This window comes from Myotis nattereri (genome assembly GCF_964212035.1).
Source record: "Myotis nattereri genome assembly, chromosome: Y".
Taxonomy (NCBI): domain Eukaryota; kingdom Metazoa; phylum Chordata; class Mammalia; order Chiroptera; family Vespertilionidae; genus Myotis; species Myotis nattereri.
In genome coordinates this window covers 6178748-6250836 of record NC_138094.1, presented here as the reverse complement: position 1 = coordinate 6250836, position 72089 = coordinate 6178748, and the positions used below count along the sequence as shown (strand labels likewise).

Genomic DNA, 72089 nt, shown 5'->3' with positions numbered 1-72089 from the left:
GAAAGGAAAAGACAGAGAGAAATATCAAAGTGAGAGGAATACTTTGATTGGTTGCCGCCTGCATGAGCCCTGACCTGGGCCCAGGCCAGGGAGGAGCCTGCAACCTATGTACATGCCCTTAGCCAGAATTGAACCAAGACTCAGCAGTGGGCAGGCAAAGGCATTATCCACTCAGCAAAACCAGCAAGGATAGGATATGACATTTCTTACCCCTCCAGCAGTGGACCTTCCTTTTCTCTCCAGGAGTGCGGTAAAAAACCCTACATCACCTATTTTGATTCTTATTACCCAATTTACTAAGAATATTACCAGTGGCATAGAGGGAGCTTAACCAATGAGCAGTCAGAAAAGGTGTTTCCTCTGGAGTTCACACCAATTGCCGGCTTGGTCCCTGCCCAGGCCTAATGCCTGTGGTCCAGTCATTAGCTCTGGGCAGGGGACCACCAACTCCCTCAATCGCCTGCTCAGACCCTGCTCCCCATGATCACTGGCTCTGCCCCTGCTCCCCACCATCGCCAGCTGCCTCCCTGCTCCCCGAAATTGCTGGCTCTGCACCTGCACAGGGCGAATGTCTCTGGCCGGGGCATTAGGCCTGGGCAGGGGACCCCCAACTCCCCAGGATTGTCAGCTCCACCCCTGCCAAGGCCTAATGCCATGGGCAGGAGACCCCATGCTCCCCTCAATCACAGGCTCCTCCCCTGCTCAAAACTAACGCCTCTAGCAAAGGCATTAGACCTGGGAAGGGACCAATAATACCCCTGCAATTACCGGCTCCAGACCTGCCCAGGCCTAATGCCTGTGGCAAAGGCATTAGGCCTGGGCAGAGGACCCCCAGCTCCCACCATCGCCAACCCCTCTCCTGCTCCCCACCATCGCTGGCTTACCCCCTGCTCCCCACCATCCCAGCTCCGCCCTTTCCCAGGCCTAACACTTCTGAACAAGGCATCAGGCCTTGGCACGGACCCATCAGCTCTGATTGCAGGCTCCAATAGCCTATAGCCATTGGGCACCTACTTATGCAAATTAACCTCCATCTTTGTTGGTGGTTAATTTGCATATCATGCTGATTAGCCAATGGGAGGTTAAGGGAAGATACTGTCAGTTTACCTGTTTGTCTATTATTAGATAGGATTTAGCACAAGTAAAGGTCAGGAATCATTATTTTACTTTTAATTTTTTACTTTTATATTTTATTTTTTTTTATTGTTTCACCTCATTACTGCTGTGTATGTGTGCTCCATGTGAGTGATGTAGATGCTTATCTAGGTGGGTTCTGACTTACGGCAAAAATAATTATGATGTGCTGCAGGAATAGATCTTAAATGTAACATGAGGACCTATTGTACTTATATTCTCCTGATTAAGATGTCGTTATTTGGTCTTCATATTTCCTCATTAAGTACATTATTGTTGGAAGCACAAAGTATATCTTTATATATCTATTTGATTCTTAGACTATAAATTCAATAAGAAATAAAAACTGGGGTGGGGGGGAAGCTGGGGAGGTCAAGAGGAGAAAACAAAAAAAAAAGGACACATCTCTAATACGCTTTGAAATACTTTAAGGAATTTAAAAAAAATAATAAAAAATAAAAGCCTTATCCTTATAAAAAGATCTGCCTTATAATTAAATGGCCTAATATATTTTAGAGTAGGGCACCTTTCCAAAGTATTCTCAGAAGAACATGGCTTGAAATCCAGAGTGTATCCTTTAACACCCTATTGGAAACAAGAGCCTTAGTTGAGTTCCATCATGATCCAAACAGAGACAGAAACAGCAAGAAACATGGCAGGTTTCTGTTACTATATTCCTACTGAGCATCCCCAATGCACATTTCCTGATGGTGCTATTGATCAGAATGTGCACTCACAGGACATTAGGGCCTTCATGCACAACTCCGTCATGAAACCACAGGAAAGAGAAGCCTATTGGACAAGAATGTTAGCAGGGACTTTACAATGCAAAGGGATTCTGAAGAAGATTGAAAAAGGTGGCAGAACCCTAGCCAGTTTGGAACAGTGGACAGATCACTGGCCTTCAGACTGAAGGGCACAGATTTGATTCAGGTCAAGGGCACTTGCCTGGGTGTGGGCTCAATCTCCAGTCTGGGGCTTGCAGGAGGAACTGATCAAAGAATCGCTCTCATCACTGATGTTTCTAACTATCACAAGCTCTCCTTTCCTCTCTGATATAAGTACAAATATATTTAAAAGAATGGTGGCAGAATCATGGATGATGCAGGGACATGCTCCCAGGAACAAGCTGATATTCCAACTAAAATACAGAACAACTTCCTGAATAATCAATGGAAAACTCACAGGAGAGAACCCTGACACCAGAGGACCGAAGGTGGAGGCCACTTAGACACTGGTAGGAGGAGAGGAGGCTTGAAGGGGCGGGCCTGACACCCACAGACAGCAACTGAAGTCTCGGAGAGATATCTCAGCTGTGGAGGACTGCCACTGAGAACTCTGGGTCTAATCCCCAAGCTGCACCTCCTAGCAGAGAGCACCAGAACTGAGGAGGGTACCCATATAACCTGTGGATGTGAATAGCAGCAGGGCACTGTCTGCCAGGGAGAGACAGCTAGAAATTCAGGTATCCTCTTAAAGGGCCAGCACACAAATTTCCCTGTGGCACCACACCCCTTGTGCCCTGGCAAAGGGAGGGTGAAGTGGACTGGAGCTGTGAAGGAAAAAGCCAGAACTGGGGAGTCAAGGGTTCCAGCACAGAAGACAGACACTTCAGGTTTCCTGGGAGGAGTCATTTCCTCATGCAGCAGAGAAAATCTTTCCCACGCAGACATTTGCCTTTCCTGGAGGAGTGAGAATTAACACACACTACTGGGAAACACCTTGCCCGGAGGACACTTAAGAGATTATAAATAACAATAAACCTCCACACAGAAGCAACTGCCCCACCCTGTTGAAACAAACTCTTGCTATAACCTGAGGACCATTGCCTTGGAAGCAAGTTAAGTTGGAATCCTATCAGTCTATAGACAGAGGAGGTCTCTGGAGGCTTTGAGTCTTTGCCTGATCTAATTAGTCAGAAACATCCTTTAACAATGTTCTGCACTAGAGACTGAGAGGCACAGAGGATCTACCTAACTTGTCACCACAAACCCACACAGAAAGCCAGAAAGAGGAAATAAAGAAACAACCCCCAAATGAGAGAAATAGAGAATTCTCCAGATATAAAGGGAGATGAAGCACAGAGAAGACATTTATCTGATTCTGACTTCAGGGTTATGAAGATAAAAGAGCTCAACAGCATGAAAAAATATATAGTGACTATGAAAAGAAGAACAGTCCTAGATATAAAATGACATAATACAAACAGGAGGACCACTTACATAACAGTATTAGAATAGCGAGTGTGCCAATAGAGGCAGGAGGGGAGAAAAGCGTAGAGACGGTCGTTGAAAAAACAATGGCAGAACACTTTCCTAACGTGGTAAAGAAAAATCCCACTCAAGGTCAAGAGCCAAAGGGAACCCAAAAGATGAAGTACCCAAACACGTGCCCAGACACATCATAATTAAAATGCCAAAAATTAAAGACAAGGAGAGAATCTTCAAGGCAGCAATTAAAAAGAAAACTGTTAGCTATGAAGTCGTCCCCATAAGGATGAGTCCTGATATCTCATCTGACATTCTATAGGCCAGAGGGATTGGCATGAAGTACTCAAGTTAATGGAAAGAGAGGATCTGAGACCAAGATTACTATATTTGGCAATTCTTTCCTTCAAAATAGACAGTCAAATACAGAGCTTCATAGACAGAAAAAGGCTAAAAGAGTAAATTGTCACCAAGCCAGCATTACAAGAAATGCAAAGGGATTGCTGTAATGAGAAGGAGAAACAGAGACAGAAACTTAGCCATAAAGAAAGATAATGGAAAGAAATAAATACCTATCAATAATAACTCTAAATATAAATAGGTAAATGCTCCAATCAAAAGGCATAGGGTATCAAAATGGATACAAAAATATGATGCAAGTATATGCTGTATACAGGAGTGCCATCTGAAAACAAAAGACACACAAAGGATTGGAGTGAAGGAATGGGAAAATTTCCATGCAAATGGAAAGAAAAAAAGGCTGGAGTACCAATATTCATATCAGACAAAATAGACTTTTTAATAAAGGCCATCACAAGAGACAGAAAGGTCACTGCATGATACCAAAGGGATCAACCAGCAGAAAATATTACCCTAGAAAACAAATATTCATCCAACATAGGAATATATGTATATCTCCTATCTAATAAAAGAGAAACATGGTAATTAGCATACGACCAGTACTCTTCCCTTTGGCTATCAGCGAGATATGCAAATTAGCTGCCTGCCAAGATGGTGGCCGGCAGCCAGGCAGCTGAAACTAACATGAGGCTTGCTTGCTTCAGTGACAGAGGACACCAACGTTCCCAGCCTGCCTTACTGGCCTCTGAGCTTGCAGTTTAAGAAACATTGTAACAAATATAGAAGCTAAACAAAGCCCCAGAAATGTGCTTTCAGTGAGCCCGGGACCTCAGAGCTGGAGTTCTATATTATTTCGATTATAGAACCCAAACAAACCAGATACCTTCTTTCAGCAGCAGAGGCCTCAGAGCTGGAGCCAGAGCTAAAGCTGGCCCAGAATAAAAAAAAAAAGAAAAAAAAGCATTTGGGAGCTTCAGTCGGCCAGAAAACAGCCCTCAGCCCCTCACCCAGGCTGGCCACGCACCCCAGTGGGGACCCCCACCCTGATCCAGGACACCCTTCAGGGCAAACCAGCCAGCCCCACCCATGCATCAGGCCTCTATCCTATACAGTAAAAGGGTAATATGCCTCCCAGCACTGGGATCAGCAGAGCTGAGAGGGCTCCCGGCACGCATGGGGATCAGCGTGACAGGGGGCAGAACCCAAAACCCCTGATCCACCTGAGACTCCGTGTGTAACAGGGGATGGGACTTCAACCCCCCTATCCGCTGTGCTCTGTTCATGACAGGGGAAGGCTCCCCAACCCCCTGGTCAGCCCTGCTCGGTGCCTGTTGGGGGGAGCTCCCCAACCCCCTGATCGCTCTGCGGCTCAGTGTGTGACAGGGTGCGGCGCCTCAAACCCCTGATCAGCCCTGCTCTGTGTTTGACAGGGTGCTGGGCCCCGACCGTCTCCTCCCCCTCGGGCCCTGCTCTGTGTGTGACGGGGTAGAGCCATAACCTCCCCATCAGCCCTGCCCTGAGTGTGACTGGGGGCGGTGTCCCAATCCCCCAATCGGCCCTACCCTGAGCATGAGTGAGGGTGGCATCGCAACCTCCCAATCTGCCCTGCTTTGTGCATGACAGGAGAAGGCCCCTAACTCCCCAATCAGCCCTGCTCTGAGTCCGACAAGGGGCTGAACCTAGGGATTGGGCCTGCCCTCTGCCACCCAGGAGTAGGCCTAAGCCAGCAGGTCGTTTTCTCCTGAGGGGTCCCAGACTGCGAGGGGACACAGACCCGGCTGATGGAACCCCCTTTCCCCACCAAGTGCACAAATTTTTGTGCACCGGTCCTCTAGTATATACATGCCAATTCAAAGCTATATGCCAAAATGCTGGACAATGTGAATGAAATAGATGAAGTCAGTAAAAAATGCGAACTACCAAAATTGATTCAGAAAGAATTACTTATACATCTGAAACAAACAAACAAAAATCAAACAAAGAGACTTCCAGGGGACTTTAATGGAGAGCCTGAAAACAGGACAGTCATAGTAGCAGAATTTTATCACTCCTATCACTTCACTAGATAGATTTTCCATGTGACAAGACAATGATTCAGAGACTCTAAAGGACACACTGCATCAGATGGATTTAGTTGACATTTTAGAACGTTCACCCCAACAGAGCAGAATATACTTTCTTCTCAAGTGCACAGGGGTCATTCCCAAAGATAGACCACATGGTAGGACACATAACATGTCCCTACAAGTTCAAGAAGATTTAAATCATATAAAGCATCTTCTTGGATCACAGTGGAATGAAATGAGAAATCAACTAGTGTAAAAACACCCAAAAACATTTAAACACTTAGAGGCTAAATAGCAAGCTATTAAACAATGAATTTGTTACAATGAGATCAAGAAAATATCAAAGACTTTTTGGAAAAAAAGGAAAATGAACAAATAACAACACAATATCTCTGGGAAACAGCAAAAGCAGTCCTGAGAGGGAAGTTCATAGCACTATAGACCTATCTCAGAAAATAACAAAAATCAGCAATAAACTATTTATCCCTACAACTGAAGAATTAGAAAGAAACCAACAAGAAGAGCCCAGAGTAAGTAGCGGAAGGAAAAAATAAAGATTACAGTAGAAAAAATAACAGAAAAAAAAAATTCAATGAAACGAAAAGCTGGTTCCATGAAAGGATAAACAAAATTGATAAACCATTAGCAAGACTCATGAAGAAACAAACACACACGATTCCAATAAGTAAAATCAGAAACAAGAGTGGAGGAGTAAGCACTGGCACCACAGAAATTCAAAGGATTGTAAGAAAATACTATGAACAACTATATGCCAAAATGCTGGACAATGTGGATGAAATAGATGAAGTCAGTAAAAAATGCCAACTACCAAAATTGATTCAGAAAGAATTAAGTAAAAAATGCCAACTACCAAAATTGATTCAGAAAGAATTGAATAGGCTCATAACAACTGATGAAATAGAAGCAGTAATCAAAACACTTCCAACCAACAAAAGCTCAGGTCTGGACAGCTTCACAGGGGAGTTCTACCAAACAGTCAGAAAACTACAATCTATACTCCTCAAACTGTTTCAGAAAATCAAAGAGGAAAGAATACTTCCAAACTCTTTGTATGAGTTCAGCATTATTCTAATTCCAAAAGAAGGTAAAGACACTACAAAGAAAGAGAATTACAGGCCAATATGTCTGATGATGACAGATAGTAAAATCCTCAACCAAGTATTAGCAAATCACATCCAGCATTATATTAAAGGACCAAATGACATGATCAAGTGGGATATATTCCAGGGATGCAAGGCTGGTATGATATTCACAAATCAATAAATGTGATACAACTCATAAACAAACTGAAGGTTAAAAATCACATGATCATATTGATAGACACAGAAAAAGAATTGGAAAAAACCCAACCCCCAATTTTGATAAAAAGTCTCAGCAATGTGGTAATAGAGGGAGCATACTCAACATGATAAAGGCCATATATGAGAAACACACAGCCAACATCATACTCAATAGGCAAAAACTAAAACCATTTCCCATGAAAGAACAGGAACATGACAGTGATGCCAATTTTCACAATTCCCGTTCAACATAGTACAGGAAGTGCTACCATAGTGCTCAGACATGAAGAAATAAAAGTCATCCCAACCGGAAAAGCACATAATAAATGAATTTGGTCATGAATCAGGATACAAAATTAACACCCATAAATATATGTATTTTTATTTACCAAGAATGAACTCCCAAAAGGATAAACTAAGAAAAGAATCCCACTTACCATTGCAATAAAGGAAGTAAAGAAAAAACTCAATTAAGGAAGTAAAAGAACTGCACTTGGAAAATGACAGAACATTGAAAAGGAGATAAAGATATCAACCAGTGGACTAATATACCGTGTTGATGGGTTGGTAGAATTAACATTATTAAGATGTCCATACTACCCAAAGCAATTTATAGATTCAATGTAATCTCCATTAATATACCAACAGAATATTTCACAGACAAAGAACAAACTCTCCAAAAATTCATATGGAGTAAAAATAGCCTCAGCAATCCAGGGAACTACAAAAAAATATGGAAGGCTCACAATACCAGATATTAAGCTATATTATAAAGCCACCATTCTCAAAAGTGCCTGCTACTGGCACTAGAAAAAACATATATACCACTGAAACAGAACAGAGTACCCAGAAGTGGACCCAAGTCATTACGCTGTATTATTAATTTACAAAGGAGGCGAGAGCATTCAATGGAGTCAAGTCAGTCTCTTTGATTTCTACAAGATGGCGGCGATATAGGCAGACGCGTCCCAGGTCTTGTGCCAGAGCAGATGGAGTAAGCAGCTGAAACTAATAACACCCACCGCGAATTGGCGAAATTACTCAGCTGGTGAGACGGTTTGCAGTAGGGAAGGGCAGAGCTCCCCTGGAAAGGTAAAAGAACCAGAGATCTGGGCAGGAAAGTTTGCCAGACCTCTGAGCCCAGAGGGTCAGAGGGAGACCGCATGGCACTGGGACAGGCACAGCCCCTAACTGGGGAAAAGAGATCCGCGGGATTCCTGGCACAGGGGGATTTGAGATCTGGGTTCTGTGATTACGGAGGACTGAGCCTAGAGGGGGCTGCCTCAACAGCTGAACAGACCATGCAGTGCTGGTAAGAGAGGATCTTACAGAAATTCAGACTTCCCCGTTTCTGTGGCCAGCATTTATTTGTGTATTTTCACTGAACCCTGTTCATAGGACATTTCAGAAACAGACACTCACCTGTGCTAAAGAGAGGGAGAAGGTGCAGATGCCTGGAATCTGGTGAGAGGCTGGGGAGAAAGGGGGCGCCGGGAGAGGTGCCAGCGAATTTAGTGCTGAGACACCCCTGGGACCAGGACTCGGGCAGCCATTCTTTCCGGAGTGTGGGACTCCTCCACCTAGCCCCCAGGCAAGGAGCACAGCCACACCCAGATTAGACCCTGAACGAGATGAAGGATTAAAATAATCTGATCAGTCCCTGGGCATTAACAGGGTCTGGCCTATAGAGGGACTTTCAGTCCCAGCAATAACATAGACCAGAGCCATGATTAAAGAACCAGTTCTGGGGAGTTGACCTCCCCAAACCAGTTTTAAGTGCAATAGAGAAAATAAACCGTTGCTACTGGATAGAGACGCTGTATAGCCTCAGAGGCCAACCCAAAAACACTGCCACCCAGAGGCTGGGCCACAACCTTAATCTCAGCTAAACACAAATTAAGGCAGTCTGAGACACAAATACGGCCTGCTTTAAATTCAGGACTATGGTTTACAACACTGAGGAACAGTGTATCGAAGGGAAATTCAACACTCTCCTGAATAACTGGCAAGACCAAGGCGAGCCAGACCAAAGAGTAGAAGAACCGAATTACCTTCACTACTGCAATTTTTTTTTCTTTTTTCACCTTTTAACTAAGAAAGCAATTTTTTTCTTCTTTTTCCATCAGCTGATTTTATCCTTTTAATTACCACATTTTTATGTTTAACCAGTATTATTGCTGCTACCACTTTACCATTTTTTTAAAGTGACATTTTATTGTCTCTATATTTTATTTTGGGATTAGTGTTCTCCATTCTATTTTCATCGTTCCTATAGCATCAATTTTCCCTACCTCAATTTTACCTCTTTGTGCTAAAAGCCTCTTCCCCACTTTTCCCTTTTTGTTGTCCTGTTTCTCTTACCCTATTCCTGCTTTAGATTTTCCTGATTCCTTCTTTTTCCCCCTGTCAAAATTTCACCCTAATTATATATCCTATTTCGACTCCACTGCTCTAAATCCTTATACACTTATCCCTTATCTTTCTTCACTATCCAAAATTTTTTCCCTTCTTTTATCTTTCTATGTTTTGTTTCTGTTTGCTTGATTGTTGAGTATTTCGGTTTTTTTGTTTGTTTGTTTGTTTGTTTTTGTTTTTGTTTTGTTTTGTTTTTTTTTGTGTGTGTGTGTGTGTGTGTGTGTGTGTGGTTTAGGACTAGTTGTGAGGTTGTTTTGCTTTTTCCTTTTTTTTTCTTTTGCTGGCTTTTCCCCTCTCTCCACCCCCGCTCCCCGCCAGTTATTTTTTTGCTTCTGTTTTCCCTTGCCTTTCTTGATATTATTGATTATTTGTAGTTTGCATTCATCTCCAGTGATCTGTTGCTGGAATCTGTTGGGATTAGTGGCGGTTCTATCAGAGTTTTCTCCTCATATAAATAGTCTCTTCCCCTCTTCTACTTCATTCTCTCTTTTCACTCTTTTTTTTTTCGTTTTTCCACGTCATTTTTCCCAATTTCTATTTTGAACTCCTTTTTTTCCTTACTTTCTTTTCTTTTCTCTCTTTTATATTTTTCTCTTCTTTCTTCCTTATGCCCTAATCCTCTTAATTTGGGAAGTCACCTTTATTTGGGGTTATTAATATTGTGAATATATTTGCCTTCAGTGCCTGGTACATTGTGGCTTGATTTGTTGCATTATGTGCCCTTAAATCAGCGCAGCAGATCCAAGCCGCAGCAGCCTCCTGATCACCATACCCTCTGAGGATCAGCAGCTGTATGTGAAGCCTCCCCCCACCAGCAAGAAGAGCCACCAAAGCTGTGAACAGCACACATAAGAGGAGCTGCCAACTGAGGAAAAGCTGCTATCACAACCGCCCGAGGAGCAACCACAGCCCAAGGAGCCACTGCGACCCAGGGAGCAGCTCATGAATGACTCAACGTCTAGATATGTCAGTCAGATCAAACATGGGTAGACAAAGAAATCCCGAAAGGAAAGAGAAGGAGGATTCGACAGAAAACCAGCTAAGTGATACAGAAGCATGAAACATGAGAGGAAAAGAATTCAGAATAAGGGTCCTAGAGTCCATAAACCGGATGGAGGAAAAAATCAAAAACATATAGAAGAACCAAGAAAAAACAGATAAAAAAATCAACTACTTAAGCAAGAATCAAGAAGAAAGAGATGAAAAAATCAACAACTTAAGTAAGACCCAAGAAGAAATGAAGAGTGATATAGCTGCAATAAAAAAACACCATTGAAAGTATCAACAGTAGACTAGGAGAAGCAGAGGACCAAATTAGTGAATTAGAAGACAAGGAAGCAAACACACTCAAACTGTACTGCAATTGGAGAAAAAAATTAAAAGACAGGAGGAGAGCGTAAGTGAGCTTTGGGACAACATGAAACGAAACAACATATGGATAATAGGGGTGCCAGAACAACAGAAAGAGGAACAAGGATTAGAAAACCTATTGGAAGAAATAATATCAGAAAACTTCCCTGTGTTGGGGAAGAAAAAAGTCACACAAGCCCAGAGAGTCCCAAACAAGGTGAACCCGAAAAGACCGACACAAGACACATCATAATTATCATGGCAACTGTTCAGGACAAAGAGAGAATCTTACAGGCTGCAAGAGAGAGACGGAAAGTTACATACAAGGGATCTCCCATTAGATTATCCAATGATTTCTCAACAGAAACACATCAGGCCAGAAAAGAATGGACAGAAATTTACAAAGTGATGCAAACCAAAGGACTGAATCCAAAAATACTCTATCAAAGGCTATCATGCAAAATTGAAGGGGAAATAGGAAGCTTCACAGACAAAAAAAGGATACGAGAGTTTATCACCACCAAGCCGGCAATGCAAGAAATTCTAAAGGAACTGGTGTAAAAAAAGGAACAAAAAGCTCAGAAAGAAAACAGCCACACACAAAAAAAAGAAATGGCTACAAACATGTACCTTTCAATAATAACTTTAAACTTAAACGGACTAAATGCTCCAACCAAAAGACATCGAGTGGCTGAATGGATAAAAAAAACATGACCCATACATTTGTTGTCTACAAGAGACCCTCCTCAAAAGAAGGGACTCACACAGACTGAAAGTGAAGGGATGGAAAAATATCTTTCAGGCAAATGGAAAAGAAAAGAAAGCTGGGGTAGCAATACTTATATCGGACAAAATAGACCTCAAAGTGAAGGCCATAACAAGAGATAAGGAAGGCCACTTCATAATACTAAACGGATCAATACATCAAGAAGATATAACCCTGGTAAACATATATGCACCCAATGCAGGAGCACCCAAATACATAAAAATAACTCCTGGAAGATATCAAAGGAGAGATCAACAACAATGCAATCATAGAGGGGGACTTTAATACACCACTGACATCACTGGATAAATCCTCTAGGCAAAAAATCAGCAAAGAAACAGCCATCCTAAATGACTCACTAAATCAGATGGACTTAATTGACATCTTCAGAACGCTTCACCCCACAGCCAAGGAATATACATTCTACTCAAGTGCTCTTAAGACACATTCAAAAATAGACCACATATTGGGTCACAAACAAAGTCTCGCCAAATTCAAGAAGATTGAAATCATACCAAGCATCTTCTCAGACCACGATGGCATAATATTAGAAATAAACTACAATAAAAACAACCCAAAATACTCAAACACTTGGAAGCTGAAGAGCATGTTATTAAATATTGATTGGGTTACCAATGAGATCAAAGAAGAAATTAAAAACATCCTGGAAACTAAAGACAATGAAAACACAACAATCCAAAACCTATGGGACACATAGAAAGCAATCCTGAGAGGGAAATTTATAGCTCTACAGGCCTATCTCAAAAAACAAGAAAAAATGGTAGTAAATCATCTAACTCTACATCTCAAAGAATTAGAAAGAGAGCAACAACAACAACAAAAAACCCAGAGAGAGCAGAAGCAAGGAGATAATAAAGATTAGTACAGAAATAAATGACAGAGAGACCAAAAAAATAATACAGAAAATCAATGAAACCAAGAGCTGGTTCTTCGAAAGGATAAACAAGATTGACAAACCTCTAGCCAGGCTCACCAAGAAGCAGAGAGAGAGGACCCAAATAAAGAAAATCAGAAATGATAGGGGTAAAATAACCACAGACTCCACAGAAATACAAATGATTGTTAAAAAATACTTTGGACAGCTCTACTCCAAAAAAACTAGACAACCTGGAGGAAATGGACAAATTCCTAGAAAAATACAACATTCCAAAACTCAATCAGGAAGAATCTAAAAATCTCAACAGGCCAATAACTATGGAAGAAATTGAAGCAGTCATCAAAAAGCTTCCAGCAAACAAAAGCCCAGGACCAGATGGCCTCACAGGGGAATTTTACCAAAGATTCAAGGAAGTACTAAAACCTATCCTCCTCAGACTACTACAAAAAATTCAGGAGGAAGGAACACTTCCAAGCTCATTCTATGAAGCCAGCATCACCCTAATACCAAAACCAGGTAAAGACCACACAATGAAAGAGAATTAAAGGCCAATACCCTCATGAACATAGACGCGAAAATCCTCCACACAATCTTAGCAATCAGATCCAGCAGTAAATCAGAAAGATCATACACCATGACCAAGTAGGATTTATCCCAGGGATGCAAGGATGGTACAATATCCGCAAGTCAATAAACGTGATACATCACATAAACAAATTGAAAGAAGAAAAACACATGGTCCAATCAATTGATGCAGTAAAAGCATTTGACAAAATTCAACACCCATTTTTGATAAAAACTCTCAGCAAGGTGGGAGTAGAAGGATCATACCTCAACATAATAAAAGCCATATATGACAGGCCCACAGCCAACATCATACTCAATGGACAAAAACTAACACCGTTTCCCCTAAGAATAGGAACAAGACAGGGATGCCTGCTCTCACCACTCCTGTTCAACAAAGTACTGGAAGTAGTAGCCATTGCAATTAGACAAGAAGAAGAAATAAAAGGCAACCAAATTGGAAAAGAGGAAGTAAAACTGTCCTTATTTGCAGGCGACATGATATTATACATAAAAAACCCTAGAGATTCCATCAAAAAACTAAAAGACTTAATACATGAATTTGGCAATGTAGCAGGATACAAAATTAACCCCAAGACATCTGACGCATTTCTATACATCAATAGTCAACTTTCAGAAAGAGAGATTATAAAAACAATCCCATTTACCATCGCACCAAAAAAATTAAGCTACCAAGGAATAAACTTAAGTAAAGAGGTAAAAGGCCACTACTCCAAAACTACAGGACATTGAAAAAAGAGATAGAGGAAGACATAAACTGATGGAAGAACATACCTTGTTCATGGACTGGTAGAAGCAACATCATTAAAATGTCCACACATCCCAAAGCAATCTATAAATTCAATGCACTTCCCATTAAAATACCAACGGCATACTTTACAGATCTAGAACGAACTCTCCAAAAATTCTTCCGTAATAAAAAAAGGACCCCGAATAACTGCAGCAATCCTGAGAAAGAACAAAGTAGGTGGGATCTCAATACCAGATATTAAGCTGTATTTCAAAGCCGCTGTTCTCAAAACTGCCTGGTATGGGCACAAGAACAGACATATAGATCAATGGAATAGAATAGAGAGCCCAGAATTCAACTCGAACAAATATGCTCAATTAATATATGACAAAGGAGGCAAGAACATACAATGGAGTCAAGACAGTCTCTTCAATAAGTTGTGCTGGGAAACTTGGACTGACATATGCAGGAAAATGAAACTAGACCACCAAATTACACCATACACAAAAATAAACTCAAACTGGATAAAGGACTTAAATGTACGACGGGAAACCATAAAAATTCCAGAAGAATCCAAAGGCAGCAAAATCTCAGACATATGCCGAAGCAATTTCTTCACTCATACAGCACCTAGGGCACTTGAAACTAAAGAGAAAATGAACAAATGGGACTCCATCAAAATAAAAAGCTTCTGCACAGCAAAAGAAACCATCAATGAAACAACAAGAAAACCCAATGTGTGGGAAAACATATTTGCCAATGTCATATCAGATAAGGGCCTAATCTCCAAACTTTATAGGGAACTCATACAACTTAACAAAAGAAAGATAAACAATCCAATCCAAAAATGCACAAAGGTTCTAAATAGACACCTTTCAAAAGAGGACATTCAGAAAGCCAACAGACATATGAAAACATGCTCAAAGTCACTAATCATCTGATAAATGCAAATCAAAACAACAATGAGGTACCATCTCACACCTGTCAGATTGGCTATCACCAACAAATCAACAAATGACAAGTGCTGGAGAGGAGGTGGAGAAAAATGAACAGTCGTGCACTGCTGGTGGGTTGCAGACTGGTGCAACCACTATGGAAGGCAGTATGGAGCTTCCTCAGAAAACTACAAATGGAACTGCCATTTGACCCTGTGATCCCACTTCTAGGAATATATCCCAAGAAACCAGAAACACCAATCAGAAAGGATATATGCACCCATATGTTCATAGAAGCACAATTCACCATAGCTAAGATCTGGATACAGCCTAAGTGCCCATCAGTAGATGAATAGATTAGAAAACTGTGATACATCTACAGATGGAATACTATGCTGCTGTAGAAAAGAAGGAACTCACCATTTGCAACAGAATAGATGGAAGTGGAAAGCATTATGCCAAGTGAAATAAGCCAGTCAATGAAAGAAAAATACCACATGATCTCACTGATTCATGGAAAATAAAGACCATTATAAACTTATGAACAATAATAGATACGAGGCAGAGCTGCCTCAAACTGATTGTCAAACTGCAGCGGGAAGGCCGGGAAGGGTTGGGGGGCAGAAGGGAAAGGGGTAAGAGATCAACTAAAGGACTGGTATGCATGCATACAAACATAACCAACAGACATAAGACACAAGGGGGGGGAAGTGGAGGCCAGGGGATTGTCAAGGACGGAGAAACAAAAAGGACACATATGTAATACTCTTTGTAATACTTTACGCAATAAAATTTAAAAAAAGACAGTCTCTTCAATAAATGATGAAATTCAGACAGAAACATGCAAGAAAATGAAACTAGACCACCACCTTACACCATACACAAAAATAAACTCAAAGTGGATAAAGGACTTGAACTTTAGTTGGGAATCTATATGAAGAAATCTCAGAAGACTGCACAGGCAGCAAATTATCAGACATATGTCTTGGCATCTCTTTACTGACACAGCTCTGAGGGCAATGAACACAAAGGAGAAATTAAACAAATGGTCCACATCAAAATAAAAATCTTCTGCACGGCAAACTAAATCCTGAACAAAACAACAAGAAAGCCCACTGCATAGGAGAACATACTTGCCAATGGTATCTCTGATAAGTGTTGAATTCCAAAGTTGACAGGGAACTCACACAAATTAACAATAGGAAGATAAACAATCCAATCAAAACATGGGCAAAGGACTTAAATGGACATTTTTTGAAAGGGGGCCTACATAAGGCCAAGAGACATAGGGAAAAATGCTCAAAGGCAATAACAGTCCAAGAGATGTGAATCAAAATGAGAGAAGTACCAATCCACCACTGTCAGAATAGCTGTCAGAAAAAAATAAAAAATAAAAAACCACAAGTGCTGGAGAGGATGCAGAGAAAAAGCAGCCAGGCAGCTGCAGCAAACAGGAGGCTATCTTGCTCCAGTGAAGGAGGAAGCCATGGTTCCCTGCCTGCCACTGCTGGAAAGTGAGCTTGCACTCTAAGCAACTATGTTGCAATTATAGACACTAAACAAACCCCATGCTTTCAGCCAGCCAGCAGATCTGGAGTTGCAACAGAGTTTCGATAACAGAACCCAAACAAACACAGATACCTGCTTTCAGCAGCCGAGGCCTCAGCCCTCAGTTCCAGTGACAGCCATAGAAGATAAATAAATCCCAGAATAAAAAAAATTAAAAAAAGGAGAGTTTGGGAGCTTCAGTCACCCACCTGCTGAAAAGAGCCCTCAGCCCCTCACCCAGACTGGCCAGGAACCCGAGTGAGGACCCTGACCATAAAGGCGGTGTGACCAGCTGCAAACAGCTATCATCCCCTCATCCAGGCTGGCCAGGCACCCAAGCGGAACCCCCACCCTGATTCAGGACACCCTTCAGGGCAATCCAGCCAGCCCCCACCTGTGCACCAGGCCTATATCCTATATAGTAAGAGGGTAATATGCCTCCCAGCACCAGGATCAGCAGAGCCACGAGGCCTCCAGAATCCGGGATCAGCAGAGCCACGAGGCCTCCTGGCACCTGGATCAGTGGAGCCTGCCAGCACCAGGATCAGCAGAGCAGCAAATGCTCACTGCCCCTGTGTCAAGCACAGCTGAAAGGCCTCCCAGCACCGGGATCAGTGGAGCAGCAAGACCTCACTACCCCTTTGTCAAGCGGAGCCTCAAGGCCTCCCAGCACTAGGATCAGTGGAACCTCCAGGCCTCCTGGCCCCTGGAGCAGCATGACAGGGGGCAGCGCCCAAACCCACTGATCACCCTGCGGCTCTGTGTAGGACAGGGTGCTGCGCCCCAACCACCCCATGGGCCCTGCTCTGTTTGTGACGGGGTGGAGCCACAACCTCCTCCTTGGCCCTGCCCTGAGTGTGACAGGGGCGGCGCTCCAACTCCCCGATCCACGCTGCTCTGTGTGTGACAGGGACAGTGCCCCAACTCCCCTATCTGCCCTACTCTATGCATGACAGCAGGGAGCACCCCAACACCCTGATCGGCCGTGCTCTGTGTGTGACAGGGTACGGAGCCCCAACCCCCCTGATGGGCCCTGCTCTGTGCGTGACAGAAGGTGTTGCTGCAACCTCCCCATCAACCCTGCCTTGAGTGTGACAGGGGGTGGTGCCCCAACCTTCCAATCAGCCCTACCCTGAGCCTGACTGGGGATGGCATCCCAACCTCCCAATCCACCCTGCTCTGTGCATGACAGGGGCAGCACCCAAAACCCAATCAGCCCTGCTCTAATCACAACCACGGGCTGCACATAGGAATTCGGCCTGCCCTCTGCCAGGCAGGAGCAAGCCAAAGCGAGCATGTCATTACCTCCTGAGGGATCCCAGACTGTGAGAGGGGACAAGTGGGCCTGACGGACACCCCCCCAACCAGTGCACAAATTTTTGTGCACTGGGCCTCATATATATATATATATATATATATATATATATATATATATATATACACACACACAAACACACACACAGACACTCACACACACACATAGGCAGACACACACATATATATATATATATATATATTAGAGGCCCGGTGCACAAAAATTTGTGCACTCAGTGGGGAGAGGGGTTCTCTCATGCCAGCCTGTGCCCTCTCGCAGTCTGGGACATCTCAGGACATAATGACCTGCTGGCTTAGGCCTGCTCCTGGGTGGCAGAGGGCAGGCCTAATCCCTAGGTGCAGCCCTTGGTCGGGTTCAGAGCAGGGCCGATTAGGGAGTTGGGGCGCCGCCCCCTGTCATGCACAGAGCAGGGCGGATCAGAAAGTTGCAATGCCACCCTCAGGCACACTCAAGGCATGGTCGATGGGGAGGTTGCGGCGCCACCCCCTGTCATGCACAGAGCAGGGCCAATCAGGTGATTGTGGCGCTGCCCCTTGTCAAGCACAGAGAAGGGTCCATCAGGTGGGTTGGGGCTCCCCCCTGTCACTCATAGAGTAGGGCCGATAGGGAGGTTGAGGCCCCGCCCCCTGTCCACACAGAGCCTCAGGGCGATCAGGGGGTTTGGGCGCTGCCCCCTGTCACACTGATCCCGGTGCCGGGAGGCCTCGAGGCTCTGCTAATCCCAGTGCTGGGAGGCATATTACCTTTTACTATATAGAATAGAGGCCTGGTGCACTGGTGGGGGCTGGCTGGTTTGCCCTGAAGGGTGTCCTGGATCAGGGTGGCGGTCCCCACTGGGGTGCCAGGACAGTCTGGATGAGGGGATGATGGCTGTTTGCAGCTGGTTACACACCCTTCAGGGTGGGGGTCCCCACTGGGGTGCCTGGCCAGTCTGGGTGAGGGGCTGAGGGCTGTTTTCAGGCTGGGACTGAAGCTCCCAACTGGTCCTTCTTTTTTTTTTTTTTTTTTTTTTTTTTATTCGAGCCACTTTTAGCTCTGAGGCTCCAGCTCTTAGGCCTCCATTCTTGAAAGTAGGTGTCTGGTTTGTTTGGGTTCTATAATCGAAACTCTGCATCAACTCCAGCTCTGAGATCCCAGCCGGCTGAAAGCTGGTTTCTGGGGTTTTGTTTAGCTTCTATACGTTACAATGTTTCTTAAACTGCAAGCTCAGAGGCCGCAAGGCAGGCGGGGAATGTTGCAGTCCTCTGGCATTGAAGCAAGCAAGACTCATGTTCAGTTTAAGCTGCCTGGCTGCCGGCAGCCATCTTGGCTGGAAGTTAATTTGCATATCACCCTGATTAGCTAATGGGAAGGGTAGCAGTCGTACGCCAATTACCATGTTTCCCTTTTATTAGATAGGATATGCACACACACACATACATACATACGTGTATATATATATATATATATATATATATATATATATATACATGTGTTGGTATATATAGATATAGATATAGATATAGATATAGATATATAGGTATATATATACATATCTATATGTATCTCTCAGAGAGGGCTAATGAACTTTGATATTCAGCAAGGCTGAAAATCAGCATTATATTACCCTGCAGTTGGCAAAATGGCTGAAGGAAATCTCCTAACCTGATAACCCTTTTAATATTTAACATACTTGACTGCTGACATGCCTGTTTGCTTTGCTAAAGGGCATATATGAGAAACCTAAAGCCAAGTCAATAAAAGCTGATGGGTGCAGGGTTTGAGAGAGCTTCTCCGCTAGAAAGAAAGGTCTCTGCCTGGCTCCCCCATGTCTTCTAAATTTCTATTTGTTGTCTAGTGTACTCATTTGTGTTCAGCTCCTTTTCCAGATCCTGAATCCTTGCAGCATTCTGGCGCCCAATGTGGGGCATCTGGAGAAGAAATTTCACCAGAGTGAAAAATGAAGACATTTCACCAGAAAGCTGAGAAGTGCACTGAAAAGGTGGGGAAAATTCTCTGTGCACAAAGCCCATGCCAGCTTTGGAAATTGTGAAACATAAAGTGGGCGGAAAATCGTTCATTACTGCCAGGCTATAATGACAGAAAGTTTGATTCTAAAGCAAAATAAATAAATAAATAAATAAATAAATAAATAAATAATTGTAAACATTTACTTATATGCTCAAGGATAAAGAAATTAAAATATCAAAAGGTACTCTCTGAAATCAGGCTCAAGGAAAAATGTAACATTGCCGTCTTGAACTATGTGGGTTCTTGTTCGCACTGCATTATGCCTAATTTGTATTGGGGATCAAAAGTCTGTAATACCTAAGCCCTGGGTCCTCCACTCTAGTGTGGAAAGGCACAGCAGCTAGAGAAAATGGGGTTAACAGTCATTTTACAAAAGGACTCTTTAATGCTTTGTCTGAAAATTACCATATGACACCTTGGGACAGGCAGATTTTAGCTAAAATAACTTTAGAGGACAGCCAATGCCATGAAGAGCAGAATAAGATCCATGAAAACTACTCTGATTCATTAAGCCTTGTCTCTATGTTACGGGCGCATGTCAGTTGATTATTATTAATCTGTTTTGGTTGTTTATTGTTAGTCTATTAAGCATGCCTTCAATTTAATTTAATAAGAAAAGAAACAGTAGATGGACAGGCCATTACTAAATATCTAAAACACCTCCCAACCCATTAATTACTAGTCTTTTGGTGATCCTGTAAAATGTATGCCCACTCTCGAGAGTGTTATTAAAAGTCTCATTTTATTTCCCAGGCCGTCATTTGAAATTTAGATAGATGAGACATTCCTCACAATTTAAGGGATATCTCTGGGATTTCTGTACCCATGAAGAGAAAAACACTAGCTTAAGAGAAGTCGCACCCCACCCGATTTGGGGTGGCCTCTTGGACTGACCCCTATCTCTTCACAGATGCTATAGTACAAACCCAAGACTGTTTTTCTTTATAAGATGGTGAAAATGACACAAGGAAAATATACAGGCTGTGTTTAAGCAATAAGATTAGTGTTTCCATAAGAAGGGGCAGTTCTTAAATAATAATGGACCATATTCCAAGGTGAACATTAATGCCAATGAAAGCCAGTAAGTTTTCTCTGCTGCAAAATTTGCCAAAGTGAAACGCGCTTAGATGGTGATAACTGGCTTTTGGAATCTCAAAATTGTTAAAAGTTAAATAGATAGATATAACTAAAATGAAGGCTTTGTGACAAAGCTTTTCAGTAATAATCTAATCTAATAAAAGAGAAACATGGTAATTGGCGTCCGACCACTACCGTTTTCATTGTCTAATCAGGGTGATATGCAAATTAACTGCCAACTAAGATGGCAGTGAACCGCCATCAAAGATGGCGGTTAATTTGCATATATAGGCACAATTCAGGGAGGCGAAAGGGAAAGCAGGAAGAAGCCCCCTGTCACTGTCAGTGATCGGAAACCCAGGGGGGTGCTAAGTGCCCTGCCCCCCAGCCATGGTCGGAGAATTGGGCACCTTTGCCAACCTGGCCACTGATTGTGGGAAGTAGGGTTGGAGCCAGCGATGGGTGCTGGGCACGGGCAAATTTGGCAGTCCCAGCAGCAAGGAGTCCCTTGCCTGGGCTTAAAGCAGAGCCTACAGTCACGGGGCCGCTGCCGCTGCGGGTCCCCGCTGCCCAGGCCGGACACCTCGGCCAGAGGCGTTAGGCCTGGTTAGGGGCAGAGCCTGCAATCTTGGGGAGCTGGGGATCCCCTGCCCAGATCTAATGCCTCAGCCAGAGGCATTAGGCCTGGGCAGGGGCAGCGCACGAGATTGTGGGGAGCTCAGGGTCCCCTGCCCAGGCCTACTGCCTTGGCCAGAGGCGTTAGGCCTGGGCAGAAATGGATCCTGCAAACCTGGGGAGCTGGGGGTCCCCTCCCCAGGCCTAACACCTTGGCCAGAGGCGTTAGGCCTGGGCAGGGGCAAAGCGGGAGACTGTGGGGAGCTCGGAGTCCCATGAGGCATTAGGCATGGGCAGGGGCAGAGCAGGAGATCGTGGGGAGCTGGGGGTCCCCTGCCCAGGCCTACTGCCTTGGGCCAGAGGCCTCAGGCCTGGGCAAGGGGCTGATCTGGTGATTGGTGATCAGAGGGTGATGAGGGTCAACTACTCTGGCAGAGGCATCAGGCCTGGGCGGGGGGTTGAGCCAGCAATTGAAGGGGGCTGGAGGTCCTCAACCCAGGCCTGATACCTGGGCCAGAGGCATCAGGGCTGGGTGGGGGGTGGAGCCGGTGATTGGGGGGATATGAGGGTCCCGTTGCCTAGGCCTGAAGCCTGGGTCAGAGGCGTCAGGCTTGGGCGGGGGGTGGAGCAAGCGATCAGAGGGAGATTGGGGTCCCCTGCCCAGGCATGATTCCTGGCCAGAGGCCTCAGGCCTGTGCGGGGGCCAGAGCCAGTGATCAGGGGAGATGTGGGTCCCCTGTCGAAGCCTGACCAGAGGTGTCAGGCCTGTGCAAGGGGCCAATCCTGCCATTGGAGGGTGATGGGGGTCAACGTCTGAGGGCTCCCAGTATGTGAGAGGGGGCAGGCTGGGCTGTGAGACAGTATCCCCCCTCGCGCCAGTGCATGAATTTTGTGCACCGGGCCCATAGTTATAAATAAATATATTGATGGTGAGGGTGCAGTCCCTGAGGAGAGGGCGGACTGCACTCTCTGTTGGAGGAAAGGGCCAGTGGATCTCCCTGTAAAAGCAGAGAACCTGGAAAAGCACTCTCAGATGTTATCTCTGAAGGAAAAATGTGGTGGTTTTAAAATTCCAATGGCTACAGGCCTTCTTCCTTTCTCCCCCTACTTCTTTGGCAACCTCATATGTCTAAACATACTTTTCCAAAGTCTTTGGTAACTTAAAAAATTGGAGTTGCTTACATTAAGTAAAAAAACTTATTAAAACTCTAAATGTTTTGAAATAACAATATTTTGCAATATTTATTTGAGTTTGACTCGAATGAAAAAACAAAGGACAGATTTGAATCTATTAATTAAATAAGTCTTTGTTAATTTTATTGGAAATATATCCCTAAAAATGTGAAGGTATTAGTAAACTAAGAAATGCTAAGTGTTTAACTTACCACCTAAAATTTAAGGCTTCCAAGAGTTAAAAGTTCAAATTAAATTGGGAGAAATTATGTGCTCATAATGATACAATGCATAAAGTTTAGAAATTCATTATCAAGAATAATAATTCATGTGATTTCTCTGGAAAAAGTTAGTAGTACGAAATATATTGTAGTCCTTATGTGTACTATGTGTGGTAAAATGTCAACCTAGGATATAATATTTTATTGGACTGATTAAAAAAGAGGATTAATTCTATGGTCAGACCCAAACTTTTTATATAAAATCCAGTTTAAATTTTATTGATCTATTTTAGAATAATTACAACAAATGTATAATGTAATGTTTGGGTTACAAATATTTGTGATAGTCTTTCCATGTTAAATTTCAAGACTTTAACCAAGAGATAGCTTTGAAACTTTTCAAGTGCCCTGGAATAATTCAAGGGTTTACTCTCTTCTTAAAAGAAATATTTTAGGAAAAGAAATATTTTCAAACCAAATTACCCCGATCTAATATACTTGAAATGACTTGAAGCTTCATCAAATAAAAATTAATAACTGTGTTCTCTTTACATGCACGTATTTTAAATGTTATAAAAGTTTCACCCTCTAAGGGAGGGCAGGACAAAGTTGCTGAATACTTCTTAAGCAACATCGGACTATTCAGCAGCAGAATTTTAAGATGGGAGACCTGACAGCCAGATCTTTAGCTAGTCCCAGGGGTAGTGCAACATCTGGACTTCATAGGTCAAATGTATAAGTTTACTTACTTTGCTTTCTCAATAAAGATGCGTACTTTAGTCACTAAATAAATTAGCTTTTTACAATATAATCATGGTCTCATATAAACTCAGTTATACAAGAAGCAGATATTTTATTAGCAATTGGTTCTAACACAGTCCAGAGTAAAATTTCTGTACCTATGCAAATGAGCAATAGCCAAAAGAATGCTGTTCAAAAGTAAATTTTAAGCTCAAATAAAGGAGAAATTTTTAAATCTCTTCTGCTACTATTTACAAGGAAAACAAAAAGTTATTATTGGAGCATTAAATCTCACCATTAATAAGACAACACCATAGGAAAAAAGGAGTTACTTTTACTTAATCTGTATGCATTGCACAATTGGCCAACATACCTCTTATTGGTATTTCTTAAAAGGAACCAAGTTTGTAGCTCTATTTAAAAGAAAAAAAAAATGTTTTTAAAAGAAACTCCCTAAATGTGGCCTAGAAATTACTCTGGGAGAAAAAACAGGAGCATATTCCCTTCAAAAATCTAGAAAACTGTAATTAAAAGTAAATGTATTAGGCCTCATAAAGAAAAGTAAACCATTTGCATTTTGCCTCCGTAAACAACGCTTATGTCAATATACTCAAAGACTGATAGCAAAAACCCTATTAGTGTCATTTACTGTCCCCACCCAATGACAAAGTTAGGAAATAAGCCTTATTTTGACTGATTTAAATTAGCAAATGAAAATAAAAGAATATTCAGGGGAACTTACTTGGAATAGGCAGAAACCTATTCCTGGAGCAGTCACTGTTTTTACTGATAGTTCATCTCATGGTAAAGCTGCTTATAATGCAAAGAATTCAGACCTAGTCATTCAGACCAGTCATACTTCTGTGCAAAGAATCGAATTAGAAACGATCAAGGCTGACTTGCAGGATTTCCAAAAGCCTCTTCATATTATCTCTGATCTGCCTATGCTGCTGGCTTGGTAAACAGAACTGCAACTACTCAATTTAAATGGCTGTGACCGAAGCCTATCTATACTATTTGAACAAGTCCTGGTCCTTTAACAAAAGGAAATGCATAGGCCTATCAATTAGTTATTTTATTAAACAGGCCACAGAATCTCATCAACTTTTACATCAGCCTGCCAAAATATTGTACAGCAGGCAAAACAGATTATCAAGAAATGTCCCCCTTGCATGTTATATCTGCTACAAGGGCCTCTAAATCCCAACTTGAAAAACAAAAGTGGGGGAATAGTGAAGAAATTTCCTGTAAGTAGACTACACCAAGCCTTAATTACTTTAAAATTTTTCCTTGTAATGCTGATGGCAAGTCACCCATTGAATTACACTGGTGTCAGAATAAGCCAAACCAAAATGGTCTGGTTAAATGGAAAGATACCGAGTCTGGTTTATAGAAGGGTCCCTTTATTAACCTTTGGTCGAGGATATACTTGTGTGTTTCCATAAAACTCCTCTAAGCCTGGGTGGTTCCTGCAACATGACTCTGAGGGAGGAACTGACCAGACTACTGCAACCACAGATAGCAGAGGCCCCAAGCAAAACGCTGAAGAGTCAGAGGAGAAACATCCAGAGATAGGGGATGGTGAAGACGCCTTGCCATGCTAGCACTCATCATCGGTGCATTGGTGCAGGTTGCCCATGACAAAGCCAAAAAAATTCAGACCTACATTGTCATTTCTCACCATGTGTCCACCATCCAGAACTCGAACATCATTGCTGTCATGTCACAAGCTAACAGTGACTGGGAAAGGGATCCATAAAAAACTAATGGCCCCAAAAGAAGCCTGCTATGAATGAATTCCTTAAATACCTGACAATAATATTTAGAAGGACATGAAAGAACTCAATCCTTGTCGTCGAATCTCCCTACGTTTCCTTTTTAGAGTAACCACTATTGTCTTTCTTTCTTGTTCTTCTATGTTTGCTTCCAGTGTTAAGATGCAGAATGAAAAGTCTTAAAAGGATCTGAGCCCAGCTAATGGCAGACACGTTTCTAAACTAATTAAGAAAGCAAAAAGGGGGAAATGTTGGATCAGCAAAGACCAACAGTAGTGAACATATCAAAGCGAGAATCCTACAGCAGGCGAATGGACTTTGATATTCAGCATGGCGGAAAATCAGCATTTTGCTACCCTGCTGTTGGCAAAATGGCTGTAAGCAACCTCCTACCATGATAATACTTTTGTTGTTTACCAAACTTTACCATCGATATGCCTGTATGCTTTGCTAAAGGGAAAATGTGTATTAAAGTAAATAAAAACTGATGGGTCCTGGGTTTCAGAGAGCCTCTTTACTAGAGAGAAATGTCTTCACTTGGCTCCCTCACGCCTTCTAAATATGTAATTGTTGTCTAGTGTATTCATTTCAGTTCATACACTTTACCAGTTCCTGAATCTTTGCTGCAAAAGGTTGCTGCAGGGAAGGTAGTGGAAGGTGGGGTTAGAGAGATCAACTAAAGGACTTGAGGCATGCATATGAGCCTGACTAATGGAAACTGACAGCAGTGGGGGTGATGACATGAGGAGGAGGTAGGAGGGACAAATGGGGGATAAGGACACATATGTAATACCTTAATCAATACAGAAAAAATAGCCCTAGCTGGTTAGGCACTGTGGATAGACTATTGGCCTCCAGACTGAAGGGTTCCAGGTTCGATTCTGGCCAAAGACACATGCCTGGGTTGTGGGCTTGGTCCCCAGTGTGAGGCATGCAGGTGGCAGAGAATCAATGATTCTCAGGCATCATTGATGTTGCAATCTCTCTCCCTCTCCCTTTCTCACTGAAATCAATAAAAAATAATTCAAACAATAAAAGAATAAACAGATGAATAAAATAGAGCCAGAGTAAAAAATATATGTTTTAGAATATAATAAAAGGAATCCTATTATTTTCATATATTTAATAATTCCTACAACTTTTGTGATAAAATAGGTTTGTACTGTTTTGGTAATATTATATTTAATATTTTTTCCTTAACATATTAATGTTTATTGCATGTAACACTATATTATAACAGACTAATATGCAAATTGTCCCTTCAAACAGGAGTTTGACCAGGAGATCCACCATGGGGTGGGACAGTCTGGCTAGCATCCCGGCTGCACCCTGCAGGCAACCCCACACTGTACTGTCTACGGCCCCCATTCACCCCCTCAATGATTGAGGACCCGCCAGCCAGTAATCTGCCCACAGCCCCTTCCCCTGGCCTTCATCTTCCCCCATCTGATCCCCCACTCGATCTGGGTGGAGCCAGCCGGCCAAACACCTGTATCCCCTCCCCCTGGCCAACCCGGCGATTGGGGTGTGCAGGCCGGACACCACCCATGCATGAATTGTACACTGGCTCTCCAGTATTATTATATTTAAAATTGTTTTTCTTGGAATATTATTGCTTATTGCATGTAAAATTATTACATTTAAAATAGTTTTTCTGGAAATATTAACATTTATTGAATGTAACATTATGACACTAAAACCATTTTTCTTAAAATATTAAAAAAGTAAACATAAAAAAGAGGGACACTGTATCAACATGGATTAAAAGGAATGCATTCTTCACTCTGGTGTTATCTACTTATTACCTCACTAATCAGAAGATGAAGAATTATTCCTAACAATGAAACAATAAGATAGTGTTGAGTACAGATGCCCATCCACTACTCACTTTCCACATGGCTTCCAGAAATTAAAGTGTAGCATTCCTTTTAAAACAGCTCATTACTCTAATCCATGAGAGACTGTACCATTTACCTTGACTTCCCATCCCAGTAATGCTTTGCCTTGGATCAGAATGGGCAGGTCTTGTAGGTGGAGGATCCCAACTTCTTGAAGATGGAGTTCTTTTCAGTGGAAGGGAATCCACCCTGCAGCCACTTCTGTGAAGATTAATTGTATGTCCGCCATCCTCTGTGTCATAAATAACATCATTCTACTTGAGTAGGGTCAACATTTGTTAAATGGTCAAGTCTGGTTATTGTGTATAAATATTTACTAAACAGGATCATGGTCATAAGCATGCTGGTTAGCACAAAATGATAAAATTCTATCTTCACATGTCTTCAGTACAGTGCTCAGAGTTTTTGAAAGTCAGTTTGGATAACTGAGAAAGAACTGAAGCAGAATTATATATATACATGCCAATAAAACAAAACAAACACACACACACACACACACACACACACACACACACACACACACCGGAATTTGAATGCAGAGAATCCAGATATACTAAGTGAAAGAAGTTATTTAAAAGATACAAGAAAACAGTCTCAACTAGTCTTCAAACTAATTTCATCTCAATAAAAGCTTTTAAAACATGTAATGTCATAGTTAAAAATTAAAATATAAAAAGTCAACACATGATGCATTACAAAAAAGTGTTATTTCACGAATGTTATCATATAATTCCTACAGTTCATTTATAAATTAACTCTTTGATCAGAATACTACACTCTATTTTAATAGTATTTAAAGAAAACATGTTGAATAATACATAATTAACAATCACTGTTTTCGTTTTCAAATAGGAAAGAGGCTTATCTTCCAATTCTGTAATTCGTCATGGGAAAGAAGAACTATGAGCATCCTCATATGTGGCCAAATATGAACTGGCAAACTCTTCTCAGTATCACCCAGATGGTAAAAACAAGAACATTCACCTTCATCTTGCACAAACCCTGCAATAACACTAGGAAATTTCCCGTGAAATGTCACACACCTAATTATCACAAATGGACACTAAGTCTTTGAAATTGGGAAAACTGGTTAATATGAAACCAACTTTTCCTGCTACAGATATATTGAAATGAATAAACTTTCCTTTCATAGTCAGTCAAATAAGTAAATAGATAAATTAATTAAAAGACAGCTCCCTGAAAATTGCTCGTCAACATTTTTATTCATGTTTCATATTCCTCATATACAAGAAAGAAAGAAGGAAAGAAAGACCAATAAACTTGGTGAATCATTGGTTTTTAGCCTTTTCCTGAGTCAGAGACCCCTTTGTGAATCTATTTAATACCATAGACATTTCTCTTATGTAGTTTCCAAATGGAAAGTTTTCTACATCAAACGTAAGTACAAGATCATCTTATCAAATTAATAATAGAGATTATTATTTTACACAGTAGAGGGTTGCACATTCCTATACTCAAAACTAGTATTTCAAATCCAATTCTAAATAATGAAGTGTGTGTCCTTGACGTTTATATAGTTAGACCAACTTTTATTTCAGTGGGAATTTTCCAAGGTGAACTGATGTCCTTTTTTGAGACGAAAGAAGGGTACTTTCAGAACAAATTCTTAGTAGTTCAATAAGTATGAATCTTCACTTTAAACCTACATGACTTCCTGTTCCCAAAGTGTAAATTCTAACATAAGATCAATAGAATTGAGTTCTTCAGAGAACAGTTGAAGTGACTAGAGGCAAACAGTAATGCTAAAATAGACTGAATTTAGCTTGAGGTTTAAATCGTATCCCTGTAAGATCATTAGGAGTGTTTCACACATTACATATTGCATTCATTATTAGAAGTGCTATACCTCTTTAGCAATTACAAATCATCTTGATCATCAGTATACATTCTCAATCTAATGAACGGTATCATTTCTTTTGCTTTGAATGATATGAATGAAATTGATGTGTATCTCTTCATTCAATGTTACTGTTTTCACATAAATAATGGTTTCATGCCCATATCTTTTTTTTAATTTTTTAAAAACATTTGAGTTACTGACAGTAACTTTATGAATTTAAAGTTATTGAATTTATGGAAGTTAATATGATGTCATAGGCTTCAGGTACACAAGTCTATGACACCTCATTTGCATATTGTATTATGTGTTTACCTAAGTCAGATCTCCTACCATCCCTAGATTTTGAAACATTACCTAAGTGTTTTACACCTGAGGGTCCTTTTGCTTCTCTTACTTCCTCCTCTTCCACTTCTCAGACTTCTCACATCACCTCTATTTCTTGATGGAACTGGTGCCCTCTGCCCACCCCCACTTTGAAAAGATGGCTTCTTGGTGTAGTCTACTTTAGTTGTTTTTCCACCCACAGACTAAAATGAGTACACATAATATCAACACTTCATAACATTTAACCTGAACAAATGAGCAACTGTTTGAAACCTACTTATTATTGCAACTAAAATCAAGATCTACCTCAAATTCTTCTCCCAAACCAAGTGTTTCCTTCAAAAATGACAGAGTCCTTTTTCATGGTAAGTTTATGAAACACTTCATTATTAACAATATTCCATTGAAGTATTCAACACAGAACCATATATGTTGGTTAATAAAATTCCTCCAAAGACCCCTAGTAATAAGGACTAAAATGTATGTCGGTTAATAAAAGTCCTCCAAAGACCCCTAGTAATAAGGACGAAAATGTCTCACATTCCAGGGGAAAGCACATAAATTCCATTCTTGTTTTTTAGTAGGCTTATTCTTGGTTATCTGGAGAGAGGGATATAGAGATGGAAACATAGATGAAAGAGAAATATTTTGATCAGCGGCTTCCTTAAATGGCTCCTACTGGCAAACCAGCCAGCACCTTGGGCATGTGTCCTGACCCGATATAGATGATAGGCCATCTTGGTTCACAATTCTATCCTCAACCATTGAGCAATACTGACTGGGCAATGTGGATTACTTTTTAGAATGTGTCTGTTACTTCATTTATGTTTTGACACATCTATTTCATGTTTTCCAGTGCACCCGGCTTACATAAACTATTTATTTTTTAAAACAAACAATCATTCATTCAAAATGATTAGGTACTTTATTCCTCCTCTACCGCTTCTCAGGTTTCTTACTTTTACTATTTCTTCAGTTAAAATGACAGAAAACAATGTCCAGTATGAATGCAACTCTGTATACATAGTTCTGATTTGTTTCTCCATTCTATTTTTAATCGGCTCTTTGCACAATCTTTAGTATTTTTATGTTACTGCACTGTTTGATGTTAAATATGGTTCTAAGAAAACAAACCATCTTGAAGGGGAGAGCTGCTATGACTAGGAACCCAGCCTCACCTCTACCCAGATGGGCCTCACACATCACCTGAGAGCCACTCTGGCCAAAGACCTTTTTACGGCAGCAGCAGACCCACGGACACCGGGACTCCAGCCCCCCACCACTGCCATTGCCTCCTGTGAGTCTTGGAGTGTACAATTGAATTGCGGATCCACTCTGTGGCCATTGGCCCATCACACCCTGGCACCTGGGTTCTGACATGATAGCTAAAATGGGAGACAAACAAACAATGCCCAAAGGACAGAAAAGGAGGAATTGCCAGAAGAGGAACTCAATTAAATGGAGACATACAATATGTTCGAAAAGGAATTCAGAATAAGGGTCATAAAGTTCATACACCAGATGCATGGGAAATCCACAACTTACATAAGAATCAAGGACAAATGAAAAAAAATTGATAATAGCTACAATAAAAAATACGATGGAAGGTTTCAATAGTAGACTAGAAGTAGCAAAGCATTGAATCAGCGATTTAGGAGACAGGGCAGAATAACACACCTGGAACAACACAATCTGAACAGCAACTTGAGAGAAAAAATAGAAAGCAGGTGGATATCCTAAGGGAGATTGGGGATAACATGAAACAAATAACATGTGTATAATAAGGGTGTCAGAAGGACAAGATGAGGAACAAGGATTAGGAAACCTATTAGAAGAAATAATCACAAAACCTTCCTGATCTTGGGAAGAAAAAGTCACACAAGCACAGACAGTCCCAAACAAGATGAAACCAATAAGACCTATACCAAGACACATTGTAATTGTAATGGCAAACAATAATGACACAAACAGAACCTTAAAGGCTGCAAGAGAGAGACAGAGAGTCACCTACAAAGGCTCTCCTGTTAGATTATCAAATGATTTTTAACAGAAACAGATCAGGCCAGAAGGGAATGAAAGGAAATATACAAAGTGATGCAAAACAAGGGACCAAATCCAGGAATACTTATCCAGCAAGGCAATCATTCAAGACTATAGGGGAATTCAGTGTCTTTACAGAAAAAAAAAATCTAAGGGAGTGTTTCACTACTAAACCATCAATGCAAGAAATGCTGAAGGGACTGTTGTAAAAAGAAGGAATAGAAGAGACAGAAGAAACACAGGCATAAAGAAAAAAGTGGCAACATATCAGTACCTATCAAAATAACCTTAAACCTAAATGGACTAAGCACTCCATTCAAAAGATATATAATGGCCAAAATTATAATAAAACAAGACCCATATATATGCTGTCTATGAGAGACCCACCTCAGAATAAGGACTCACATGGACTGAAAGTGGAAGGAGAGAAATACTTTTCAGGCAAAGAAGGGGAAAAAACTAGGGGATCAATAATTATATTTGAAGAAATAAATCTCAAGAAGCCAAGATGGCGATGGAATAGGCATACACGTCCAAGGGCACATCCTGGAGCAAATGGAGTGAGCAACTGAAACTAATAACACCCACCAGGAATTGGCAAAGTACACTCAGGTGGTCAGAGAGTTTACAGCCAGGAAGGGCAGAGTTCCGCTGGTAAGGTAAAAACCAGGGATCTGGGCAGGAAAGCTTGCCACACCTCTGAGCCCAGAAAGGGTATAAGCACCCCTATGTTCATAGCAGCACAATTCACCATAGCTAAGACCTGGAAACAGTCTAAGTGCCCATCAGCAGATGAATGGATTAGAAAACGGTGGTATATCTACATGATGGAATACTATGCTGTTGTAAAAAAGAAGGAATTCTTGCCATTTGCAGCAGCATGGATGGAACTGGAGAGCATTATGCTAAGTGAAATAAGCCAGTCAATGAAGGAAAAATACCACATGATCTCACTCATTTATGGATAATAAAGACCATTATAAACTTATGAACAAAAATAGATACAGAGGCAGAGCAGCTTCGAACAGACTGTCAAACTACAGCGGGAAGGCCGGGGAGGGTTGGGGGGCAGGCGGGGAGAGTGAGAGATCACCCGAAAGACTTGTATGCATGCATATAAGCATAACCAATGGACATAAGACACTGGGAGTTAGGGGAGGCCAGGGGATAGTCAGGGCGGGGAAGAAAGAGGAGACATATGTAATACCCTTTGTAATACTTTAAGCAATAAAACAATTTAGAAAAGAGAGAAAAAATAAATCTCAAAGTAAAGGTCATAAAAAAGAGATAAGACTGATTGCTATGATGTGCTCTGACACCCAGGGAGTAGACTCTCAATGCAAGAGCTGCCCTTGGGGATCAGTGAGCTCCCACAGGGCAGGGCCATTCAGCTGGATCCTGTGCTGACGACTGGCAAGTGGAGCAGCAGTGGCAGGAATCTCTCCCACCTCCACAGAGGCGCTAAGCATGTTTGGCAACTGGGATTAAGCCTAAGCCATCATTCGGACATCCCCTGAGGTCTCCCAGGCTGCCAGAGTGTGAGGGACTCCGCCAAGTGTACAATGATCGTTCACTGGGCCTCTTATATTGCTAATAAACTACAATAAGATATAACAAAATTCAAATACTTGGAGGCTAAATAGTCTTTTATTAAATAAATGGAGGCCCAGGGTATGAATTCCTGTATGGAAGCATTGTGGTTGGCCTCCCCAGATGGGGGCACATGGGGCCAGGCCTGCAGCGGTTAGTGGCCATTGGCGGTTAACCAGAAGGCCATGCCTCTAATCTGGGTGTTAGTGCATATAGGGGGTGGGGCTGACCAGGGGAAAGGCTGTGAGTGGTTTTCTTATCAGTCCTGCCCCGAATGGGGGATTGGGGGCAGATGGGAAGCAAGGCTGGTCAGGGATATGGCCGATTGGGGCCCAGATAAGGCTGCTTGGCTGCTGCAACACAAGTCATAGCCACCAGCTATTCTGGTCATTCTGCCATTCCGGTCACAGGGCTTTTATGTACAAAGATAGATAACTGGGTTACCGAAGAGATTAAAGAAGAAATTAAAATCATCCTGCAAGTAAATGAAAATTAAAAATAAAAGTCCAAAATCTATGGGACACACTGAAAGTAGTCCTTAGAGGGAACTTCATAGCATTACAGGCCTAACTCAAAGATCAAGAAAAACAGTTAACAAATTATCTAACCCCCACAACTTAAAAAGTTAGACAGAGCAACAAGCAAAGCCCAAACTGAGCAGCAGGAAGGAAATAATGAAGATCACAGCAGAAATAAATGACATAGAGACCGAAAACCGCACAAAAGATTAATAAAGACATGAGCTATTTCTTTGAAAGGATAAACCAGATTGACTAAGCTCTAGCTAGGCTCACCAACAGGACCCCAGTAAACAAAATCAGAAATGAATGAGGCAAAATAGCAAAAGACCCCACAGATATAAAAAGGATTGTAAATAAATACTATGGACAACTCTACTCCAACAAACTGATCAACCCTGAAGAAATGGACATATTCCTAGAAAAATACAATCTTCCTAAACTCAGTTAGGAAGAATAAAACATAGGACCACACCAATAACTACTCAGGAAATTCAAGCAGTCACAAAAATAAGTTGCAGCAAACAAAAGCCTGGGCGAGACGGCTTCACAGGGACTTTTACCAAGTGTTCAAAGAAAAACTAACACCTTCTTCCTCAGACTATTCCATAAAATTCAAAGGAAGTACCATTTCCCAACACTTCCTATGAAGCCAGCATTACTCTAATCCCAAAGCCAGATAGAGAAAACACAAAGAAAGAAAAATGCAGGCCAATATATCTCTGATGACCATAGATGTTACAATCCTCAACAGAACTCTAACAAATGCGATGCAACATTACATTGAAATGAGCATACACCATGCCAAAGCGGATATATTCTGGGGAAGTAGGATGAGTCAACATCCAGAAATCAATAAGTGTGATGCATCACATAAACAAATTGAGAGAGATTCATATCCATTGGTGCAGGAAAAGCATTTGACAAAATCCAACACTCAATTTTGATAAAAACTCTAAGCAAACTGGGCATAGAGGGATCATACCTCAACATTAAAAAAGCCTTATGTGACAAAACTACAGACAACATCATACTCAATGGGCAAAAACAATTACTCTAAGAAGAGGAACAAGACAGGGATGCCCACTCTCACCACTTCTGTTCGACAGAGTACTGGTAGTGCTAGGCAATGCAGTCAGACAAGAAGAAGTCAAACAAGGCATGCTAAGTGGAAAAGAGGAAGTAAAACTGTCATAATTCTCGCAGATGGCATGGTATTGTCCATAGAAATACCTAAAGACTCCACCAAAAAAACTAGGAGATTTAATAAATGAATTTGGCAATGTAGCAGGGTACAAAATTAACACCCAGAATTCTATGGCTTTTTGATACACGGATAATGAACTCAGAAATAGAAACAAACAAACAAAAATGCCATTTCGCAGTGCAACAAAAATTTAAGAAACCTAGGAATAAACTTAACTAAGGAGGTAAAAACCTGTTCTGGAAAACTACAGGAAATTGAAAAAAAGTGATAGAGGAAGACTAAAGCAAATAGAAGAACATACCATATTCATGGTTTGGTACAATCAACATCATTAAAATGTTCATAGTACCCAAAGCAATGTACAGTTTTAATGTATTAACCATTAAAATGTCAATGGCGTATCTCACAGACCTAGAAGAAAGTTTCCAAAAATTCCTATGAATTTAAGAAAAGACCCCAAATAGTTACAGCAATCTGGACAAAGAAGAACAAATTTGGAGGGATCACAATACCAGATATCAAGCTATACTACAAGCCACCATTCTCAGAACTGCCTCTTACTGGAACTAAAACAGACAAAAAGACCAATGGGACAGAACAGAGAACATAGAAGTCGACCCTAACCATTATGCTCAATTAATATTTGACAAAGGGAGGCAAAAGCATAGAATGGAGTCATACAGTCTCTTCAATAATTGGTGTTGGAACCTGGATGGCAGTCAGGCCTAGGCAGGGCTGGGTAGGTGGGGCGGCGCGGGGCGGGGCGGGGCGCGGCGGGGCGGGGCGCGGCGGGGCGGCTGCGCACTGTGCTAGGACTCTGCTGGCACAGGCACTGCACTGGAGACTCTTGCCCTTCCCGCGGGGTCTGGGGCCTCCCAGCAGGGCCCCATGGAGGACCTTAGCCTGGACAGCTGCAGAGAGGAGGACGCGGCGCCAGGCGCCAAGGGGTGGCCCGAACCCCAGGCGAGGGTGCACTTCCGCGTGAGAAGGTTCATCATGGAGGCAGGTGTCAAGCTAGGGATGCAGTCCATTCCCCTCGCCACCGCCTGTGCCATTTACCATAAGTTCTTCTGCGAGATCAACCTGGATGCCTATGACCCCTACTTGGTCGCCATGTCTGCCCTTTACTTGGCTGGCAAAGTGGAAGAACAGCCCCTGCGAACCCGTGACATCATCAACGTGTCCAACAGGTACTTCCACCCAGGCAGCGAGCCCTTGGAGATGGACTCCCTAGTCTGGGTGATCCAGGACAGCATTGTGCAGTGCGAGCTCCTTGTGCTGCGGGTACTGCGCTTCCAAGTCTCCTTTCAGCACCCACACAGGTACCTGCTCCACTACCTGATTTCTCTCAAGAACTGGCTGAATCCTTACAGCTGGCAACGGACCCCCATCTCCATCACTGCCTGGGCCCTGCTGCGGGACAGCTACCGCGGGGGGCTGTGCTTCCGGTTCCAGGCTCAGCACATAGCGGTGGCGGTGCTCCACCTGGCCCTGCAGGTCTATGGGGTCCAGGTGCCCGCTGAGGCCATGGCCGAGAAGCCATGGTGGCAGGTGTTTAGTGGCGACCTTACCAAGCCAATCATTGATAACATTGTGTCTGATCTCACTCGCATTTATACCATGGACACAGAGATCCCCAAAGACAAGCCTGGGACACTCGGCTGCCAGGGGACAGCACCACCACATCGCCCTGAGGGCCGGTCCCCAGAGCACTGGCAGGGAGGACTGGTTTTGTGCTGCTGGAGGCAGGCCGGTGAAGGCGATGACATGCTGCCACTTTGATTCTCAGGCTTTGACTGTCCCTGGCAGCCAAGGTCCAGATGGGGATGGGCGCTGCACCTCCCGCGGGCAGGAGGGTGCCGCGGGCAGGAGGGTGCTGCGGGCAGCTCTGAGGCCTCCGGGTCTGCTTTTGTCCTTTGCAAGGACACAGACTACAGCCGAGGTTTGGGATCAGTGGAAGGAAAATCAAAGAACGGATGGGACTGTGCCCCAGGGGATTTTTTTAAAGGCCAGATTTAGAGAAAGTATGACTCAATTAACATAGAGGAAATTTTATTTTGTTTCATTGAAGATATTACAAAGCCAAAATAAAAACATAATAATAATTGGTGTTGGACTTATAGCACAGATACATGCAAAAAAAATTAGTCTAGACCACCAACTGACACCATACACAAGTATAAATTGGGAATGAATAAAGGACTTAAAAGTAAGTGGGTAACCATGAAAATCTTAGAAGAAGCAAAATATCAGGCATCTGTCTCAGCAATACCTTTACTGATACAGCTCCTAGGGCAATGGAAACTGAGGAGAAAAGAAACAAATGGGACGACGTCAAATTAAAACACTTCTGCAGAGAAGAAGCGGCCAACAAATACAACAACAACAACAACAACAACAAAACAAGGAAGTCCACTGCCTGGGAGAAGATATTTGCCAATGTTATATCAGATAAGGACCTATTCTCCAAAATTCATACTGAACTCATCCACTAAACAAAAGGAAGATCAACATTCCAATAAAAAACTGGGCACCACCACCACGAAGGCCCCTTCTGACTTATGGTGGCCCAGTTCCTGTGATGATTATTACAGCCACACAGGAGATGGGTATGATGGGGGCACGGCAATTACTGCAACAGCCGATGGGACACCCCTGTAAGAGGTCCTGAGTGTGGTGCTGGCGGCGATCACAGGATACACCATGTATGCAAGAGAGAGTGAATCATGCAGTACAGTAGCTCACCTGATTGGGCACTTGGGGAGTCAGAGGGGAAGCCCCTGTGACAGAAGAATTAGACACTGAAAATAAAAATGATAAGGTACAGACAATATTTTATTGTAAGCAATTTGGCTTCTGTTATTTAAGAATGACAAAAAGCAAATGGTAGGTTTGGGGGAAGCAACAAGAATTGTAGGTACCATTATGAAGTTTCAGGATTGGAGGCAAGGTTTGAATTGTACAAGGTTGCTTCCTAAGTGCTGATTTAAATTACAATATACTGAAATGTTTAAATTTTACATATTGTATTGTTAACATATTCAGAATATAAGCACAACCAACAGACCAACAGAGGCAAGACACTGGGAGTGGGTGACAAGAACAAGAGACTAGAGATAGAGGAAGCCGGAGGGAAGGTCAGTAGAAAAAAAGAAAGAGACATATATATTACTTTTTGTAAAACCTTAAACACTAACATTACAAAAAGTTTTCAGAAGAAAGTGTTCTGCAACATGGGATTTCTTGTCTGATTTTACAACAAACACAGAAAAGCAGTCCGTTTGGATGGTGAGTTATATTCATGGCCCTAAATTTCCCAGGGTGTCTATGACCATATGTGCATGAAGTCTTTGAAGTGAACTGCATACAAAATGAAGCAGTGTGTTATTTCGTCATGGCATGCTGCCCTGTTTTCCAGTTAGGGAGGGTAAACAAATGAGGTATTCTCCTTGGAAAACCTAAATGGATAAAAGGATTGAAGCACCTCTGACAAGGCTGCAAAACAAGGATTCCTCCAGCTCTGTGGCCCACATTTTGCCCCCTAAGATACTGGTAAGGAGCAGGCTGATCCCACTGGCCCCAGGAGGAAGAGGAGACCCTGGGGAAATAGGAGATGGTGGTGAGCAGCAACAGGGCAATGTGGCGTGGCAGCACAGCAGCCTAGGCCTCAGCATGAGGAAAATTCACAAACACCTGTGGAAAGGAGTATAGGAAGAACATGTCATGGCAGCCCCTGTTGAGGGCCAGGTGGAAAGGCCTGAAGGTGCTGTGGGCGGACTAGAGGGAGAGTTCAGAGGAGGGGCTGAGGTAATCTGCTTTGACTCTGAGTGACAGTGGACATGCACACTCCCTCCTCCTGCCTAAGCCCCCCTGCCTGAGCTGGAATTGCACTGCCCTTGTTGTACTGGTAGTTCCTGTCTCAGCCACACACCCTGCGGCCCTCGTGTTACAGGTTGTTTCCCTCCCAGCATCCAGGTGTCCCTGTGAGAGAAAAATAATGGCCCAGGAACCTGGCAGCACACCAGGGGAGAACCCAGGCATCCCCTCCTCACCTGTCCTGTCCGCTCACTAGGGGCCATCATCCTCTCATAGTACTTCAGGGGATTGAGCCACAGGTCTTTGCTGATGATCTGGTAGGGCAAACAGACCTGGGTTAGGAGAGCACAGGGACCAGACTAGAATCCCAAGCAGCAGGCGGACACAGGAAGCTGTATGCTGGCATGGCCAGCGACATCCCACCTCAGCAATCCTGCCAGATGCTGTCACACTGTGGTCAGAGAACCAGTGAAAGAAGCTGGCGCTGCTGTCCTGGAGCCTGTGGCTGTAGACTTCTCATTCATAATGCTGGTACCACTGAATGGGAGTGGCACAGGACAACCTGTATCCTGCAGGAGAGGGGTATGTGAAGCTGGGTACATCGCCTTCCATCCCTGCCCACCACCAGCTGCAGCCCATGCAGGGAGCCTCCTCTTACCTGTGAGGGTGAGGAGATACTCCTTCACAATCACATGGTTGTGGAAGTAGGGGTTGCTGCGGAAGTACAGGCTAATGGTGCAGCAACCCCAGGGATGCCTGACTTCCCTCACCTGCAGAAGGAAAGTGGATACAGGGAGTGAAATCGCTGCCCAGTGCTGCCGCCTGTAGCTGTTTTCAGGGACAGGCCATTTCCCCACCTGCCCTCCACTACTCCTTGGAGCAGGTGCACTTACCTTCAAATCGATCACATGGCCGAGCATATTTTCATCTTGGACGCTGATCATGGCCGACAACTCTGGGTGGTTGACAAACTGCTTTGGGTCAAGGAGCCTCCAACCTGGGAGCTGGGCATGGACCAGCTAGAAAGAGCAGCCTGGCCTGGCCTCTCCTTCCCTTAAGGCCACTCCTTCCACATAAACGGCAGAAAGCGGCACAGCACCACTCTGTTTCCTGACAGACCCTGATGCCCACCAGATTGTTTTGTGCTGAGGGCTTGACAGGCTACACATCACACATTCCTGCTTCTGACTGAGAAACTGGACATAGAGACAGCCTGTAAGGCAGCATTAGTTAGTCCCAGAACAGCCCGTGCAACACAGCCCTGTGTGTGGGCATCAGCCCCTGCTGTATGCGTGCCTCTGCCTTGGAGCTCTGCCCCTGGACCCCCTGGTAATGCTTCTATGGTGCCTGTACAAGACAGAGGGTGTCTCCAGGATCCTGGGCCAGACCGGGGCGCACTGCCCCTAGCTTGTCCTCAATGTTCTTTTCTATGGGAACCATCCCCGCTTACACCGTTCTCCTGCACTGTCCCATGCTCCTTGTGATCCTGCTCCTCTACCCTCAAGGATACAGCTGTGAGCCAAAACCCAGGGATGCGCCGGATATTGAGGCTTCTCCGTTTGAAATAGGGCTTGAGCCTCTGCCGAGTCCTGCACCTGAGCCGAGAGAAGGCCCTGCTGGCTTGCTCGTTCATGGGCTCCATCTCCAATTGAAGGGCCTGGAGCACCTCCAGAGGGGACCAGGTGAACTTGGCCCCGGGCCCTGACTGGGCCTGCTCCTGCTGCACTGGCTCCTCTTCTTCTGGCTTTGCTTTGGCCTTGATTGAGGCTCCACCTCTCCCACCTGTTCCACTGCCTCCATGGTGCACTTCCCCTCCCCCTGCAGGACAAACTGCTCCCCTGCAATTAATTGCTCCTCCATCCACCCCTCCTCCTGGTGGTCACTCCCTTGTGGGTCACCTGGATCCTGTGCCTCCAGCCTCAGCTCTTCACTCACCACCTCCTCCTGCCTCCCCACCTGCAGATCTGGGAAAACCTCCTCACCTGCCCACTTGGCCTGCCATGGCACCACCTGCAGAAGGCCCTCTGTCCTCAGGATAAACTGAGCCTGTGCCTGGAACTCCTCCCACAGGCCCTCCTTGTCTTCCCCTTGAGGAGCAAAGGTTCCCTGCTGCACCTCACTCTCCTCTCCCTGCACACACTGCTCTGCAGCCACCCAGTCCTCCCCTCTCCCGCACTCAAGATCAAGCCCAATATCCTGGCCTGTGTCCAACCTCAGCTCCAGGGTCTCAGCCTCCCCCACCTGCATGAAGTCCTCCCACTCCAGCCCCAAAGCTGCCCTCTGAACTTCCTGTGCCCTTGTGTCCTAGGTATCACCACTTCCCTGCACCGAGGTGAAGCTAAAAGCCTCCTGGATCATCCTGCTTGCCCTGTCCTTCCTAGTGCAATGGCCCTGGGGAGCCCTGTGAATCCTCAGGCGCCCTGCAGCTGAAGGCCCCCTAGTGGAACTGAGAGGAAGCGCGCTGCCCCCAGGAGCCCCAGTCTCCCAACACAGCCTGACTCTGGATGCTCCCTGGCTCTGAGACTGGTGCTGTGAAGGAGCAGGTGGTGCAGAGCCTGCTGAGTCCAGGCAAGGTGCTTGCTCACTGGTGCATGCAACCAGGCCCTGGTGTGCTGACTGGGTGCACACTGGGCTCATGCCCAGGCGCTGGTCATGTGAGCATGTGGTACAGAAGGCACCTGGCCAGGCCCAGCCTGCTGTTTCTGGCTGGGCTCCTCAAAAGCCTCCTCCAATCACGGATGGGGCAGTGGGTGTCACCCTGCGCAACCCCGCCCCTCACTCAAAGCTCTGGTGTAGGTAGATGGTAACTCGGAGGTATCCTCTTATCTCTTCATTAGCCAGAAAACGGAGATTTTGAAAGCTTAGAATCTTGACCTGACTGAAAAGAAGGAAGAAATGGTGGAACTTGAAAATGACTTCAGGTTTTCTCACTGTGCTGAATGAAGTCAAAAACTGCTGCAGTGAAATATTTTACCCGTTGTTCTCCCCGCATGAACTACAATAATAATGTGCTTTGTGTTGACATTTACTGCTGTGTTGCTGACAATTACCCTGAAGAGAAATTAAGGTGATTCAATGGGTTGGAAAAAGTTGAGCTAAATCAGAAAGCAGGTCTAGTTAAGCAAGTTTATTCTCTATCTATCTAAAGACACACACACACACACACACACACACACACACACACACACACATTTATATGGCTAAGGTGACTCGAGCATGTGCCATACGTTTGAAGCTCTTGCTGGCGACATTTGCATGCATGTGTTTCAAATCGTCATTGTCAATCTGAATTTGGTTGACACTGCTATTATAGAGAAAGGGCAAACAGCAGTACTAAAATATTTCTTCTAATTAATCTCCTTTCAATGGGCACAAATCCATGCACCTGGCCACTGGTATTCTAATAGTGGCAAGATATCATCCGTGAATACTAATATTCTATTGGGCCAGGACATGCCAAATTGGTCACACATATCTATATATATAAAAGCGTAAGCGACATTATGAGTGGTTGGTACAATGCACACCGACCACCTGGACGCAGACGCTCAACACAGGAGCTTCCCCCAGGTGGTCAAGGCTCTCCCACAGCAAGATCATCACTCAGCCAGAAGGCGGGCTAATGGCTGGAAAGTGCAGCTGTGACAGCAAGAGCCTCTGCTGCCTATGTGCCTATGTGACAAGGCTACGAAGCAGTGGTGGCAGGTGGAGTGGGGCTTGGATGAGCGGGAACAGAGCACCTGGCTCCAGCTTGGGCTCCTGCCCGGCTGCCTGCCCTTTCGTGCATTGCTACATCCCTCAGGAGGTGTCAGACCTAACCTGGCAGTCCCACATCTCCCAAGGGGTCCCAGATTGCGTGAGGGTGCAGACCAGGCTGTGGGACGCCACCAGTGCTTGAATTTCGTTCACCAGGCTTCTAGTCATTTTATTATTTATCACCGATTTAGCATGGTTCTCTTCTAATGCTGAATAATTTAAAGGTATAACCTGAATTTTGTAATGATGGCCATTCAGATTTTACTGCTCTTTAGCGGTATTATTTAATGGCTTATATGAAGGGCACTAATCTCCCTCAAAATATGAGAACTATTACATGTCCCACAAACAGTACTATGCTTCAGTGCTAATTCTTTCCACTAATGCCCCTAAGGGAGCCTATCACTAATTTTCTTTGCTCACTAGCTCATCCAAAATTGAAATGGGCAGGATGCTTGTCTATATTCAAGTGCAGAGGCATATTCTTCTTAACTACACTGATGCTATCAATACTTTCAATTTTACAACATAATTTATAGTGAGGGTCTCTATGTTAGACTTTAAAACATCTCTTTAGTAATATGAATAAGTCACTTTTACCTTATTTCTTCACAACTATGTGCACGCTCTGATTTAGCAACTCTCAATGCCTGACTCAAGTGTCCCTTTCCAACCTTCTTTTCATTAAAAACAGGCCATCTGAATCCACACTGATCACTTTTCAGCCTGCTGTGACAATTCAGACATTCCTTGGGTTACATTGGTCTCGAAGTACATAAGTTTTGTGGTTACGTTGCCATTCCCCATTTATTTATTAAAAAAAAAAAAGTTTGATATTTCTACGTATGCACATATGTGCTTTATATTTTCTTAATATTCATTTACCACAAGAAAGGTCAGCAATTGTTATCTTTCTTCTAATTTTTTTTTACTGTTGCACACCATTACTGCTGTGTATGTGTGCTCCATGTGAGTGACATATGTGCTTATGTAGGTGGGTTCTGACTTACGCGAATATTGCATTACATCCCACTGCAGGAACGCGTCAACAATGTAACGCGAGGAACTACTGTACTTGTATCCTATTGATTAAGATGTAGTTATTTGGTCTCCATATTTCTTCAATACGTATATGATTGTTGGAAGTACAAATTATATCTTTATATATTAATGTGTTAATTAGAATTTTCACTCAATAAAAATAAATGCCTTGTCCTTACAAAAAGATCTGGCCTTATAATTGAATGGCCTAATACATATTAGAGTAGGGCATGACTACCAAAGTTTCTCAGAAGAACATGGGTTGAAATGAAGAGTATATCCTGCCTACCCCTAATTGAAACAAGAGCCTTAGTTGAGCTCCATCATGATCCAAACAGAAACAGAAACAGTAAGATACATGGCAGGTTTCTGGTACTATATGCCTACTGAGCATCCCTCAATGCACATTTCCTGATGGTGCTATTGATCAGAATGTGCACTCACAGGACATTAGGGCCTTCATGCACAACTCCATCCTGAAACCACATGAAAAGGAGCGTATTGGACAAGAATGTTAGCAGGGACTTTACAATGCAGAGGGATTCTGAAGAAGATTGAAAAAGGTGGCAGAACCCTAGCCAGTTGGGAACAGTGGACAGATCACCGACCTTCAGACTGAAGGGCCCCAGTTTCGATTCAGGTCAAGGGCACTTGCCTGAGTGTGGGCTCAATCTCCAGTCTGGGGCTTGCAGGAGCGAGCTGATCAATGAATCACTCTCATGACTGATGTTTCTAACTCTCACTTGCTCTCTGTTTCTCTCTGAGATAAATAAAAATATATTTAAAAGAATGGTGGCAGAATCATGGATGCTGCAGGGACATGCTCCCAGGAACAAACTGATATTCCAACTAAAATACAGAACAACTTCCTGAATAATCAATGGAAAACTCACAGGAGAGAACCCTGACACCAGAGGACCGAAGGTGGAGGCCACTTAGACACTGGTAGGAGGAGAGGAGGCTTGAAGGGGCGGGCCTGACACCCACAGACAGCAACTGAAGTCTCGGAGAGATATCTCAGCTGTGGTGGACTACCACTGAGAACTCTGGGTCTAATCCCCAAGCTCGGCCTCCTAGCAGAGAGCACCAGAACTGAGGAGGGTACCCAAATAACCTGTGGATGTGAATAGCAGCAGGGCACTGTCTGCCAGGGAGAGACAGCTAGAAATTCAGGTATCCTCTTAAAGAGCCAGCGCACAAATTTCCCTGTGGAGCCACACCCCTTGTGCCCTGGCAAAGGGAGGGTGAAGTGGACTGGAGCTGTGAGGGTAAAAGCCAGAACTGGGGACTCAAGGGTTCCAGCACAGAAGACAGACACTTCAAGCTTCCTGGGAGGAGTCATTTCCTCATGCAGCAGAGAAAATCTTTCCCATGCAGACATTTGCCTTTCCTGGAGGAGAGACAATTAACACACACTACTGGGAAACACCTTGCCCTGAGGACACTTAAGAGATTATAAATAACAATAAACCTACACACAGAGGCAACTGCACCACCCTGTTGAAACAAACTCTTGCTATAACCTGAGGACCATTGCCTTGGAAGCAAGTTAAGTTGGAATCCTATCAGTCTATAGACAGAGTAGGACTCTGGATGCTTTGAGTCTTTGCCTGACCTACTTAGTCAGAAACATCCTTTAACAATATTCTGCACTAGAGACTGATAGGCAGACAGGTCTACCTAACTTGTCACCACAAACCCACACAGAAAGCCAGAAAGAGGAAATAAATAAACAATCCTCAAATGAGAGAACTGGAGAATTCTCCAGATATTGAGAGAGATGAAGCACAGAGAAGACATTTATCTGAATCAGACATCAGAGTTATGAAGGTAAAAGAGCTCAACAGCATATAAAAAGATATAGTGACTACGAAAAGAAGATATAAAATGACATAATACAAATGAAGAACACATTAGAAGGAATAGGCAGATATTAGGGAAAGCTGAGGGTCCAATCACTGATTTAGAACAGAGTTAAAAATATCACCCAATAAAAAAAGATATAAAATGACATAATACAAATAAAGAACACATTAGAAGGAATAGGCAGATATTAGGGAAAGCTGAGGATCCAATCACTGATTTAGAACAGAGTTAAAAATATCACCCAATAAAAAAAAGACAGAAAAATTAAGATTTAAAACAAACAAACAAACAAACAGGAGGGCCACTTACATAACAGTATTAGAATAGCCAGTGTGCCAAAAGAGGCAGGAGGGGAGAAAGGCATAGAGAAGGTCTTTGAAGAAACAATGGCAGAACACTTACATAACCTGGTAAAGGAAAATCCCACACAAGATCAAGAGCCAAAGAGAACCCCAAAGAAGAAGTACCCAAACAAACCCGTGCCCAGACACATCATAATTAAAATGCCAAAAATTAAAGAGAAAGAGAGAATCTTCAAGGCAGTAAGATAAAAGAAAACTGTTAGCTATGAAGGAGTTCCCATAAGGCTGACTCCTGATCTCTCATCAGAAACTCTATAGGCCAGAAGAAGATGGCATGAAGTACTCAAATTAATGGAAAGCAAGGATCTGAGACCAAGATTACTATATCTGGCAATTCTTTCATTCAAAATAGACGGTCAAATACAGAGCTTCCTAGACAGAAAAAGGCTGAAGGAGTACATCATCTCCAAGCCAGCTTTACAAGAAATGCTACAGAGATTGCTGTAATGAGAAGGAGAAACAGAGACAGAAACTTAGCCACACAGAAACGAAATGGAAAGAAATAAATAAATACCTATGAATAATAACCCTAAATGTAAATAGGTCAATGCTCCAATCTAAAGGTGTAGTGGAGCAAAATGGATACAGAAACATGATGCAAGTATATGCTGTCTACAGGAGCACCACCTCAAAACAAAAGACACACACAGGATGAGAGTGAAGGAATGGGAAAAATTTCCATGCAAATGGAAAAGAAAAAAAAGGCCGAAGTAACAATATGCATATCAGACAAAATAGACTTTAAAATAAAGGCCATCAAGGTCACTGCATGATACTAAAGGGACCAACCAACAAGACGATATAACCCTAGTAATCATATATTCAGCCAACATAGGAGCACCTCAATTTATATATCTCAAACAAACAAATAAACAAAAAATCAAAACAAACAAAAATTCTAGAAGACTTTAACAGAGAGTGTGACAAAAGGACAGTCACAGTAAGGGACATTTATCACCCCTCTGACATCACTGGATAGATCTTCCATATGAAAAAATAACAAGGATGCAGAGCCTCTAAAGGACACACTGGATCCATTAGATTTAAGTGACATTTTAGAATAGCGGTTCTCAACCTGTGGGTTGCGACCCCTTTGTGGGTCGAATGGCCCTTTCACAGGAGTCGCCTAAGTAAAGGGTGTCCCACAATTCACGCAAGAAGTAATTTTGATAGAAAACAAGGTTTATAATTAAAAACTGTACATTTTTATTGATTCATAAAGAAAGTAAAAGAACTGCACTTGGAAAACTACAGGACATTGAAATGGAGATAAAGATATCAACCAATGGATTAATATACCATGTTGATGGGTTGGTAGACTTAACTTCATTAACATGTCCATACTACCCTAAGCAATTTATAGATTCATTGTAATCTCCATTAATATACCAACAGAATATTTCACAGACACAAAAAAATCCTCGAAAAAATTCAAATGGAGTAAAAATAGTCTGAGCAATCCTGAGGAAGAAGAAAAAAGTTGGCGGGCTCACAATACCAGATATTAAGCTATATTATAAAGCCACCATTCTCAAAACTGCCTGCTACTGGCACTAGAAAAGACATATACTCCACTGAAACAGAACAGAGAACCCAGAAGTGTACCCAAGTCATTATGCTCTATTATTAATTTACAAAGGAGGCAAGAGCATACAATGGAGTCAAGACAGTCTCTTCAATAAATGTTAGGAAAATTAGAAAGATACATGCAAAATAATGAAACTAGACCTCCAACTTACACCATTCACAAAAATAAACTCAGAATGGATCTACTTAAACATCAGATGAGAATCTATAAAAAAAAAAAAACTTATAAGATTGCCTATGTAGCAATATATCAGATATGTCTTCGCAGTATCTTTATTGATACAGCTCCAAAGGCAATGCACACAGAGGGGAAAATAAACAAGTGGACTACGTCAAAATAAAAACCTGCACAGTAAACAAAATCCTGAAGAAAACAACCAGAAAGCCCACTGCATAGGGAGAACATATTTGCCAATGGTATCTCGGATAAGTGTTGAATCTCCAAAGTTTTCAGGGAACTCACACAAATTAACAATTGGAAGATAAAAAATCCAATCAAAACATGGGCAAAGGACCTAAATTAACACTTTTTAAAAGGATACCTATAAAAGGCCAAGAGACATACGAAAAATGCTCAAAGGCACGAACAGTCCAAGAGATGCAAATCAAAATGACAATGAGGTACCATCCACACATGTCAGAATTGCTTTCAGAAAAAAATCAACAAACCACAAGTGCTGGTGAGGATGCAGAGAAAAAGCAAACCTTGTGCACTGCTGGTGGGAATGCAGACTGCTGCAACCACTGTGGAAAACCATATAGAGATTTCTTAAAAAATTAAAAATGGAGCTCCCCTTTGACCCAGTGTTCTCTCTTCTAGGTATATATCCCAAGAAATGAGAAAGGCCAATCAGGAAAGATATATGCAATTGTATGTTCATACCAGCCCAATTTACAATAGCTAAGATTTGGAAACAGTCTAAATGCCCATTAGCAGATGCACGGATGAATAAACTGTGATACATCTATACAATGGAATACTCTACTGCTGTAACAAAGAATGAACTCTTATAATTTGAAACAGCATGGATGGACTTGGAGAGCATTACACTAAGCAAATTAAGCCAGTCAGAGGACGATAAATATCACATTATCTCACTCATTTGTGGAATATAATGAACAACATTAGCTGATGAACAACAAGACATCCAGACACAAAGAAGCATTGATCACACTGTCAAACCTCAGAGTAAAGTGCTTGAGGCAAAGACCAACAGTAGTATCTGTGTGTGTATATGTGTGTGTGTATGTATACGTGTGTGTGTGTGTGTGTGTGTGTGTGTATGTATGGAGGGCTAATGAACTTTGACATGAACTTTGATATTCAGGAGGGCTGAAAATCAGCAGTATATTACACGGCTGTTGGCAAAATGGCTGAACGCAATCTTGCTAACCTGATGATTAAACCTTACTACTGATATGCCTGTCTGCTTTGCTAAAGGGCATATATGAGAAACCTACAGCCAAGTAAATGAAAGCTGATGGGTGCTGCATTTCAGAGAGCCTCTCCCCAAGAGAAAAAGGTCTCCGCCTGGCTCCCCAATGCCTTCTAAATTTATATTTGTTGTCTAATGTATTCATTTGTGTGCAGCTCCTTTCCCAGATCCTGAATCATTGCAGCAAAAGGTTGCAACATTCTGGCGCCCAATGTGGGACATCTGGAGAAGAAGTCTCACCAGAACAAAAAAAGAAGTCTGTCAAGGGCACGTACCTTGGTTGCGGGGACATACCCAGTGGGGACTGTGCAGGAGGCAGCTAATTGATGTTTCTCTCTCATTGATGTTTCTAACTATCACTCTCCCTTCCTCTCTGTTAAAAATCAATAAAAATATCTTAAAAAAAAACTCATTCAAGCATTAAATCTCACCATTAATAAGACACGATAAGTAAAAAGATAGTTTTACTTAATCTGTATGCATTACATCATTGGCCAGCATATCTCTCTCCAATTGGTAATTCCGAAAAGAAACCAAGTTTGTAGCACTATTTAAAAGAAAGAAAAAGGCTTTTAAAAGAAACTCCATAACTGTGGCCTAGAAATTTCTCTGGAAGCAGAAACAGAAGGAGATTCCCTTCAAATATCTAGAAAACTGCATATAAAAATAAATGTATCAGTCCTCAAAAAGAAAACAATTTGCATTATGCTTTCCTAAAAAAAAAAAATTATGTCAATATACTCAAAGACTGATAGCAAAAATCCAATTAGAGTCAATCACTGTCCCCACCCAATGAGAAAGGAAGATAGGAAATAAGCCTTGTTTTAGACTGATTTAAATGAGCAAATGAAAATAAAAGAATATTCAGGGAACATAGTTGGAATAGGCAGAAACCTATTCCTGGAGAGGTCACTGTTTTTACTGATAGTTCATCTCATGGTAAAGCTGCTTATACTGCAATGAGTTCAGACCAAGTCATGCAGACCAGTCATACTTCTGTGCAAAGAATCGAATTAGAAACGACCAAGGCTGACTTGCAGGATTTCCAAAAGCCTCTTCATATTCTCTCTTTATCTGCTTATGCTGCTGGCTTGGTAAACAGAACTGCAACTACTCAATTTAAATGGCTCAGTGACCGAAGCCTTTCTATACTATTTGAACAAGTCCTGGTCCTTTAACAAAAGGAAATGAATATGCCTGTCAGTAAGTTATTTTATTAAACAAGTCACAGAATTTCACAAGCTTTTACATCAGCCTGCCAAAATATTGTACAGCCGGCAAAACAGATTATGAAGAAATGCCCTCCTTGCATGTTACATCTACTACAAGGGCTCTAAAATCCCAACTTGGAAAACAAAAGTGGCGGAATAGTGAAGACATCTCTTGTAAGTAGACCACACCAAGCCTTAATTACTTTAAATTTTACCCTTGTAATGCTGATGGAAAGACACCCATAGAATTACACTGGTGTCAGAATAAGCCAAAGCAAAATGGTCTGGTTAAATGGAAAGGTACCGAGTCTGGTTTAAGGAAGGGTCCCTTTATTAATCTTTGGTCAAGGATATGCTTGTGTATTTCCAGAAAACTCCTCCAAGCCTGTGTGGATTCCTGCAACATGAATCTGAGAGAGGAACTGACCAGACTACTCCAACTACAGATAGCAGTGCCCCAAGCAACATGCTGAGGAGACAGAGGAGAAACATCTAGAGATGGGGGATGGTGACCACGCCTTGCCATGCTAGCAGTCATCAGCTGTGCCTAGGTGCCGGTGGCTCTTGACAAAGCCCAAAGAGGTCAGACCTGCATTGTCATTTCTCACCGTTTGCCCACCATCCAGAACTCGAACATCATTGCTGTCATGTCACAAGGGAACAGTGACTGGAAAGGGACCCATAAAGAACTGATAGCCCAAAAAGAAGCCTACTATGGACAAATTCCTTATATAGCTGAAAACGATATTTAAAAGGACATGAAAGAACTCAATCCTTTTCATTGAATCTCCTTACATTTGCTTTTTAGAATAAGCAATGTTGTCTCTCTTTCTTGTTCTTCTATGTTTTCTTCCAGTCTGAAGAAGCAGAATCACAAGTCTTAAAAGAATCTGAGCCCAGAAGATAGTATACACCTTTCTAAATTAATTAAGAAAACAAAAAGGGGGAAATGATGGGGCAAAGACCAAAAGTAGTTAACATATCAATGGGAGAAGTCCCACAGAAGGCGAATGGACTTTGATGTTCAGCATGGCAGAAAATCAGCATTTTGTTATCCTGTTGTGGGAAAAATGGCTGAAGGCAACCTCCTAACATGAAAATTCTTCTATTGTTTACCAAACTTTACCATTGATATGCCTGTTTGTTTTGCTAAAGGACAAATGTGTATTCAAGTAAATAAAAGTTGTTTTGTCCTGGGCTTCAGAGTGCCTCTCCATTAGAGAAAAAAGCCCACAGTACACAAAAAGAAAGAGATAATAAAGGTAAGGTCAGAACAGATATAAATGACGTAGGGATGAAAAAAAAAATAATACAAAAGATCAATGAAACCAAGAGCTGGTTCTTGGAAAGAATAAACAATATTGATGAACCTCTAGTCAGGCTCAGCAAGAAACTAAGAGAGAGCCCCCAAATAAACAAAAACAGAAATGAGAAAGCTGAAGTAACAAACGACCCCACAGATATACAAAGTATTGTAAAAAATTACAATGAACAACTCTACTACAACAAACTGGACAAGCTCAATAAAATGGACACATTCCTACAAAAAGACAAGCTTTCAAAACTCAATCAGGAAGAAGCAAAAATCCTGAACAGACCAATAAATACTGATAAAATTGACACAGTAACCAAAAAGCTTCCAAAAAACAAAAGCTCTGGACCAGATGGCTTCACAGGGGAGTTTTACCAAACATTCAAAGAAGAAGTAAAACCAAACTTTCTCACACTATTTCAAATATTTCAAGAGGACGGCATACTTCCAAGCTCTTTTCAAGAAGCCAGCATTACCATAATCGCAAAGCCAGAAAAAGACACTACAAAGAAAGTGACTTACAGGCCAATATTTCAGATGAACATTAATGCTGCAATCCTCAACTAAATTCAGCAAACTGGATTCAGCATTGCATTAGAAAGATCATACACCATGACCAAGTGGGATTTACTCCAGGGATGCAAGGATGGTACAAAATCTGCAAATCAATGAACGTGAAACATCACATAAACTATTTGAGGGAGAAAAACCACACAATCATATCAATTGGTGCAGAAAAGGCATGTGACCAAGTGCAACAGCCTTTTCTGATAAAAACACTCAGCAAAGTAGGAATAGCAGAATCATCCTTCCACATAATAAAAGCCTTATATGACAAACATACAGCCAACAACATACTCAAAGTGCAAAACAAAAACCATTTCCCTCTAGGACAGGAACAAGACAGGGACGCCCACTTTCATCACGCCTGTTCAACACAGTACTGGAAGTCCTAGTAAGTGCGATCACACAAGAAAAAGAAAGAAATGGTTCCCAAATTGGAAAAGAAGAAGTAAATTGTCATTATTTGCAGATGACATGATACTGTACATAGAAAACCACAAACACTCCTTCAAAAATTTAATAAACTTAGTAAATGAATTTGGCAATGTAGCAGACTACAAAATTAACGCCAAGAAATATATGGCATTTTTACACACCAATAGTGAACTTACAGAAAAGGAGATTGAAAAAAGAATCCTATGTATCATCCCACCAAAAAAATTAAGACACCTAGGAATAAGTTTAGCTAAGGACGTAAAAGACCTACACTCAGAAAACTAGAAGATGTTGAAAAAAGAGATAGAGGAAGACATAAACAGATGGAAGGACATACCTTGTTCATGGATTGGTAGAAACAACCTCATTAAAATGGCTATACTACCCAAAGCAATCTATATGTTCAATGCACTCCGCATTAAAACACCAACAGCATATTTCACAGACCTAGAATGAACTCTCCAAAAATCCATCTGTAATTAAAAAAAGACCCTGAGCCCAAACAGGTTTGGCTCAGTGGATAGAGCGTCGGCCTCCGGACTGAAAGGTGCCTGGTTCGATTCCGATCAAGGGCATGTACCTTGGTTGGGGGCACATATCAAGTAGGGGGTGTGCAGGAGGAGGCTGATCTATGTTTCTCTCTCATTGATGTTTCTAACTCTCTATCCCTCTCCTTTACTCTCTGTAAAAAATCAATAAAATATATTTAAAAAACAAACAACCCCCAAAGAGCTGCAGCGATCCTGAGAAAGAAGAACAAAGTAGGAGGGATCTCAGTACCAGATATCAAGCTGTTTTACAAAGCCACTGTTCTCAAAACTGCCTGACACTGGCACAAGAATAGACATATAGGCCAATGCAATAAAACAGAAACCCAGAAACCAATCCAAACCAATAAGCTCAATTAATATTTGACAAAGGAGGCCAAAACATACAATGGAGTTAAGACAGTCTCTTCAATAAATGGTGCTGGGAAATTTGGTCAGACACATGCAGAAAATGAAACTAGGCCACCAACTTACACCATGCACAATAATAAGGTCAAAATGGATAATGACTTAAACAGAAAGCTGGAAACCAGAAAAATATATAGAGGAATCCATAGGCAGCAGAGTCTCAGATATATGCTGAAGCAATCTCTTCACCAACGCAGCTCCTGGGGCAATGGAAAATAAAGTTAAAGCAAACAAATGGGACGACATCAAAATAAAAGGCTTCTTCATAGCAAAAGAAACCACCAACAACACAACAACAAAGCCCACTGCATGGGAGAACATATTTGCCAATGTTCTCTCTGATAAGGGTTTCATCTCCAACATTTACAGGGAACTCATACAACTTAACAAAAGGAAGATAAACAACCCAATCACAAAAATTGGCAATGGACCTAAATAGATACTTTTCCAGAGAGGACAAAAGGAAGGCCAAGAGACACATTAAAACATGCTCAGAGTCACTGATCACCCAAGAGATGCAAATCAAAAGGACAAGGAGGTACTACCTCACAGCTGTCAGAATGGCTATCACCAACATATCAACAAAGGGCGAGTGCTGGTGAGGATGGGGAGAAAAAGGAACCCTCCTTCACTGCTGGTGGGAATGCAGACTGGTGAAGCCACTATGGAGAAGAGTATGGAGTTTCCTCAAAAAACTAAAAACGGAACTCCCATTTGACCCAGTGATCCCACTTCTAGGAATATATCCCAGGAACCTAGAATTACCAATCTGAAAGGATACATGTACCTCTATGTTCACTGCAGCACAATTTCCAATAGCTAAGATTTGGAAACAGCCTAAGTGCTGGTCAGCAGATGAGTGGGTTAAAAAGCCGTGGTACATCTACACACTGGCATAGTATGCTGCCACAAAAAAGGAAGGGGCACTGACCATTTGCAACAGCATGGATGGAGCTGGACAGCATTATGCTAAGCAAAGCTAGTCAGTCAGTGAGTCCGAGAAAGAGAAATATCACATGACCTCACTCATCTGTGGATTATAATGAACAACATAAACCAATGAACAAAAACAGATCCAGAGACAGAGAAGCATGGATCAGACCATCACCCTCAGAGGGAAGGTAGGGGAGGGTGGGGCTAAGGGGGAGAGATCAACCAAAGGACTTGTATGTATGCCTATAAGCCTAGTCAATGGACGCAGACACCAGGGGGTGAGCGTGAGGGCATGCTTGCGGGGTGGGGGTGGGGGTGTGGGGATAGTAGGGGTTAAGAACACATATGTAATACCTTAATCAGTAGTAGGAATGAAAAGGAACCCAGGAACATATCATCAGGTGAGAATTCATACACTCACACTCACACACACTCAGGAACACGCACACTCACACCAGGAGAGGGCTCTGCTGCTCTCAGTGGAAGTCACCTCTTATCTCCCAGCCTGACCACCGCTTTCTCACCAGCTGAACCAGAGGACAATGATGAGTGACGGCCCTGGTGCTCTGCGGAAAGCGACCTCTCCCTCCCGGACACTGCCCACAGTCCAGCAGCCACTTTTCTGCCCCCTCTCTGCCCTCCACGCGCTTAGCAAGGCTGGGCTGGCCTGAGAGCCCACAGACTTGAGGACCCAGATCCCGGGGGAGTTGGCGCCGGGGCTCTGGGGGTCCCCTTGGTCAACTGCAAACTCGGCCAGCTGAGGTCACACAATAAAGGCCGACGCCAGAGTTCCATGTATTGTTCCGTGTAAGTCTCCTCTGCGAGCTGCCACTCTGGCACAGCAAGCGGAAGGCCTAACGCCAGTGAGCCAGGTTTGGACCTCAGGCCTTCACTACAACAAGGTGGGAACTCATTTCCAGATGGAAAAAGCCCGCGCGGTGTGGCTGCGGGTTACCAGTGACTAGAGCAAGTTCACCCCCAGAGACAGCAAGTTCATCCCTGGAGACAGCAAGAACCCAGAGTGTGCGCTTACCTTTTCCACAGGTAGTGCTCCTCACCAGGTGGACTCCTGCACAGCAGGGAGGCTGGCTGGAAGTAAGAGGTGGGGGGCGCCGCCCGGCAAGCTTCCTGGGACTGTGCCCTTGTTCCTTTGGGGGCAAAATCTCTCAAGATCTGGAGACCAGGAACAAACCAAGATCAGGGGACAGAAGGGGGGGACGTGTTTTAACAGGCCGAGAGAAGGTGTGGACAGGGGCGCCTGTGCCACACCCACCAGGCTGCAAGGGGTGGCAGAGGGTCGGGGACTGTCAGGGGAACCCTGTGCTTCCAGGCATGAGGGTGGGGGCGGTCCCAATGTGGAGGGAGAAACAGGAGGCCTAGACCCCCAGCTAATGTCCCATTCGCCACCCCTGGTCTGTGTTTCTGGGGACCCCTTCCCCCTCTGTGGTTGTGGCTGCCACTTACCTACCTTGTTCCCTGGGCCAGGCTTGGCTCCCCACTCCCACCCCACCGCAGCCCCCTGTCTAGAAAAGAGCGCCCTGCCCTGGGCTAGCCCACTGTCCCTACTGTCTGGATGGGGACATTTTAGTAACCCCCGGGGCAGAGGAGAGCTGGCCACATGCAATTACATTGTCTCTCTCCACAGGTGCCCTCCTCAGTCTACCCCTGGGGTTTGGGTCACCAGAGCTCTTTGACAAGACTGGAATCCAGCCTTTGCTCTGCTCACCTCCCCTAAGCCTTCAGGTGATGGCAGCCTCCCTGCCTTTCTGCCCCCTCGGGAAGGGGTTCTCCTCTCACCAACAAATCCCTTTGGCAAAGTCACAGCTGGGCCTGAAAACAGAGAGTGGGCAGGAGGCTCCTGAGGAGGAGCAGGCCAACAAAGCTGAGGAGAGGTGGGGAGGCACCAGCCACAGCCTGGTGCTCAGGCTCTGGCAGAGCTTCCCCTTAGCTGAACCTTAACCCAGGGCTCTCCTCTCAGGTGGCGCCTCCAGGGCGCACAGGGGGCCTGGCATGCTCAGTCTGACAGGTTTTGCTGCCTGCTTTTCCATAGTCTCTTTAGGAGACAAAAGTCAGGCTTGTGAGGAGAGAGGGAGAGGGGAAGAGCAAAGCTGAGGCAGAGCCTTGTCATCCAGGCTGGCCTGAGGCATCTCCTGGGGGTCTTTGGAAATCAGCTTCTCATAGTGGGGAAGGGCTTCTCTAATAAGAATAGAGCCGCAGTTGTTTAATCATTACTTACAAACTATAAATACGAGGCCCCAGGACACTGGAGGATGAAACAGGCTCTACTGAAAACATAGGCTGCCTCCATGGCCCATTACTCAGAAAAGAATTGCATTTTGCAAAGAGACCAGGCACAGGACAGGCTTTGATTTGGCAGCTGTGCCTGCACCCTGACACCCTCCTGGGGTCTTTCTCAGGAAGGCTGACGATTCTAATCTCATCCCAGGAAGGGGCTGAGCTGTTCCTAAAGTCTTGGAAGATTAGCCTCCTTGTGGTCAGCCTTTGAGCTCCTGAAGGGCAGATAGTAGGCCCTCCCCTCCCCTTTGCAAGTGACACTTGCAGCTGGCAGCTACAGGTAGCTATCTTCTCCCCAAGAGGCTGAGAGCCGAATTTCCAGGGTGAGCGACTGCTCTCCCCATACTGACCGCATCCTTGGATAAACACTCATTGTGTGGTTCAACCCTGTCTCTGCTTAACATGGCTCAAGTAGTGACAGGCAGCCTCAGACACATTGTGCTGCCTTTCTCTTTCTCACTCAGACATGGGGAATATTCAGACTCTGCAAATTGTAAGACCTTATCTGAGAGGGAGATTGGGGAGCGGACACTGTGTCCCTGTCCTGCAGGTGACCCTGCATCTCTTCACCATAGGCTGTGGGGAGGTCCTGTGGGCGGAGCGTTACAGCAGGGTGGTGAGGCTGGCTTCCTGTGTGTCCCTACCCTGCCATTCTTCCAGTCGTTCCCCATGCCTATGAACTAGCAGAGTTGAAGGTTTCCAACTACATAGATGGAGGAATGAGGACAAATGAGGCGACTGCTTTCAGCCCCAGCCTCACCTAGAGCAGAGCAGATAAAAAACAGAAACAGAAACAACTCACCTGGGAACTGGAGATTCAGCATAGCCCTCCCCCCTCTCTCCTAGATGGATTTGGCAACTATTTGTCCTGGAGTGGCTGCTAATGCCATGCTCAGAGCTACACACAGTCTCTCCTCACAGAGTTTACAATGAAAACAGAAAACACAAACACACACACACAGCAAAACCCAACAAGACCATTATCTACAAATGGCTCTTTGTAACTAATTCTGTCAAGAGAACAAAGGGGCTGGTATGGAAAGTTACAGAGGCAGGAGACTCCTGCCTGAGGGTTGTACAAGGAGGGGCCATCAGGGGCTTGGAAGGATCCTGTTCAGGGCTTGAGGACAGACTGCACAATTTCTGAGAGAGTAAAGTGCTTGGCCAATTTGAGAATGCAAGAGACACTGGGGCACAGGGGAGGGTGGTAGAGTGACATAGAGGGCAATGGTTGCATCCCTGGAAGGTGAAATTCAAAGGGAATCTGTTTGAATTTTGCCCACCCTTATGTTCATGATGATCTGGTTGCTTGTCAGCATTGCAGAGCTTGATGCACTAAAAAGACGAGGTCTGTTATATGAAAAGTAAAATGCTCGCCACCTGAGTGATTACATATTGCAAACCTATTCTTGTAAAATTAAATGTGAATATAACATTCATTCATTCCATTGCTTCACCCATTGCCTCATAATGTTCGCCATGTTCCTAGGCGACAGTAAGCCTGCATAAGGAAAAGGGACTAAAGTTCCTGGACGCCACTCTCTTGGGAAATCAGCAATTCATATTTATGAACCCCTTAAAGCAGTCCATATGTCCACTAAAAATGATAATGCTAGTTATTGTAAAATATCTTCCTGTATTTTTTACAAGGTTCTCTATCACAATTGCCTCTCCTGGACTAGTGATGAAGAGCTATTTTAATTTTAGAAACATTAAATGTGTCAGACAACCAGCACTGCATGATAATGATCACCCTTGTGACTTAAAAACCCTTCAGTGATGGAAGAGAGGGATGCTGGATGCTTTTGAAGGAGCTGCAGTGTGTGTGTGTGTGTGTGTGGGTGTGTGTGTGTGAGTGTGTGTGAGTGTCTGTGCGCACACACACTACTGCACAGCTGAGAGAGGCTGAGTCTAGCCAGCGGTGGGCACACTGCAGCCCGGGGGCTGGATCCGGCCCGTTCGGGTGTTCTATCCGCCCCGCGGAGCCCAAAGAGTGGAGGGTTCTCTTGCTCTCCCCTCCACTCCTTCACCAACAGCAGTGTTAACATGAATTAGTTCACACAAACACTCCATCCATGCTTTCGTTCCGGCCCTCCAGTCCAGTTTAAGAACCCATTGTGGCCCTCGAGTCAAAAAGTTTGTCCACCCCTGCTAGCCTGTCCTGTGAGAGGAAAAAATAGAGATGAGGTGAAAGGGATACATACTTTTTTCTACAATCACGTACAGTAAGCCTAAGGGGGAAAGAAGCTGCAATCTCAAACTAAGCATGCTTGACATGGATAAAACATACAGCCCTTACTGACTAAGGAAAACTTAGCTTTTTGATGTTGTAGCCAGACTCTTGTCAGGACATTTTGAACTTTCATGCTGTCAGTTGTTGTTTTCAGGTGAAGAGACTAAGACAAAGAAGAATAAACAGGGGTCCAAAGCAGGGAGGGCAAATCAAGAAGGCATTTGGGGCTGACTTTTGCTTCCATGACACCCACTGTACAACAGGCTCCTGATATCCTTACAGGCACCTGCAATGGCCTCTGGACTCCCAGCTCACTGCAAGAATAGCCAATGTGAAAGGTCTTGGAGAGAATTCAGGGTGGCCAGAGTGCATTCGCCACAGTGTGTGTCCCGATTTCTGTGAACCACACCTTTTGAAAATTCTTTTGGCATAGCTATCCAGGAGCCCAGAGGGAAAGGCAGGAACCTTCATCCCTGGGCGGCATCCCTTCTCACAGATTCCGGCCTCCCAGAGACTGGACTTGAAGAGGATAGAGCCCTCCCCATGTGAGTGACTGTTGGGGGAGAGGTTGGGTGTGTGGAGAGGAACACTCAGCTGAAGGCCAGCTGCTCACTGACAGGCGGTGCTCTCACAGCTCCAGGGCCTTGGCCCAGCGTCAAAGCAACTTCTTAGGAAGGAGATGTAGGCTGCCCCACCAGTCCTGGTCCAGTCCTACTTGGACAGGTTGTCCACTGGTTGCTCCCCTGGTTGCTAAGTCTCAAGCTTGGAACAAAAGGACTTAGAATCCTCAGAGCTCAGGAACAATTTGCATGGAGTTCCCTCCTCACCCCTCAACCTGGTTGGGGAGGGGATGAGAGAGTCAGTGGTGAGTGTCCTTTCAAGTGTCAGAGTGTCAGGGGGCAGAGCCCTGAGGGGTCTCCCCCATGGCTGGGCTCTACTCCCCTCTCTCTCCTCAGGACACAGGTGACCTTTCCCAAGGACAGTTCATGTGGGTACCTGGACTGACGCCTCTCCCTCCCTTCCAGGTTCACCTGAGTCATCCCCCTCTGCATTTCTTCCTCTTCTCCAGGTCCTGGGTCCAGCCAGCCTGGACCCAGCCTCTGCCCTGTCCAGCTGTGGGCTCAGGAGGTGTGCTGGGTGAGCTGAACTGCCACCAATTCCAGCATTGGACACAGCAGCCACAGGAATTTATAACCCTGCCTCCTGGGACCAAGAATGTCTGGGAACCTCTCCCACACTCGGGATTGATGGTGTCACAGGGGAGGAGGGGAATCTAGCTAATAGACATCTGCTGAAGCCCTCTTGTTTACCATGTTTCACTCCAATCATGCAAAGGCAACAACGTTCTGAAGAAGGTTTCTCTCTCTCTCTGAATCTTTTGGACAGGAGCGGGTTGGGTTTGCCCAAATGTTCTCTCTGACTTTTGGGCTTCTAAATAAACAGCTGAAAATCAATATCCCCAAAGGCAGCTTTAGGATGGCAGAATCTTTGTTTCCTTTATTTCTTAACTATTGGCTAAGAGGGCTCAGACTGGTGTCAGTTGGCTAGATAACCCGTGTCTCATGGTTTCTTAACTTTACTGACAGATGTGTTCTGTTCTTCCTCAACTACCTGGAAATCGCCCATTCTCACTTCTGAAAAATAATCTCCCCCCTTTCTCCTTTGTTCAAAATACGTAGTATATAGTCCAGTTCGCCTGGCTCAGTGGTTGAGCATGGACCTATGAGCCAGGAGTCAGGATTCATTTTCCTGTCAGGGCACATGGTAGGAAAATGAATTCAGGCTGCATCCGCTGGGTGGTGCCCATGGGGGGCAGAGGATCAATGATTATCTCTCATCGTTGATGTTGCTACCTCTCGTCCCCACTCCTTCCTCTCTGAAATCAATAACTTGCTTTAAAAACTTTAAAATGTCATATACCCAATGTTGCCTCAGTGTGTTTGTAATGTTATGGCTACATCAATTCTATGTGAAAGCTTCTTGCACATGTACTAACCCCTGATGTTCTCCTGTTAATCTCTGTCTGTTAATTTGGCTATTCGCCCAGCCTAGAAGAACCAAGCAGCCACAAAAATATTAATGAGGTATTTTACCTTCATGTTCTGCACAAAGTCTTCTTAGTTTGATGTCTCTCACAGGCCACCTCACTAAGAATTGAGTGCTAAATTGTATCTTTTTAAATCAGGAATGCTGGGTCTGTATTTGCATTTCCTAACATTTGAGAAAATAGATTCATTCACACACCCAAGGTGTTCTAAACAATAACCAAAGTATATGTTACCTTGATAGCTATATTAAAATAAAAACTCAGCTCCTCAAGTGCACTGGATATATTTCAGGGGCTTAATCATCACATGAGGCTGCTGGCTACCATACTGGACAGGGAGGCCCTGGCCCTGTGCTATGTGCAGCACAGCAGGTACTATAAGACTGGATACCTTGTTTCCAGGGTTGGGGAGGGGCTGCTGTTGGTGAAAGTGGTCCCAGGGGAGATGCTGCAAGCACTGGTCTAGGGGAGACACTGCAAGGGTAGATGTGGCAGCTCTGTTTGCCTGTTTGGCAGCTGCAGCCACAATTAGGGACACAGTAGGGAAACTTTGTTTGTGCCCCAGTGTCCCCAATCTCAGTCCAGGGCTCACTAAGGTTTGTGCTGAGCAGAGGTCTCTGGGCTCTGCCAAACCTCCAAGTGGGGTGTGGGTGTGGGGTGTGGGGTATAGGGTGTGGGGTGAGACTCAGGGCATCCTTAACTGCTCCTAATTGAGATTCCAATTGCACCTATAGATGAGAGAGTACTTTATGCGTACGTATTGTGAATGTTTGTTTAGACCAGGGGTGGGCAAACTTTTGACTCGAGGGCCACAGTGGGTTCTTAAACTGGACTGGAGGGCCTGAACAAAAGCATGGATGGAGTGTTTGTGTGAACTAATATAAATTCAAAGTAAACATCATTACATAAAAGGGTACAGTCTTTTTTTTTTTTTTTTTAGTTTTATTCATTTCAAACTGGCCGGATTCAGCCCGCGGGCCGTAGTTTGCCCATGGCTGGTTTAGACAGTTGTGGAACTTTGGAACAAACCTTGGTTCACACTTATGGGGTCCTGTGGTCTCATCTCTTGTCCCTTGAGTAACTCTGCTCAGGGGCCCTGTCTCCATGGGGAGCACTCCCGGATTTATACTTAAACGTACATAACAGGCACACCCTCTTGGCCAGGACCCAAGGAGGCAGGACACTCTTTGAGGTCCCACATTTAGGGGTCTGAAGTGAGGGGGGACAGTGAAGACAGTCCAGGCTCAGAGAAGGCCTCTGAATGAATAGGCATGAACACCTTGCCACCTCCACCCCCAACACAGGACAGCCTGCTGAGACCAATAACCCCAGGGGTAGGCTGCCCTGTCCAGCTCTGGGCTCAGGAGGCACTCTGAGAGCCTCTAGCATGGCTGGGCTCCTGTGCTCCTCACCACCCTTGATCACTGCACAGGCATAGTTTGTTTCTTGGGTGACCAGTTATTTCATTGAGGCTCAACTGGAGCCATGGTCCTGGACTTGCAATCTGCCTGTGCCTTTGTCTTCATTTTCAAGTTCATGAACTCTCTCTTCATGACTCAACCTCCCTCAGCATTCAGGTCTCTGAAGCAGAAGCTCCAGAAGAGCCAGTGACACTGGGTGGGGAGGAGTGCGGGTTATAATGAGGTGGCCTAGCACCAATAAGGCAAGGGCACTGCCTCTCAACTCCTGATGGATCCTGTCAGTTTGTAGCCTTCAGGGATCTCAGACCATTCCTCTAGCTACCGGTTCAGCACTCCAGCCTCTGTGACCATCTCTAGGCTCCAGCCTGGAAGGGGGCTGATGTCATTGTTTTATATCACATCTGTGGCACTTACTACAGTGCCTCAAGGAACTGGGGGAAATGAGAGCAAACCTGCCTGAGCTCCCAGGATCCCTGCTCACTGAATTCCTGCTTCCCTGTGTCCAGGGACATTTATGTCTCCATGGCTGGAGTTCTCTCTGGCGTACTTCAAGAGACACCACAGATGAGAACTTCCTTTAGGCTCTCTTTCTCCTTTGACACAGCAATTGGTCAATATTTCATGAGGACTGAGCTGGGGGAGAGTTGGAGGGACAAATCCTGTGCTCTGTACAGAATTGCCTTCCCCAAGGCCCTACCCGCTGCCCTTGTACCACGCTTGGCACAGTGTCCTTTCCATCTTAATGAAATATTTCCAAATTGACTCCTTTGCCCCACCTATCAAAAGATAGTGTGGGGATTTGTCTGGTGAGCAACTTCCTCCTAACTGCATTCACCTAACATGCCTAGACAAAAGCATGAAGAAATTCATTCACCCACAGGTGTCATGAATGTTGAGTCTAGTGCAGAACTTCTGAACAAACCTGAGCTGTGCTTCCAGATTCTTATGTACCCAGCTCTTCACTCTTCCATATTTTCCCAAACTCAGAGTGTAGCCATCAGTCCACACTTGTGGAATCTCCTTGCCCCTCCTGGAGCAGAGCCTCACAGGGACCAGGGGGAGCCTCTCCTCTCTCAGGTGGAGTCAAATCCTGATCACCTGTCCTTCAATTCTGTAATGCCAGGTAGGGGCTGGGCCCGGTGCCTCCTTAGACTTCAAGGAAGGAAAGGGCAGAAAGTTGAGAGGTGCCAAGGGAGTTCACCCAGGCTCCATACAGAAAGCCTCTTCCTACCCGTGATGGGAGGGAAGGAATTCCTTAAACAAAGAACCACGTGGGAACCAGTGTGGGAATTCATAAGTGACATCCTAAAATGTCTTTGATTGTAGAAGGAAAATGTCCTCTTTGGTGTATGGTAAGGCATATTTCAATGGGACACACTAGTGAGGGCTACAGAAGCTAGACTGTGAGCATGGCTATACTGATGGATATTTCTAGGTCCTTCCCTTACTTTGTGTGCAGTCCTAAGCAGTGGGATCAGACTCTCAGGTTTCCATTAATATTAAAAGTATTTCAAGAAAAGTACAGCCAGGTCAATTTAAAGGCTGTTTAAAAGTTGGTTTGGGGTAGCTCCTGTGTCTGGAACACCTCCATGTGCTACTGTGCAAAACATCCTGAGAACAGCCTCTCAGAGCCGTGTGTGTGTGTGTGTGTGTGTGTGTGTGTGTGTGTGTGTGTGTCACTGTGCAGGACTGGAAGGCTGGTTCCAGAGCCTAGGTAATGAGGCCACAAAGATATCCTGGTGTTAATCCCTGGGATCTGGGAATGTTACCTAATAAGGCAAAAGGGAGTTTGCAGATGGGATGAAGGCTTTGAGATGGGGACTGGGATTGTTAATTGTATGCCTTGGTTTCACAGCCCACAGGACAGGACAGCAGCCCAACCTAAACATGATTTCTGGGTGTGTCTCTGAGCTAGTTTCAAGATAAGATTAGCATTTGAAGTGGTGGATCCTAAAAGGATATCACCCTCCCTATGTGCACAGCATCACTGCACTGAGAACCTGACTAGAACAAAAGGAGGAACTCACCCCTATACTCATGGATCACCATAGGGCTGGGGCATCACATCCCATCTCACAGGCCTCTGTCCTCACAATGTATCTTAAATCATCAGCTCCTCTGATTCTCAGGTCCTCAGTCTCAGGCAAAATTAGACCAACATCTTTCCTGGGCCCCCCAGCTTAATGATCTTGGGGTTTCTCAGTCTTTGTAATCACACCAGCCAAGTCCTCATAACCTCCTGCTGCTCTGAAGAACCCTGACTAATACAGTGGATTACCAAAGTGTGCATGCAGAGTTGGGGACAGAAGATGAGCAGGAGATGGGACCACAGAGCAGAGACTGGAGTCATGTAGCTACAGCCATGGAATGCTGGTGACCTAGCAAGTAGAGGAGCCAGGAAACACACTCTCCCTGGAATCTCCACAAGGAACCAGCCCATCTCTCACCGTGACTTCTGCTATTCTAAGCTCCTGGGACTTCTCAATCCCACAGAGCCTTTGCTTCTTTGTGCAATATCTTTTCTCCTCACAATTTGAGAAGTCAGTCTGTCTCACCTGGCACCATGATTCTCATCCAAACTTCCTATTCACTGGTTTTAGGTAATGTGTCCTCAGCCTTGAGCCAAGAGCTGCCTCACAAGCAGCACCCCTGTACCCAGTACATGGTAGAACATGCTAATCAGGCCTGAGAATAGCATCTGGGCCACCTGGTTTGGGAGGTGACACATTCCAGTCCAGGGAAGTTGACAGGCAAAGGGCAATGGGCTCACCGGGAAATTGAAGGGGCCAGGGGATCTGGTACTGAGCTGGAAGGGACAGAAGATGGGAAGGAAGTAATCTGGGAATCACCCCTTTCCCCTCAGCTGACTTCCCTGAGGAATTCACAGTCTTGGGCCTCCAGGGGGATGTATAGTATTAGGACACTAGGGGCACAAGAGCCTGCATGTGGGGAAGGTACTTGCTGGGATTTATGCTGTCCTGGGATGAAGTTTGAAGTGCTGCTTCCCTGAGAGCACATGAGGTCCCCAAACTGTTGTGTCTGATACATCATCTCTTAAAAGAGCCAATACATGCAAGGGCTCAGCTTCCGAATAAAACCACTGCAAAGACAGAGGATGGAACCATGCAGAGGAGCCACCCTCACCAAGGGGAATAAGGGGTGGAGGGCAATATGCAGTCCCCAGCTCTGCCATTGACACCCAGTAAATGGAGTGCCTGAACCTTCCTCAGTCAAGCTGTCTTTACCTTTGCCCACACCACACAAAGGGGAAGTCCTGGGATAGTTCATCCAGGAGACACCAGGAGTCCCCCAGGAGAAAAGGTAGGTATCCCCTGGATGGCTCCATTTCTGCGTGATTTATGGGCTCAGTCTGACCTTACTTAGAGTATATTAAAGAGTTTGACTGTTTTAAAAGCATTTACTAATTGAATTTAGGGAGAAAGGAGAGGAGAGAGAGAAACATGGAGTTTTTGTTCTTATTGCATAAGCACTCATTGGTGAATTCCTATATGTGCACTGGACGGGAATAAACAGGCAACCTTGCCATAACAGGATGATACTGTGACCCACGAAGTCACCCAGCCAGGGCAAGAGCTTCATTCTTGGGAAAGCTCTTCTTTCCAGGGTTGCAGGTGTATGTAGACTCCAGGTCAGTATGGAGTGGAATGTGGTGAGGCAGGTGAAGGAAGCAGATTTGCATGGAGGCCCCTCCCTCCTCTGAGGCAGGGGAGAAGATAAGAGAAGTGTGGGGAGCCAGGCTCAGGCTTGGGGTGTCAGAAGGCAGCATTGTTGGTGTAGCTCCACCATGACCTGGCCTCTGCTACTGCTCACCCGCCTCACTCAGGGCCCAGGTGAGGCCTCCATGGAAGGGACCTTGGGTTCACCTTGGCCTGATTCTTTGCCTCCTCTTCAGGCTCACCAGGTCCCCAGCACTGCACCCACCAGTGAGTGCTTTTGCTGTATTCAGGGTCCTGGGCCCAGTCTGCCCTGACTCAGCCTCACTCAGTGTCCAGGGCTCTGGGACAGTCAGTCTCCTCCACCTGTGCCAGATGCAGTGATGATTTTAGTTGTTATGATCATGTCTCCTGGTAAAAAGAATGACCAGGCATGGCCCTATAGTGGTGGTTTATAAAATCCAAAAATGGCCATAAGTGATACCTTATTTATTCTCTTGCTAAAAATGTGGAAAAACAGCTACGCTGCCCAGGCCTGGGCTGCCATTGCAGGATGGGGCTGATTAATACTGTTGTTCATCACATGAGCCGTGGCACTATCCAAGTGGTGCAAGTTTGTGGGAGAGTGAGATCAACACCTGCCCTGTTGTCACAAGCTCCCTCCTTGCTCTGAAGATGCTTCCCCACTCTGAGCATGGACTCATGCAACATGGCCCTGAGGAAAATTCATCCTCTCTCTATCCTCCCTGCCCTCCCAAAGCATTGAGAGCACAGCTTGTTTTCTTCAGATAGTGTCCTCTCTCACACACACTCCCAAAGGAAACTCTCTGTTACTGGCTTGTTGTCTTTACTTGTGTTTTGTGCATCCAGACAACCACTCATTCAAATCTTTCATTGTAAAATCCACAAGGAGGCCCCTCATGTGCTTATTGGGTAGATTTCCCACAATCCTCTGGGAAATCCTCACTTTAAATCCCTTAGCCTCACATACCTGTGCAGACCACCTGGATTCAGTTATCCATAAATGAAGTGGGAATAAGAATAAAAGAAAAATTTTATTTCCTTCTCTTCCTTTCTCCACTCCTTCCTATTTGATTTTCTCTCTTTCTATGCTCCCAATACTACCCAGAACCAAGGAAGGTTTGAGGCTGGGGTTTGTCTGAAAGGTTCTGTGACCTCTCAGAATCACCTCTGTGCTCAGGTACCTAAAGGATGCTTATAGAAGCAGCCCATGGCTGCTTGGTTCTTGCAGAATCTGTGGGAGGTGGCCCCATTCCTCAGGGGTCCCCGAAGATTTCCGTGATGCTGCCACACTTTTTCAGTGATAATACAAGTTAAAGTGCATCAAACAGTACAAGTACACGTAACTATCAGGCCACGAAGTTCAGGAGTGTTAAAGGAAGCTGGGCCAAGGTGCCACAAGCCCTGGTGTGTGACCTCATGATCTAAAGGCTGTAAGTCCTCTCTGACTTTCAGCCCTGCAGATGTCAGCTCTTAGAAATGACATGGATGATCACCCTACCTGGAAGTTAAGTCTTTGCTATAATTTTCTCCATTTAAGTCACTTGGTGACATTTTCCCAAGTACTGCTTTGTTTACCATCATGCTTTAATCGTCCAAGCTGCAACAGTGACTCACGTGGACCCCCTCGAGTTGTGTCACAGCTCAGTGGGAAAGGGTCTCTTGCTAATGAAGACTCAGAGAAGATCCTGAGTCCCAGCCCCACTCTGTGTAAAGCTGGTCAGAGGGGTGAGCCTGCATGTAGGGTGTGTGTGTTTGTGTTTGTGTGCATGTGTGTGTGTGGGGGGGGGGAGCAATGTCCCTTTGCTGGACAACAGTACGAACCAGAGAGTAATGGCTCTGCTGACCCTCTTCCTTTGCATCTGAAATTGTTTGTGGCCCCTGACTGTAACAGCAAGGCCCATAGGTTGCATGTTATTTCGATGTGCGTAGGACTGTGGGAGCCCCCATCGGCCCTTCTAGTGTTTCTCCTCAAAGGTGGACCACCTTTTCCTTTTGAAAAGGTAGTCACTATTTCATAAGAGGGACTATTATCAGGAGAACCAGGACAAGCTGTTGGGTGACCAGGGTCTCTCTAATGAAACCTTGCTGGAATAAGAAGCACACTGTTCCCTGGGAATTTGGAGTCTCAGATGGTAGACATGGTCCCTGCATTTCTCAAGTAACACGATTGGACACCTGTTTAATTTTTATCGGATGTGGAAGAAGGGTCATTTTTGATGGAAGGGATTAGAAGTGTTTTCGGTGTCACTATGGCCAATGTACCCAGCACTGTTCTCCCATAAGATTCAGTCAGAGACTCAGCACCACAGGGCATGACCTTTCATGTGTCACAGAACCTCTGTGACAGGTGCCTCTCTCTCTATCATGTACTATATCCAGATGTTTAATCTTTCTTCCTAATTGGCATTCTGAAAGGATATTATTGTATATCTTTGACCTGAAAGTATGTGTTTGGGAATAAATATTAGTGTGTTTAAAAATATTTTTTTTAGCTCTATTGGTTATTATCTATTTTTGCAAGTGGTCCTTCTGCCAACTCTGGCAGCCATCAATGCTTAGCATGTATATGTCACATGTTATCATGTGGGCACACGGGTAGAGGATGGTGTTAAATGAGTGTGGTTACTCCTGAAGCACTGGCTCTGAGTCCCTGTGGTCCTGACAGAATAAGGAGCAATGAATGAGGACAAGGTGGAACTCCATGAAGGTCAGAGGTCTGCTTCCTGCAGGAAGGATGAGGATAACTGGAATGTGCCCAGCGCTTCCCACACTTTTCCCAGGAGATGAGGATTCAGTCTACTTGGTCCACAGGTCCAGCTGATGGAGTTAAGAACAGGTCAGGGATTAGTACCACTTCAGTGTTATCTCACACCAAAGACATTACTGTGGAAACTGACTTAATGGAGCACATACAGGTTTAGGCACTGACACTGAATGCATGGTATCACATAGAATATTGTCACTGCCTAACATATCCAATTTACACGGCTCTACTCCATCACAGATGTCTGACCTCACTTAGCCAAGGTGTCACCACCCTTTGCTCTTCAGAATGTCTGTGCTGTGGTATGAACAATAATACAAACTTTGTGCCCTAGCTTTGTGGGAGCATCTTGATCCATAGGACTTCCAGTCATTACCTGAGTACAGTGCCATGTCAATCTGACAAGTACCACTCGGTTATGACTTGTCTGTTCTCCAAATCCAACTCTTTCCAGAAGAATACTCCACGCAAACCATCTCTCTGTGCATGAGGCAGATTTTGCCACCAGAAGTCTCATGGCTCAGAGGTGAGGATTCCCAGTGGATCATGTAGGGGGTACAGTGAAGAACATGGTGTGCCCCATTTGAGATCCTGCCACACTCTTAGGAGAGGACCTGGGGTTAGGTTTCTTGCCAAGTCACCTCCCAGAATCTCAAACTCAGGATCCCACTTCCTGTTTTCCTCTCAGTGGCAATCAATCCTACTGAGCTCTCTCCATCATGGGTATTGTGACCTTCAACGTTGTGGGAAGTCATTCTGTCTTCCCTTGATCCCATTTTCTTTTCACCCACTTGCCCTCCTGCAATTGATTTTACTCAACGTCTAATGTCTCCTCAAGCGACGCAAAGAACTCCCTCAGGAGCACTAACCCTCTGCCAAAACTACTTAGAAAAAAGTAAAATGGTCCTAAGGGGAGGGTCTAGTCCACCTCCTGTGGCAGGTGACAGCCCATGTGAAAAAAAGTGGGATACAAAGGTAACTGGGCTCAGATGCATGTAGGAGTTATCGAGGGGCCAGGTACTGAGCTGGATTGGACTTGAAAGAGTAAGAGAAGCAGACAGAGCAGTGTCTGCCACCTCCCTCTCAGCTGCCTTCTCTGAAGCTCAGGTTGAATCATCTTAGGCCATCAGGGGGCACCACTGTCCTCATATGGGGAGGAAGTTTGCTGTGCTTTACCCCTGACCTGTATGAAGTCCTCTCTGTTGTTTACCAGGAGATTCTCTTGAGTCTGTGTCTGCCATAGAGGGGTAGGCCCTGTGTCTGCTGCATCCCAACATTTCAACTTCCCAATATTTCTACTTCTGGAAGTGGCAATAATGGGCCCTGAGCCTCAGACACTGTGCAGATTGGGACAAGGGGGGCATGAGGACTCATTGCAACTGAGTGTGTCAAGGAAATGGCTGAGAAAGAATGAAAGTTTCCAGATTTGTCCATGGTTCTTGAGTAAGCAAGCGATTGGATGTTTTCCTAGACCACCTCAGTCACTGTCCTCACTTTCCTACCTATGTCACATGAGGGAAGTCCTCAATTCCTCAGTCAAGAAACATGTTGATGCCCCAGGAGGAAAGACAGGGGCAACCAAGGTTTGATCCAGTCGCCAGGTCTCAGTGTGTCCTGAGTAAGAAGAAACACTCAAACTATCCCCATTCTCTCAGGTTGGCTCACCAGATTGTGTTCTTGGTCCTTTCAGGGTCCTGTGTCCTTGTCTGCCCTCAGGTTGGCACACCTGGAAAGTAGGTCACCATCTGCTTGCTGGAAGCAGTGATGGCAGTGGGTGTTACATTTATGTATCCTGGTACCGTTTATGTCTCTGACATGGCCCCTAACCTCCTGATTTATGGGGTCACACTGGCCCTCAGGAATCCCTGAGCACTTCTCTGGCCCCAAGTCTGGCAACACAGCCATGCTGACCATGCCTGGGCTGCAGTTGGAGGACGAGGTTGGTCATTACTGTTACTCACATACAAGGAGTGACACTCTTTACACAGTGGAGCCAGCTCATGGGACAGTGGGAATTAAACTGGACCTGTGCTCACAGGCTCCCTTCGTGCCCTGAAGATGCTTCCACAGCCTTCATTCACAATGGGCTGGAGAAACATTGCAGGAGCCTCTCTCACCATGGCACTCAACCATCTCTCTAGCTTATTTTTTTGGGTCAGTGACAGTTTCCTCTTTACCTGTGTGTCAGAGTCCCAGAATATGCAACTCTTTCCAACTCTTCAACTGCAGTCATGGGGAGAAGAGGGCGTGCATGCATGGGGCCATTTTACAGTTCTCAGGATCATCTCCACTTTAAGTGTTTTCATCTCTACCGCAGAGCAGAGCGCCAGAGATGGATTTTCTTCTACTGTTGCCCACTTCAGTTCTGTGTGCCCAGGCTCTCTTGGCAGGATGGCCCTCCTCAGTGGGTGGTCCTTCTCTGGGCCCGTTGCTGAAAGAAGAGCAACTGAGAAAAGGTGACTGTGTTGCTGAGGAACTGAGGAGAGTTAGGTGCTCTCAGTCTTTTGGCATACCTCATTGTGACACCATATCCAAGGAGGCTGAGCAGTAAAGGTCTGGAGTTGCAACTCTGTTTTACGGAGAATGTCCTCTCCCTTAGAGCAATGGACTCCTAATCTGGAGGCGGTTCTCACAATGCCTGTCTCCCTATCACCTGGCCTCTTTCCAAAATCGCTCCTTTTTCCCCACAAGGGAAGAGATACCGGGTGTGTGTGAGCCCTCTTTACAAGGACCATCAAGGGGTCTGCGATACGTCGATGAGTTTCTACCTGGCACATATGTATTTCTGCTGTGTATCTACAATGCCAAGAACTGTTTGGACGTCTCAATCAGCCTGGCAGAAGCACTGAAAAAACTGCACTGTGACCGACTCTAGCCATTTCTCCAAAATTTTCCCGGTTTTAGAACTGAAAGAGTATATCTTAGCAAGGTCCTCATTCTCAGGGCAATTAGGATAGGTGTTCATGGTGAAGATTAATTTAATGGTTATCTTGAGTGGGCTACGGGGTTCTGGGATTACATATTATTTCTGGGTGTATCTGTGAGGGTGTTCCTGGCTGTGACCAACATGTCACTGGCTGACTCAGTTTACCAGGCACATTGCCCTCCCGTGAGATTGAACTCAAACAACCCACTGAGGATCTGAGAAGAACAAAAGGCCAGGTAAGAAGGATCTGACTCCCCCTGTGTCTCATGGATTGAATGGGGACATCTCATCTCACCTTCTCCTGCCCTCAGACTGAAATTTACATAATCATCTCCCCTGGATCTCAGGCCTTTGTAGTGAAGTTGAGTGGCAACACCAGCTTTACTGTCTCTGTAGCTTAGTGGGCAGCTCCTGGGACTTTCCTGCCTCAGTAATCAATAACCATGTGAGAACATATTTTATATATCCAGGGTGGAGCAAAAGTAGCTTAACAGTTGTTCATGTGGAAAAGAATACCATGATTAATAAACAATAATACAGGCATAAACTCTGTTTTTCCCATACTCACAGCTGTAAACCTGCCTTTGCCCCATCCGAGTCAGGACAGACGGAGCCCATGACAGAGCCGAGGGAATCAAGCACGCTTTGGGTGTCCTTACTTTCCTATTGCAGGAGTTACAGTGCTGAAGGCAGAGGAATCCTAGGACATCCCCCATTGCTGTGTGGGACAAAGGTAACAAGAACATCAC

The 72089-nt window shown here is 44.2% G+C and overlaps 1 protein-coding gene across 1 annotated transcript; it reads left to right on the top strand.

Annotated features, from left to right (window-relative positions):
• Nucleotides 1–35569: 35569 nt before the first annotated feature.
• LOC308512306 (cyclin-Q-like) lies at nt 35570–57750 on the top strand (the record flags this gene model as incomplete). The annotated part of the gene is made up of 2 exons (XM_081082091.1): nt 35570–36327; nt 57741–57750. 2 exons carry the CDS (start codon nt 35570–35572, stop codon nt 57748–57750), a joined length of 768 nt encoding a protein of 255 aa, XP_080938217.1.
• Between the last annotated feature and the right edge of the window lie 14339 nt (nt 57751–72089).